The 70750-nt window shown below is 46.5% G+C and overlaps 2 protein-coding genes across 2 annotated transcripts; both read left to right on the top strand.

The window, feature by feature from the left end:
- Positions 1–20071: 20071 nt before the first annotated feature.
- Atp6v1g1 (ATPase H+ transporting V1 subunit G1) lies at positions 20072–27474 on the top strand. The gene is made up of 3 exons (XM_008833490.3): positions 20072–20245; positions 24337–24437; positions 26725–27474. Exons 1-3 carry the CDS (start codon positions 20164–20166, stop codon positions 26896–26898), a joined length of 357 nt encoding a protein of 118 aa, XP_008831712.1. The 5' UTR covers positions 20072–20163; the 3' UTR covers positions 26899–27474.
- An 11016-nt stretch (positions 27475–38490) lies between these two features.
- On the top strand, positions 38491–61547 carry Tmem268 (transmembrane protein 268). The gene is made up of 8 exons (XM_029563724.1): positions 38491–38997; positions 43380–43489; positions 46596–46703; positions 47657–47806; positions 52935–53045; positions 54847–54927; positions 55725–55904; positions 60272–61547. The coding sequence occupies exons 1-8, from the start codon at positions 38889–38891 to the stop codon at positions 60449–60451; spliced, it is 1029 nt and encodes a 342-aa protein (XP_029419584.1). The 5' UTR covers positions 38491–38888; the 3' UTR covers positions 60452–61547.
- Positions 61548–70750: the final 9203 nt, after the last annotated feature.

Genomic DNA, 70750 nt, shown 5'->3' with positions numbered 1-70750 from the left:
AGAGACCCTCAGGATCTGCTGCCCCCAGGCAATCAAAATGTGGCTGTTGTGTGGATTTATAAACCCAAATGTAGATAAAGCTAGGGGCAGCAAGGCAGAAGCGTGTGTTTAGTGGCCTCTGGATCACCACCAACTGGCCAAAGGCTACTCTTCCTTCCTAGGCTAGTAGGGTTGGAGGTGTTGCTCAGTAGGAGCATGCTGTCTTAGCAAGCATGGAGCCCTAGGTTCTATCCTGGTACCTCAAAAACAACATACACACACAGAAATCTTAATGTCAACCAGCAACTGCCATTGTCCCACCCAAAATACAGAGGCAGCTTTGCACCCAGGGAAGGATGACTCTGTCTTTTCTATTTGGTTATTTTTGCTTTTGTCACAGTCAGTGATATGGATGATAAATGGGCAGACCACACACTCTAAAACGCGACTCCTGAGGGAGTTTTTAATCTATCCAAGTCCCAGACAGGCACAGCAGGGAAAAGTGAAAATATCTCAGCTTCATTAGAGGAAATTTATAGCTTGCTTAAGGTTGCCATGGTGACCAACAGACAGGAACTATTTGTAGATGCTGGACCTGTAGAAGATTCAGGTAAGAGACAGAGTGAGGTTTATTGACAACAAGCTATGTGGTTGCCAGGTTGCTAAGAACATGTTATTTGCTCTGGACTCAGGTCTGTGTGACTCTGAACCCTTCATGAATTGGACTTTTTAAGACAGTAAGGACTTAAGAATAGGCTGACCCAAATGGTGGGGGTGTTAGAAACTTGGACACACTTGGGCCTCCCTAAGAGACAGACTAGAGATAGACTCATGACACAATCTTACTAGGGTACTACCACTCCTGGAATCCAGGTCACCTGGCCCTATCCATCGTCATGTACAAAGAGAAGTCTCAGCCAAGTGACTGTCTTGGGTCAAGGGCTGTCCCTTGTCATCAACTGAGCCTGGTGGTTAGTGTAGGCTCTGTCTAAAGTAGACTCAAAAGCAAGGATTTGCACACACATCTTCAATCTGAGAGGTGCTGGCAGAGGGAGAGGCGAGAACGATGCGACAGAAGGAAGGAGAGTAAGGCTGTAGTAAGGCTTAAGGCTTACTACAGTAAGGCTTACTGCAGTAAGGCTGTCCTCACTTAACCATGGTCTTTTTCTCCCTCCCAGTTATCCATAGTAAACTGAAGTCCAATATCACATGGAAAAATTCAGAAATAAAGAATCATTAGTTTTAAATCACAGAGTACCCTAAGTAGTATGACAAATTCTTACATGGTCTCACTCCAAAATGAAGCACAGAGTAACCTAACCCTAGGTCACAGTGCCCGCATCATGCCCCTCACGTCATCTCAACACTTGGGTACTGTGTCATCTCATACTGTCTTAGGAAGGGTGAGAACACTCTAAGATGTTTTGAGAGAGACAAAGAAACCACATTTGTAAAGCTTTTATTATTATATATTGCTAGAATTCTTTATTTCATTACTAGTTACTACTGTTAATCTCTTATTATGCCCAATTTATAAATTGAACGTTCTCATAGGTATTTATAGGAAAAAAACACGGTGGTATAAAGTTCAGTACTATCTGAAGTTCAGGCATCCATTGAGGGGCTTGGCATGCATCACCCATAGCTAAACAGAGTCGGCTGTATTTGGCCAGCTACTCTACTGAGTGACCGGAGTTTAATTCCCTGAGGGAAATCCAGCACAAAACACATGCCTCAGAGTTATCACATTCCAAAGTGATGGGAGGGAAGAGAGGCATTTATACGCCAACTCCCTAATGACCCTAGTTGAGGGCTGGTCTCTGGGGATAGTTTTCTCATGGTGTCCTGTGTCTGACTGATGGCTATAGACACTTCAGGTGGCAAAAGACAGAGTCCCCTACAAGGTCCCAGGGAACTGCGTAATGATAGCTTCTGCTACCTGAGGGTGGGGGGGGGTTCCCTGAATGAAAGTGTAGTACTAATAATGGTGATGGCCATGATGGTGTTGATGGTGGTGGTAGAACTGATGATGAGAGATGATGATGATGATAGAGCAATGATGATGGTGATGATGATGGAATTATGATGATGATAGAGTGATGATGACAATGATGATGGTGCTGATGGGATTATGATGATGATGATGATGATGATAGTGGTGGAGTGGAAGTGGTATTGGTGATGATTATGATAGACTAATAATGTTGACCATGATGATGATGGTGGTGGTGGTGGTGGTGGTGGTGGGAGGGGGTTGGGGCTCTGCCGTCTGTGAAAGAGCAGTAAACTCAGTAGGATCTCCAGACTCCACACAGTAAAAGAAGAAAGCCTTTTTCTCTATTCACACTGCTTTGTACTGCTGATACAAAGGGAATCCTCCCTCATATAAGTCAGTCATAAGACTCATGGGGCTAGAGAGAGGGCTCAGTGGTTAAGAGCACTTACTGCTCGCTATGTAACCCTGGCTGACCTAGAACTCATTTTTTAGACCAGGCTGGCCTCAAACTCACACTTTAACCCCTGCTAGGATTAAAGGCATGGGCCAAGCCAAGTTTTTCTTTCTTTTTTTAAAAAAAATTTATTTATTTTTATTTTATGTGTATGAGTGTATTGCCTGCATGTATGTAAGTGCACTTATGTCACGCAATCCCCACAGATGTCAGAAGAGGGAGTCAGATGCCCGATCCCCTGCAACTGAAGTTACCAGATAGTTGTGGGTACTGGGACTCGAACCTGGGTCATCTGCAAGAGCACCCAGTGCTCTTAACTGCTGAGCCACTTCTCCAGCTCCTCTCTATTTGTTTTCTTGACTAGGTTTTTTTTAAAAAAAAAATTTTTTTTTTATTTTATGTGTATGCATGTATTGACTGCATATAGGTAAGTGCAGCCGCTGCAGGCTGAGGTCAGAGGAGGCTGTCGGATCCCCTGGGACTGGAGTTACAGACAGTTGTTAGCTGCCATGTGGGTGGCTGGGATTTGACCCCGGGTCTTCTGCAAGAACTACCAGTGTTCCTAACCGCTGAGCCATCTCTCCAGCCCCTTAACTAGGTTTTTAACATATGAATACTGGGACGGCACAAGCATTCAGGCTCTTGCCTGAGCCTTCCACAGAACCACGTGGTTCTCCCAACATATTCCGTTTGTGCACGGCTAAAGACCGTGGTGATTTTATAGCATCCTGGGCATTTAACAACCAGGAAGTAGGAACTGGGGCTCTGCACCAGGCGCTTATTGTGTTTCCTCTTCTCCTCTTCAGGAGAGGGATGAAGGAGATCCTTTGCGGGAGGCATGTTCTCGTAGGGAGGTCGTCACCGCCGGAAAGCGGGTATATCTTTTTCAGTGGGTTGTTGTAAGTGCTCGGTGAACACTGTGCTGGTGCTAATTTACTTAGAGAGTAATATTATGTAGCTCCTGGCAGACTTCTTCATCCCATAATTTACTGCCTAACAAAATGCTTTGCACATCGATATGCCCAGCCAAGAATGTGTTCCACTGGGTTGAATCCACCCTTGCTGAAGTGCACGTAAGTAGCGAGACTATATTTTCCAAACCAAGAAGTTCTCAGCTATGAATTCATTTATCGGAAAGGTCTTGTCAAAGATAAAATATGGGGAACAATTAAAGAGCTGATTATATTCAGGCTAGCACAAGGGGAGAAGCATCCCAGTAACCAAAGTTCTACAGCAAACTGGCTCTGCCCTGAACGTTCACAGGGAGAAGCCACAGTCAGCTGAACAGGAAATGATTATTTGGTTCTAAGAGCACAAATGATTCTATTACTAGATATATTTATTATTTATTTATTTATTATTTATTTATTTGTGTGTGTGTGCCTATGTGTATGTGTGCATACAAGCATGCCATAGCATATGTGTGGAGGTCAGAGAAAAACTTGGAGGAGTCAGTTCTCTCTTTCCACCATCTGGGGCTCGGATGTCAAACTCAGATTGTCAGCCTTGGCAGCAGATGCCTTTACCTACCAAGCTATCTCAGTGGCCTAAATAAATCTAATCTTAGTTAATAGTTCCTTAATAGTTTCCTTATGAAAGTTCCTTAAAAGACCATCACCTTCTCTTAAACCTTCTCTAAGGCTGATTAACTGCTTAGAACTTGTGAAGAGTTTAGAATGTTGCAAGTCCAGAGCTGTGCTGGATAGCTTTAGTGTCAACTTGACACACCTGGGTTGAGGGAGCCTTAATTGGGGAATTGCCTCTATTGGACTGGCCTGTGGCCATGTCTGAGGGGCATCTTCTTGATGAGTGATGTGGGAGGGCCCAGCCCACTATGGGTGGTGCCATCCCTGGGCAGGTGGGCCTGTGTTGCATAAGAAAGCAGGCTGAGCAGGGGCCAGGGGAGTAAGCCAGTAAGCAGTGTTCCTCCATGGCCTATGCTCCAACTCCTGCCTCCAGGTTCCTATCCTGAGTTCCTACCTTGGGCTCCCTGATGACTGTGACCTGGGAGATGTAAGCTGAATAAACCCTTTCCTCCCCAAGTTGGTATTGGTCAGAGTACTTTGTTACAGCAATGAAGAACAAACTAGGACAAGAGCCAAATTATTTTGGGCCATCTTTATAGACCTTAATGGTCCTCTACACCTGACCTAACATCTTGGTGACCATTTGGTAAATCCCTTAGAATGTAAGAATAGACCCCTGGTTCCCAATCAACCAAGAAGAGTGTCAGATAACATCTGAGGCCTCTGACAGTGCCCCCCCTTTCGCTTTGCTGTAACCCACCTATCTGATGTTTCCACTAATACATTTGAAAAGGGGCCTTGATCGAAGACTTTCCTTGTCTTGTTACTATAAAAACTTCGTCAAACTGTTAATTACTTTGGAACATGGAATTTGAGTAACCTGACTCTGTGCTCCCGGCCCATGGTCATTCATACTTGACTCCAGAGTAAACTATCTCTTATCCTCTTTGAGATGAGGCTGTGTTTTTGTTTCATCAAGCTCCTGAGACAAAGGAGAGAAAATTAGTGGTCTTCAGCCGGTCTTGTCACAGATGAACATGAAAGAGAGGAAGGGTGGACAGAGTGTCCACTCTCTCAGGTCAGTCTTTTCTAGAAACACAAAAAGAGGAGAGCTTGGAAGCCAAACCTTGAACAGTTTTTTAACTGTTGTTGCTTCTGGGAGCACAGGGTTCAAGGTAACTCCCCACCCCCACCTCAGTCTCTTGAAAATATATGAAAATTGAACTAAATTTAATTACATATCAAATCTCACTAAAGCAAACAAGTCCTTCTCTCTCTGTTTTTCTTTCCCTCTCTCTTTGTCCACTGCAGGGCAGCAGGAGAATCTTTTCAAATGCAGCCTTCTTCTCTGCTGCATTTGAGGGAAAATTCAAAGTCCCCTGCAAGGCCTCTAGGCCCCACCTGAGCTGATTCTCCGTCCTCATCTCTGAGCCCTTTACTGCTCTCCTTGGGCACCCCAGCCTCATTGTTCTTTCTGGAATATTCCATGTTCTCTTTGCCTCAGGGCTCTTGCTAAAGTTGTCCTTTTTACCTCAAAAGGCCTCCACCCCTCCTGACGTCAAACCCTGCCTCCCTAATAGAGTCCTTCATTCTTCAGTCTAAATTCTTTTGCTAAAAATCCTCAGAGATTAATGTTATTTTTCTCTTTGTTGTTTTTAAATTATGTTTCTTACTACTGTGTGTGTTTATGTGCGGGCACCTGTGCCACAGTACCTATGTGGAGGTCAGAAGACAAATCTTGGGAGTCAGTTCTGGGGTTCAAACTCATATTATCAGGCTTACACAGAAAGTACCTTTACCCACTGAGCCATCTTGCTGGCTCAACATTATTTTTCTTTAGAACAGCACCAACACAAATATCCTGTGAACCACATTTGTATTATTAAAATAAAGAATTGGGCATGGTGGTAATTACTTGTAGGCCCAGAAATTGAGAAGGCAGATTAGCCTAGGATAATGAATAAGCTCAGGCCAATGAAGAGACCTTGTCTCTAAAAACAAGGTGTCGGTGGTGGGGCAGGGGCTGGAGAGATGGTTCAGCCATTAAGAGCACTGGTTGCTCTTCCAGAGCTCCTGGGTTTGGTTCCCAGCACCCACACGGCAATTAGCAATGGCCAGTAACTCCAATTCCAGGGGATTCGATGCCCTCTTCTGGTCTCCACAGATTTGCATGCATGTGGTATACTTACATACATGCAGGCAAAATGCTCATACACATAAAATAAAATTATCTAATTAATTAAACAAACAAATAAAAACAAGGTGGGGCCATTGAGATGGCTCTGCAGATATGGGCATCTGCTGCCAAGCCTGAGGATCTGTGTTCTACATCAAGACTCACACGGTGGAAGGAGAGAACTGAGTCTCACAAGCTAGTCATCCTCTGACTTACACACACACACACTGTGACACACGACTGCTTTAAAAACCTGTATGACAGGATGTAAAGCAAGTATGATAGTTCACAGATTGTTAGAGTACATGTATGTATATTTCTATACCATCATTACTATTTTGGCAAATGTAGTACAAGTCAGCTTAACTAAAAACACAGCCAAGGGGCCAATGAGACAGCTCAGTGAGTAGAGGCATTTATCACCAGCCCTGACCAACTCAATTCAATCCCCAGAACTCACATGGTGAAAGGAAAGAACCCATTCCTGAAAGTTGTCCTCTGACCTTCACAGAGAGAGAGAGAGAGAGAGAGAGAGAGAGAGAATAAATAAATAAATAATTTTAAATCCTCAAAGCAACCATCCAAGCATGGAGGAAGGCATCTGAGGAATGATTTCTGAGGTTTTCCTCTGGCCTCCACAAACATGTGCAAGTACTTGCACACCCCCCCCCTCCCATGGACCCTCATGCTCAGGCATGTGCATGCACACACACAAGATTTTAAAAAGTAAAGTTTATTATTTTTTCCAAATGTTTCTAATTCTGGTAAGAAACATGAAACAAAATTTTCACCCTAACCATCTGAAATCACACATTTGGTGGCATTAAGCGCACTGTTGTAGCACAGTCTCCAGAACTTTTTCATCTTGCACAAACCAACACTGAACAATAAGTTCCCACTCCTCTGTCCCTGCAGACCAGGAAACCGTCATTTTATTCTCTATATGCATAAGTCTGACTACTCACAGGAATGGAATCGTATGGCATTTACCTTTTAGGGTTTTTTTTTTTTTTTCCAGTCTTTTTGAGATAAGGTCTCCCTGTATCCCCAGCTGGATCGGAACTCGCTATGGAGATCAGGCTGGACTTGATCTCTTAGAGATCTGCTTGCCTCTGCCTTCTGAGTGCTGGCATTTACCTTTTTATGACTGTGTTCTTTCATTTAGCACAATGTCCTCACATCTTATCCACATTGCAGCAAGGATCAAGACCTCCTTTCTTTTCCAGGCTGACTAATATTCCACTGTGGGCATGTTTCACATTTTATTTACTCATTCATCCACTGATGAGCATTTGGGTTGCTTCCACCTTTTGACTAGTGTTAACAATGCTGCTGTTACCTGACCTAAATCTGGCCTTGAAAGCTAATATCTTGTATTAGTCACTTTTCTGTTGCTGTGATAGAATCACTGACCCAAGCAATTTATAGAAGGAAGAGTTTATCTGAGCTTATGGTTCCAGGGAAATTATAGTCCATCATGGCAGGGAGGCATGGTGGCTGAAGGTGGCTAGAGCAGGAGCAGCAGAAGCTAAGCTCTCACATCATCATGCAGGCACAGGAAGCAAGAGAGCTACTGGAGATCTGGTAAGGCTTAAGAACTCTCTAAGCCCACCCCCTGTGACGTGCTTCCTCCAGGACAGCCACACCTTCTAAAACCTCCAAAAACAGCACCATCATCTTGGGGCAAAATGTCCAAATACTTGGAGCCTATGGGGGACATTTTCATTCAAACCACCCCGTATCTGGAAAATGAGACTTGGTGGGGAGCAGGTATATTCAAGGGTCAACATCCTGAAAGATGAAGGGCTATCATTCACCAAGTTTTATCTTCTCAGAGATACAAAGGGCTTTTATAGTGAGAGGATGAAGGAGCAGGGGACAGTGGCAGGGAGGCTATGTGCTGAGTAAGGTCTTTACCACTGAGGACTCACCTCTTTTTCCTTCTCCTCTAGTCACATTATTCATGATCTGGGAATAGTTCCTATACTTTCTTAGAACAAACACATTACTCTTCTGCTAGGTAAATCTACAGAAATTTATGTGCTTCCTGTTGGTTAATTTACTGAACTAAAAACTAAGTGAGTGCAGTATACATTCTGTTGTTATTTTAAGGTTACCAGATAGTCTGGGTTCTGTAAAGATTATTTAGCAATTAATAACCTAATCATTTTAGATGCAAGTCCCCTTTATAATGCTGGGACAAAGGAAAGGGAGGGCCCCTTACAAAAGTCACAGGAGATGTGCAATAGTGTCTAGGTGCCAGGATGCAAGAAATGTGACTCACTGGGCTCCCCGGTGTCCTCTCACCATCAATCACCAGCTGGAAAAGCATCTCAAGATAAACAGGTTCTTGTCCTGTAATGCACAGGTGGCCCTAGATGCCAAGATCAACATTAAGGACCACCATCACATAGGGGTATGGCTCATGATGTTCCCACTGTGTACCCTCAGCTGGAGCTCCAGCAATGATGATTGGTCTAGACAACAGCAACCTCCTTCTCTGCCCAGACCCTGGGAATTCTTAGCAGCAGTGGAGCCAAGCTTCTCTTGCCACATCCAGTCCTGAGGGCCACTGATGAAGTAACAAGGAGGGCTCCCCTCCTGCTGTCCCATGAGTAACCTGGCCTATGTCTGTGAACTTTCACTGGATACTGCGTGGCATGGAGCTTTCCTCAGCCCTAAATGCCTTGCAGAGACTCCTGATCTCTACCACAGAATCTCACTAACAAGACGGGTGGTATTGTAGACTAAGAGAAATCATGTCTGGGGGGTTTCTGAACCTAATGGGTGGGAGAATCTGTTCCTGTGATGTCCAGCAGATCTTGTGAGCCCAGATGGCCTGGAGCAGAGCCAGGTGGATCCACATGCTGGGCATTTCATCCTCATGAATGTGCAGTCTCTTTAACTTGTTGGAGGTGGCCATTGGCTGTTTTCAGTGAGCCAACTTTGCTTTGCATATCCCACTGAATCTAGTAGAGTTGCTGCTATGTGTTTTCTTTGTGGAAGCGCCCCACGAGTGCTCTTAGAGGGGGCTCTACTGCACTTACACTAGCCAGTGTACTCACTGACACTGAGAACTGTCAGGCCTTTTAACGTTCATGTGTATGTATGTCTTGTGTGCATGTATGAAAGTGTGCCCACATTGTGCAATGCCCGAAGAGGACAGAAGAGGGAGTTGGATCCCTTGGAACTGGAGTTATGGATGGGTGTTTAACTACCATATGGGTGCTGGGATTTGAAGTCAGGTCTTCTGTAAGATCAGTCAGTGCTCTTAACTGCTGAGTCATCCCATAGGTCTCCTATTTAAAATTATTTTTTTTCATTTATTCTTCCATCCTCCTGCTGAAGTAATTCAAACATTTTGCCCATTTGTGTTTGTTTTTATAAGCAACATTTCTTGATTTTTATTGTCGATTTCAGTGTTTTTAATATTGTTTGTTAGGGATCTGTTTTGGTTTCCATCAATGGCAGGGTGATGTTGTAAAACATGATAAGATTATGACTAAATATTAAATGACTCTGCAAGATTAAAAAGAAGAGGGGCTGAGAGGACCTGGGCTCAATTCCCAACATTCACGTGGTGGCTAACTACCATCTATAACTCCAATTCCAGAGGCTCCAACACCCTCTACTGACCTCCTCAGGCATTATACAACACGGGTGCACTTACATGCAGGCAATACACTCATACACACAAAATAAAAATAATAAATAAAATATTTTTTAAATAAAAAAAATTTTTTTTTTGGTCTTTTTGAGACAGGGTTTCCCTGTAGCCCCAGCTGGCCTGGAACTCACTATGTAGACCAGGCTGAGATCTGCCTGCCTCTGCCTCCCGAGTGCTGGGATTAAAGGCGTGCACTACCACACCCGGCTTAAATAAAATATTTTTTAAACGATTAAAAGGGGGAACACAGGAGAAGAAGTAACCTGGAAGGTGGGTTCAAGCAGGGGCCCATGGAGCAGCCACTACCATATGACGTGTACAAGTACTTATTTGAGACACTGTTCTAAATTCTTTTAGCATATACCCAGAAGTTGAACTGCTGGATCATGAGGTAAGTATTTTTGATTTTTGAAAAACTGCCTTGCTGTATTTTACTACTATTTATATGCCTTCAAGTAATGTTCAAGGGTCCTGATTTCTCCATGCCCTTGTCAATATTCAGTCTTGTCTCTTCCTCCCTCCCTTCCTTCCTTCCTTCCTTCCTTCCTTCCTTCCTTCCTTCCTTCCTTCCTTCCTCCCTCCCTCCTTTCCTTTCTTCCTTTCTTTCAGTCTTTTTGGCGCAGGGTCTCCCTGTAGCCCCAGCTGGCCTGGAACTTGCTGTGTAGACCAGACTGGCCTTGAACTTAGAGATCTGCCTGCCTCTGCCTCCCGAGTGCTGGGATTAAAGGTGTGCACCACCATGCCTAGCTGTAAAACTCATTTCCATCAGTCCTTTTATTTAGTCTAATATATCAAAAACAGGGTCAAATCTACCTGAAATCAACAGAACAATGAAATATTTCATTTCTTGCATGAAGTCTTTTTTAAAGGAAATGGCTACAAATAACTTTATGTGTTATAAAAATGGAAAGACATCTACCTTAATGAATTATAACACAGTATTATTAAATAATAGTATTCCCCCAAATTGCTGAACAGATTCAATTCAACTCCTCTCCTTATATTAGCTACAGAAATTAGTAAATGATTCTAACATTCATATTGAAATATAAAGGGCATGGAACAGATGAAAGCAGTCTTGATAAAAGTTACTTTCTGATTTCAAAACTCACTACAAAGCTATACTAATAAAATAGTGTGATACTTGTCATTCATTTGTCTGTTAGGCTTTTGTAGAATGTGTCTATAGCCCTAGCTGGCCAGGAACTCACTATGTAGATCAGGCTGGCCTCAAACTCACAGAGATCTGCCTGCCTCTGCCTCTTGAGTGCTGGGATTAGAGGCGTGCGCCACCACACCTGACTAGTGGGACACTTCTTTAAAAGATAGAACTACACATAAGTGGAGTAGACTGAAAGTCCAATAAACAAAATCTTCAGATTTATGTTCAATTTATTTTCAATAAAGGTGCTATTCAATGGAAAGGAATTTCTTTTGAACAAATAGAAAGGCTCAATGTTCTCCTTTCTATCTGTAACAAACAGTGATGATACCGAGGGTTGGCTAATATGTATAGCTATTGGAATCCTATATGTTCTTACATGGTGTCTTTGAAATCTGTCTGTATTTAATACTTTGAGACTATTTTAACAAGGTCTAGCCAGACTTCAAGTCAATATCCCCACCGTGAATCCCCTACTGGACAACCCAATTGGAATACACTTAGGAGTTTATTGCACATTCCTGGGTAGGTATTTCTATTCATCTCCCTTATTAGCTCCAAATACCAGGAGGACAGGAATGGGTCTGTTTCATTCACATGAGAGCACCTGGCTAATGCTGACACATTCCAGGTAATTAAAATGCATGCTTAAGTGAATGGAAAGTGTTATGCTAATATCCATTTGATCATAACTTTGTTCAGACTCATTTGTATTTAATTTCCAAAAAGAACGTGTAATTCTTAGCTTCCTTGGTTTCTTTCTAAGCATGCTTGTTAGCTCCTGGGACAGCATGGGAACAGTGTATTCAGGCTGATTCTAGTTCTTAAATTGTGAAGAGACTGAAACAGCAAATAAATGCCATCACCTTGACACACGTGGTTAGCTGAGTGGGCTTACTGGAGGGGCAGAGATATCTCTCTGTTGGTTTTCTTCAGTGCTGTGACAAATACCTGAGAAAAATAACAAAGGGAAGAGCTGTTTCTTTGGCCTCACAGTTTCAGAAGTTTTCGTCCTGGTCAGCTGACTCCATTGTGTCTGGGTTGTGGTGAGGCAGAACATCGTGGTGGAAGGATGTGTAGCACTGCAGTGTTGCTCACTTCATAGGAGCCAGGAAGCAGAAAGACTGGAAGAGGCTGGGGACAAGATATCTGTGGTGGTTTGAATGAAAATGTCCCCATAGGCTCCAAATATCCAGAAGTTGTCCCCAGCTGGTGGAGCTGTTTTGGGAAGTCTTAGAAGGTGTGGCCTTGCTGGAGGAAGCACATCACTTGAGGGGGGAGGGGGTGCTTGGAGAGTTCTTAAGCCTTGCCAGATCTCCAGTTGCTCTCTTCTTCCTGTACCTGCTTGAAGATGTGAGCCTCTGGTTTCTGCTCCTGCTCCAGCCATCTCCTGCCACCATGCCTCCCGGCCATGATGGACTCTAATTCCCCTGGAACCATAAGCTCAGATAAAATCCTCCTTTTTTGAGTTCCTTTGGTCACAGTGACTTATCACAGCAACCTAAACATAACTCATACAATATCTAAAACACCAAAGGTACACCTCCAGTGGCCTACTTCCTCAATCTAGGTCCTACTTCCTAATATTTTTAATCTCCTGCTAAAGTCACACTACCAGCTGTGACTTTTTATAACCAAACTATTATATTCTCTAACACTGGTAAAGCCAGGAAGTCTAACCTTAATCTTTTAATGATTATTTTCAGAGCAAATCAAGGGGAAGGATGGATGAACTAGTAACTCTCATCATTCTAATGTAGAAATTGTGAAAGGTGGGGAGCTTTGGAAGCTGCTGAGAAGCCCCCATGTCAGAGGGGCAGTGACTCTTCCATGAGTTTCCTGTGAGACAAGTCTGGACCATGCCCTGGATTTTGTCAGAAGACTTCTAGATCCAAGAAACTCTTGAATAAAATAGAAGAGTAGGTACAGCAGTGTGGGTTGGGTATTAGTGGCCTCACCTCCTTGTGCAGTGAACAACCTGTCCATCATGACAGTGGCCTGCAAGACAAGCAGTCAGCTTGTCTGAGGTGAACGTCTATTAACCAGATTCATTAGTTCAATGTATAAAAGCAGAAGGAAATTAATTTTTTCATTGAGAAATTCATATCACAGGGGCCCAATATCTATTTTTATGAGTTGTGAGTAAATTCTACCCCAGTTCCATATATTAGATAGCTTAAATCGCCTAATAACTCTACTATACTACTATTTGTGTATGTGTGTGTGTTTGTAGCTGTGCCATGCACGTGTGTGTGTGTGTGTGTGTGTGTGTGTGTGCGCGCCAAAGGTCAAACTTTGGTGGTGTTTCTCAGGGTGCCTTCCACCTTTTATTTTTTTCCATGTGTTATGTGCATGAACTATGTGCATACATGGAAATTTGGATATATGGGTGCATGTGTATATGTATGCATGTGCACATGGAGGCCTAATGTTGATGTCTGGAGTCTTTCTTGATTGATCTCTACCTTATTCTTTGAGTCAGGGTCTTTCAGTTGAACCCAGAACTTTCCCATACAACTAGTCTACCTAGTCAGTTTGTTATAGGGATTTCCTGTTTCTGCCTTTCAAGTGCTGGGGTTATAAGTTGGCTATCAACCCCACCCAACATTTACAGGGGTGCTGGGGATCCAAAAATCAACCCTTGTGCTTTATCCACTGAGCCATCTCCCTAGCTCTTGAGACAGAGTGTCTCACAGGGACCTGGGGTTCACTGATTCAGTTAGGCAGGCTGGCCATCAAGCCCCAGGGATCTACCAATTTCTGCCTCCTTGGAACCAGGATGTCAAGCCTGTGCTGCCACACTCAACCTTGTTTTCATTTTAAGTGGGTTCTGGAGCTTGAACCCAGGTCCTCATGCTTGGGCTTCAAGTGCTTTACCACTGGAGTCAGCTCTCCAGCCCCCACCCTACTATTATCAACCTCATTTTAACATATGAAAAATGTGAGCTCAGTGTTACTCAGCAAGAAAGGACAGGGGTGGGGTTAGGAGCTGGGTCTTTATCCTGTTTTGGTTACTGCTGAGGTGGGGCCTCTGAAGAGCATCCTTGCTCCAGACTTGTGTCTACACAATCCACTGGTATTGTTTTCCTTCTTGTTGTGACCAAATATCTGACAAGAAGCAACTTAAGGGAGAAAGTTTTATTTCAGCTTAAGGCACAGTCCATTATGGAGGGGAAGGCATGGTGACCAGAGTCTTGGGGCAGCTTGCCCCATTATGTCTGCAATCAGGAAGCAGAGAGTAGATAGGAAGTGGGGCTGGACTATCAAACTTCATAGCCAGCTCCAGTGACTCACTTCGGCAAGGCTCTACGTCCTAATTGTTCTATAAGCTTCCATAACGGCACCACCAGGTGAGGGGCCAAGTATGTGAGGTCTGAGAAGCCTATAGAGAACATTTCACATCAAACCGCACTACCACCTGAGTGTACACGTTCTTTTCTTAGGTGTGCTGGTATTTTCCTCAGTCAGGTGAATGTGACTTGGCATCTGTCTGTGCCCTTAGGATGACTCTGAGTCTTGGCTGTAGCCTGGGCTCAGGATTTCCGTTGCAGGGCAATTGCTTTCCCTGTGCTTCCTTGTCCTCAGGGTCCCCAAGTTCTGACTGCAGACACCAGGCTGATGGTCTGAAAATGCAAAGCAGTCTACTAGAGACTGTTTTCTCCTTCACACAGGAAACTCTTGGAATATTTCTAGCAAAAGAATTCTGAAGTTTGTAGATAGATTTAGGGGCTTGAAGGAACTGAGCTGTTAGAGGAACTATAAGGTGAAGAGTTTCTGTCACATTTAGGACCAGATTTGTGAATCAAATGATTCTTCTTAGGGCTGGAGAGATGGCTCAGTGGTTAAGAACACTGGCTGCTCTTGCAGAGGACCCTGGTTTCGTTCCCAGCACCCACATGGCAGTTGGCAACAGTCTATAACTCCAGTTTCAGGGGAATCATCTGACATCTTCTTCTGTATTTCACAGGCATTGCACACGTGCTGCATTTACATATATGCAGGCAAAATACTCATGCACATAAAATAAAAATAAATAAAATTTTTATTCAACTTTTGCGATTTTAGTGCAATATATTTTGATAGTATTTACATCCCCTCCCCGATCTGCCCCCCCCCCGTTATTGCCCCCTGACCAATTTAATGTACTCTTATTATGTATATAATAAGACCTATAGAGTCCCCAAATGTCCTTCAGTGAGTCTATCCACTGGAACCTGAGAGTCACATCCTTGAAATATACTGACTATCCCTGTCCCAGCAGCCTTCAGTAAAAATAAATGAGTTAAAAAAATTATTCTCTTTCGCCGGGCATGGTGGCACATGCCTTTAATCCCAGCACTTAGGAGGCAGAGGCCGATGGATCTCTGTGAGTTTGAGGCCAACTTGGTCTATATGTCGGATAAAAGCTACATTTTACATTTGCTGGTATGTAGACTAGAAACTGTGCAAGGGTTTCACACCCAATTTCTATCTCTCCCTCCTCCCTCCCTTAGTCTTTTTCTCCCTCCCCCTCTCTCCAGGGTGTCCTTGTAGCCCTAGTTAGCCTGGAATTCACTATGTAGACCAGGCTGTCTTCCATCTCATAGAGATCTGCCTGCCTCTGTCTCCCAAGTGCCAGGACTAAAGGCATGTGCCATCATACCTGCCCTCCCACCTTTCTTTTTAAATAAAAACTTAATCAAGATTTAATTCACATACCATAGTGTTCATTCCTTTAAAGTGTACAGCTCAGTGCTTTTTATATAGTCACAAGGATCTGCCATCATGACCACTGTTTAATTCTGGACCATTTCTATTACCATAGAAAGAAAGTCCATATCTGTCAGCAATTGCTCCCCATTCCCTCTCCTCTTTGACCCTGGTTAATCTCTAATCTAGTTTCTGCTTCTATAGGAAGCAGAAAGGAAACTTCACAAATATTCACGAATATATGAACATATACATAATACATATGTGCATATTTTCAGGCATGGTCTTGTTATGCCCACGTTGTTTTCAAACCTGTGGGCTCAAGTGGTTGGTCCTCCCACCTCAGCCTTCAGAGTAGCTGGAGTTCAGGCACATGTTACCAGAACTGGCTTGGACATTCCCCATAAATGAAACTATGCAGTGTGTGGCCTTTCGTGCCTGGTTTCTTTCACTTAGTATAATGATACCGAGGTTCATCTGTATTAATTACTTTATTTCTTCTCAAGATTGAATATGGGCCAGCAAGATGGCTCTGCTGGTCAAAGAACTTGCCACCAAGCCTGACCACCTGAGTTTGATTGCCAAGATCCACACGGTGGAAAGAGAGAACTGATTCCTGTAAGTCGTCTTCTGACAGCCACACACACCTTGATGTACATCCATACACATCCACACAAGCACCTACACACAAAATAAACGAATTTCGAAAAGCTTGTAACTGAATACTTAAAAAAAACTATAAATTACATTTACTGACTTATTTAATGTATGTATTAATGTGGGCATGCTTATGCCATAGCACATGTGAGGAGGTCCAAGCACAACTTTGGGAGTCAGTGCTTTGCTCATTCCATTATTGATCCCAGGACAGAGCTCAGGTCCTCAGGCTCGGCAGCAAGCACCTTCACCTACCGAGTCATCTCACTGGCCCATGACTGAAAAATGTCCTGTTGTACAATAAGTCACATTTTATTCATCCACTTATCAGTAAATGGACATTTGGGTGTTTTTACTCCATCATCTCTTTATTTATTTAAAAAATTTAAAAATTTTTTTGGTCTTTTTGAGACAGGGTCTCCCTGTAGCCCCAGTTGTCCTGGAACTCACTATGTAGACCAGGCTAGCCTTGAACTCACAGAGATCCACCTGCCTCTGCCTCCCGAGCGCTGGGATTAAAGGCACGCACCACCGTAGATTTATTTTTATATGCATGAGTGTTTTTCTCTGACCCTTACAATTGTATTTAGTTCTTCACTGACTGGATGAGTGAACTGCGTTGTTTGAGAACATCAACATTTACAAATCTCCCCAAGAAATTACTGACTGGACTTAAAAAGTCCCAGAGTCCAGTTATGTCCTGGTTCTTGTATCAGGAAAGAGCAGGAGTTCTGGGTGTCAGCCTTCCTTCCAATCCAAATCAAGTGGAAGAGCACTGAATCATCATCTTTGAGTCCAGAGATATTTCCAGCAAGATAAATCCTGGCATTACTTTATGTTCGAAGCACTTCAAAATTCTAAGAGATCATCTGCTCCTTTCCAAAGCCCACAGGAATCCTGCAGAACACAGTTGGCCAGAGGTGTCAGTCTGAAGCCCTAGAATCAAACATTCCATTTGGCAGTCAGTAGGGGTGTGACTTTGGATAATACTTAACCTGTTGAGCTTCCATTTGGTCATTCTGAAATGGGAATGTTATCTCAGAGTTCTTCTGAACTTTCTAGGAGGAGTGAGTCTGGTGTGGAGGACAGTGCTTATTATATTGAAAATGCAACCCTGGCTTCCAATCTTTCCTGCCCTATCCACTGGGGATAGAATTCAAGGCCTGGTACATGGTTGTGGTGAACTGAAGTTCTCTGAAGAAGCCACATTTGTGTTGAGTCCTGAAGACTGGCTGATGGAATAGAACTTCATGATTGTGGAGAGATGTGGGAGACAGGCTTGAGCCTAGGGTGAAAGTCTTATTGACAGCCATACAGCAGGCTTGAGGCAACGGCCCAACTGCTGGAGCCACAAGGAACACCTTGTGACATTTTGCTCCTATTGGCAGATCATGAGACTGATGCTTAGAGCTCGCCACTCCCTAATCACCACCCTTAGAGCCAAGGTATCCTACTTGCTGTACTGTGATAGGATGCTAAACCTGTTATGCTAATAAGGTATCCTACTTGCTGTGCTGTGATTGGACCACTATCCCTATATAAGCTTGTGCCTTCCTGCAATAAAGCAGACCCATGGCACTGAACCTGGTCTCCTGTGTCTGAATCCGGCTCTGCTGACACAGTCTCCTCACCAGCTCTGGGGTGCAGACCAGACCAGACGACTGATCAGAGGAACTAAGAGAGCAGGAGAGCGGCCATAGCTGGAGGAGAGCAGCCACAGCCGGCGACCACAGAGAGAGAGAATATTGTAGATGTAGAGCTAAAATTATCCTGGGCTGTCTTTAGCCTCCTTACTAGCCATTTACTACCAACTTCTACATCTGACCTCACAGCTTGTGACTACTAGATAAAACGTCAACAGACCACTGGCAAACCTAATGTTAAGAATGTTGCAAGAAAGTACTCTAGAGAAGAGGTTCCCCAACTCTGTCATAACCTGCCTACCTAGCATGTCCACCAATGTACTGGTAAACATATTTAGTAAATGTATTGGGTAAACACACCTAGGACTTTCTTCTGTTCTGTGACTATGTTCATGCAACCTCTTCCACAGTGGAACATGTTATCCAGGGGAACTTGAATGCATGTTCCTGGGCCCTGTCACACACATTTGGTTCAGCTTAAACTCTTATTCCTGTTGGACCATGAGCTGTATTTTATGTCTGTAATAGGCAAGGATTCTAAGTAGAATTGAGCTTCATACTCAGCCCTAAGATTTTTAAATATCACCCTTGGGAAAAACTTCACATCCCTCTCTACATCCTCCTTTCCTTTTAAAAACTTATATTTATTCATTATTTTTGTTTTATGTGCATGAGTGTTTTGCCTGCATGTGTGTAAGTGCACCCATGTCATGCAATGTCTATGGAGTCCAGAAGAGGGCGTCAGATCCCTTGGAACTAGAGTTATAGATGGTTGTTAGCTACCATGTTGGTACTTGGACCTGAACCTGAGTCCTCTGCAAGAGCAGCCAGTGCTCTTAACCACTGTGTCATCTCTTAAATTCAAAGGGTACTTCTTTTAAAAAATATTTTATTATTTTTATGTGTATGAGTGTGCTGCTTGCATGTAGGTAAGTACACCTGTGTTGTGCAATGCCTGCGGATGACAGAAGAGGTTGTCAGATCCCCTGGAACCTGAGTCATGGACAGTTGTTATCTGCCATGTGGGTGCTGGGATTCGAACCTGGGTCTTCTGCAAGAACAGCCAGTGTTCTTTGCCGCTGAGCCATCTCTCTAGTCCCCCAAAGGGGTACTTCTTAAATCTCTGCAAGTTTCCTTTAGTAATTTGTTGCACTTTACAATCATTTAATTAGTATCTTAAAACTTCCTAAATTAATGGCTGGGGCACATGAGTCACAATATGCATGTGGAAGTCAGGGGACAACTTGTAGGAATCCTTTTCTCACTTTCCACCATTGGGGTCCTGAGGATAGAACTCAGGTGGTCAAGTTTTGAGAACCTACTAAACCATCGTTCCCACCCCTAGTCTGTCTTTTGTTTATAAACTCTGAGCTCCACTAGGGACCTTATTTGTCTTGACCTCTGTTCTAGCCTAAGGATCCAGGTGGTCTATGTGCCCACTGGGGATTCATCAAACACTTATGGAAAAACAGAGCAATTCATTCCTGTGGTTCAGAAAAGGGGTGACAGGGCTGGGCCTCAGTGGTAGAGGACTTGCCTACCATGCTAGAGGCCCTTAGTTCGATCCCAGCACCACAAAAAAAACAGAAAAGGCGGCAGTTGGCCCAGAAGTCACACATTAGTGGTGTGGCACTAGAACTTGCAATAACTTTTCCTAAACCTTTTTTAACATAATTGTTTTTCCTTCTTTTTTCTCACTGTGCAATCCACTCTGGCCTTGAACTCAATCCTCTAGCCTCAGTCTTCTGGGTAACAGTGTGCTGGGTTTATACTGCAACCACCATGCTCAGCACTGCTTTTTAATAGGTTCTGAATTCCAAAGAAAGTTCTAGAAAGGGAGTAGAGCAGTGTGAAGAGTAGGGGTAAATGATACAGTGTGGCTTTCTTCCTATGAAGTGAGGCATTAGGGAAACAGCCACGTCGCAGGCCGGGACAGTCCTAGTAAGGTAACAGCCACCAAAACCGGCTCGGAGAGCAGAGGGGAAGCGAGGGTCTGGCAATGCGCAGGCGCAGCTCAACATGTTCTTGCTTCCTGCTCCTCCCGTCCTGCCCATCCCCTGAGAGTCACTAGGCTGCTAAACCGTCAGCTGGGGCGCCTGCGCGGGTCACGTGACGAAGGGCCGGCTCTCGGCGCTGCGCAGGGTGGCGGGTCAGGTGACCCGAAGGTCTCCGGGGCGATTTAGGCCGGTGGTAAGGGCCGGGATCCCAGCAGCCATGGCGAGTCAGTCGCAGGGGATTCAGCAGCTGCTGCAGGCCGAGAAACGGGCGGCCGAGAAGGTGTCCGAGGCCCGCAAACGTGAGTTCCGAGCCGGCAGGGGAGGCCGGAGATTGGGAGGCGGGGAAAGGCCGGGAATCGTGGCTAGGCCGCAGGGGCGGCCGGGGACGGGGAGGCCCGAGACGGGTTGGCGGGGAATCTCCTGGAGGCCTAGGGCCCCTCTTGAAGCCACCCAAAGTGACTGCAAGTTGGACGTGGAGACAGTAGTGGGTTCGCGTTCTTTTCACCCCTTTCGTTAGCCTCCGGCCCAGCGACGGGACTTCCCGCCGATCGTCGTTCAGGCTGCGACCCCTGAACCCTTTTTGCTTCTTCGTCCGCTCGTTCGTGGCTTTGAGTTAGTCGATTAGCTTGTATGTCTTGTTCTCTCTGCCAGCAGCGTAGTTCTGCACAACCGAGTTAGTGTGCTGCCTGACTAGGTTGATTTCTTTTTTCCTGAGAATGTGCTAGGTGCCAGCATATGGTATTTCATGTCTCACGGGAGGAAGCAGATACCGGGTAGGGTGATTGTAGGTGAGTGAAAGACTAATGTGGACAGGTGCAAGGTGCCCAGGAGTTTAATTTAGTGTATGGGTTTAATCTGGACTGAGGAGTGGAAGAAGCCATCTGCAACCCATCATCCCTGCCTGAAATGCAAGTTTGACTTGTACCATTCCCTTTTTAGTCAACGCAAGCTTAGTGACTGCAAAATTGAGCTCGTATTTCTTTTTTCCTTCCTTTTTCTTTTTGAAGACAGGGTCTCACTGGGCAGCCGTGGTTGGCCTAGAACTTTATACATAGACCAGGCTGATTTCTAACTCAAAAGAGATCTGCCTGACTCTGCCGCCCCAGTGCTGGAATCAAAAGCCTGAGCCACAACATCTGGCGTCTTAATGGATTGGAGCCCTTTGATTCAGTCTTGATATTCTTGCCTAATGTCAGGTTGAGGTAATGTCTTCCAGCTGTATTGAAGCACTGTGATTCTTCAAGGCAAGGTACACTCCTTCCAAGAAGCCCTTGGCATGCTGTTTTCCCTGATTGGAAGAACCTTTCTCAGTTTATCTCCTCTTGGTACTCAAATGGTTAGTCTTCTTTTGGGACTTAGAATTTAGGCAGAAGTTCTTTCTTCCCTCAGACAAGGTTGGCTTTCCTCCCAAGTGCTCATTTCTGACAGAGTACTGCAGTAATCTGTTTCTATGGTGCAGTTCCTTAAAGTTACTGGAGACCAGAGATTGTGTCTCCAGTAACTTTATCCTGGTTTTCAAATAACTGGAACCATGCATCTGCTTCTTTTTTGCAACTGGGAAAAATGAGGCTCAGAGAGAGGATTTGACCAGCCCCTGGGGAGCAGTATAGCCTCCTCTCCACGCAAGAGTGATTTCCTTGTATAAAACAATCTATGCCAGGTAGGTTTCACTTATAGCTCTGGTAGGGGTTATGGTATTCTTTTTCTAGGAAATGTTTTCTTTGAGAGGACTGGGGGTGGTAAGACATATTTTTTTTTCCTGCTGTGGTGACTAGAAAGTTCTATGCTCCTTGTAGAAGATTTCCAATCATGCTCTTGACCCAGAATTTCCAGAATGACTTCTTAGTTTGTCCAGTGATGACTCAGTAATGGCTGCTTTATCTGCTGGGAAGGGTGTGAGAGTGTTTGGGGGAGTGCAAGAAAGAACATTTGGGCAGTGGTGAGAGTGAGTTCTCTGAGGGTAGAGATCACACCTCTGCTGTGCTGGGCTGGCTGGGTGCTGGATCTTGAATGTAAAGGAGTTAGCTTAGGGCTCCTACACATTTCAAGATTCTCCATAGTTTATACATCCCAACAAAACTCTTCCCTTCTTGATCTGTAATTAAATTTGCTCAGTCCGTGGAGAATTGGGAAGCAGTGTATAGTGTGGTAAAATGATCTAGCCCTAATTTCTCACAAAACTGTCACTTTGGTCTCTCTGTGTATCCCTGTCTGGCCTTTAACTCTGCCTCTTGAGTGCTGGACTTAAAGGTGTGGACTACCACGCCCAGCTACTTCAGAACTTTAAGAATAAAAAAAACAAACGTGGTGGTGCATGCCTTTAATTCTAGCACTCACGGGATGCAGGGGCAAGCAGGGCTACTACGATTTCAAGACCAGCATGCTCTACATAGTGAAGTTTCAGGCTAGCCAAGGCTACATAGTGCGACCCTGTCTTTTAAAAAAAATAATGAAAGCCAATGAAATAAGCCACAAAACTTTTAACAGCCGGGCGTGGTGGCACACGCCTTTAATCCCAGCACTTGGGAAGCAGAGGCAGGCAGATCATTGTGAGTTCAAGGCCAGCCTGGTCTACATAGGGAGTTCAGGTCAGCTGGGACTACAGGGGAGACAGGGTCTTCCTCTAGCCCCAGCTGGCCTGGAACTCCCTATGTAGACCAGGCTGGCCTGGAATTTACAGAGTCCACCAGTCTCTGCCTCCCAAGTGCTGGGATTAGAGGCTTGTGCCACCACACCCGGCTGTTAAATTTTATGGCTTATTTCATTGGCCTGAGAAAAGCACAATTTAAAAAAGAAAGTTGGGCCTGGACATCATATGCATACCTGTAAGGGAGGCTGAAACAGGAAAAACGTAAGTTTAAGACATGCCTAGGCTACTAGCTAGTTCCAGGCCAGCCTGGGTTACACAGTGAGATGGTGTCTCAAGAACCCACAATGAAAGAAAGAAAAGGAAATAAAACAAAAAACAAAACTATGGGAACTAGGAGTGTAGCTCATCAGTTGCATCCTTTCTACATGTACAGCCCTCAGCTCCGAGGGTGTGTGTGTGTGTGTGTGTGTAGAGTAAGTGTAACCTGGTGCTTTGGGTTTTTAGAAAAGCCTGTCACAACTGAACACTAAAGATATTTGCTGAAAGGCAGAGGTGATACTTAGTGATTAATTCAGAGAGCTGTGGGAGTTGGGAGTGATGTATTGTGGAGTTATGTGGGGCTACTGCATGATTGTTGGGCTGTGAATGTTTACAGACTGGTTTGGAGAAGATCATTGGCATTTAAGCATGGCCCATGTAGCTGATAAGAAGGACAGCTGGTGAGGGACTGGGGATCAGCTGGAGTGAAGCTGATCTCGGTAGCTGGGAAGAAGAAATGCGCTAAGTGTAGCCTTTCAGAAGTGATCCTTGGGTGTGTTAGGAGAGAATGGTGGTTGCCACCCACCACGTAGTATTGATGACATTGAGTTACTACAGGTCTAAAATTCTGTTCTTAATCATAGACTGGAAGGTTAATTTCTGTTTTCATTTATCCGCTTGGGTGGAGTGGGATCTGAACAGGTTATACACAGTGATGTATAACAAAGCTTAGTTTAAATGAAGGTTGTCTATTGCGCTAGTAACTTGGATATCTTGACTGATCTCCTAGAATTTTTTTTTTCCCTTTGGGTGTCCTAAGAATTTGGTGAGTGGGAATTAAAGACTGTTTGCTGGTCTCACAATCTGGAGACTTTGCCAACCTGTGTTAAACTGCTGTCTTCCAGAGACCAGAACCTGTTTTCTCCTCCCCTTCCAGATGCTTAATGCACTGATTTTAGCATTCTCCCCAGTAATGGCTACAGCCCTGGTACTCAGTTTCCAGTATTACATCATCTCTTTCCTTAGTCACAATCTAGGTTCTGTACCTTGGGGAGTGCTTTAGCTCCTCAGCAAACTCCCAAGCAGAGCTGTAGTTTCATCAGTGCCACAATTTGGTGTTGACTGTTTGGGTTGAGGAAGACCACCCCAGATGACCAATGTCACCCATCTTAGGTAGGATCTTAATTGTTGAGATTGAGAGAATATTCTGACACAGTGCATCCCACAATGCTTCCTTCATTTTCATGGACTATGTATGGTAGGGAGTCTACTTCTCGTGTGTAGTGCTGGGGATTGAACTGAGGGCTTCCTGCAGACAGTGCTCCACCCTGAGCTCCATTCCTGCTCTAGAGGGCATTCCTGTTTGGTCTCTACTTACAGCCTGGAGGCAGAACCCTAAACTAAGTGTCCTTTAGATCCGAATTCCCTTTCGTGTACACGTTACTGAGGATTTTGTTAATGTCTTTGCTGTTGACATGCAGCATCTCTGTGTTCATGCTTTTCTACTTTTAACCACTTCCTGATGTCACTCTTTGAAAACAGGAAAGAACCGGAGGCTGAAGCAGGCCAAAGAAGAAGCCCAGGCTGAGATTGAACAGTACCGCCTGCAGAGGGAGAAAGAGTTCAAGGCCAAGGAAGCTGCGGTAGGCCCCTTCTCATTATTGCTGTACTTAGGCAAATGTAAAAACACCCTTGGCCTTTGTATGCCAGCACTAAGCGCTTATCCCTCCCCAGTTCCTGCTTATTAAATATGGTTTATTGGATGCTTAGCCTGTCTTGGAATGGCCACTATATCAAATTGTAGTCTTCATTAATTTTGTTATTTAGCAGTCTCTTAAGCAGTTGACATGTGCAGGGTTCTCTGCTGGATCTCGGGATCAGCTGAGCAGTAGACATATTCCCTGCCTTCCAGGAGCTTAGCTTACAGCAAGTCCTGAAAACCTGTGATGAGAATACAGCAGATCCTGTACCTCAGTAAAATACATGGAGAGACTGTCCCCATCCTAGACTACTACAACACACAGAAATAACACAAAGACAGATCTTGGGAATACAGCAGGTGCAGAGAAAGTTCTAGAAGGGGAAAGAAGGGAGGAGGGCTTCTCAGGGAACAGAGTCGTACATGTCATAGTAGTTCCAGTTTACTGGCCTTTTAAAAAACCCACGTGAAAGACTGTGTTTATCCTAATCTAGGCGTTTAGGATTTATGTGCTCTGGACTCTTCTCTTATTTCTGCCTTTGGCGTTATATGCTTCATTCTTGTGGTCTTCTGTGGTTTCAGGCCCATATCTGTCCAGACCTTGGTCAGTCAATTGTAGATACATGCCTCTCTCTTAGTGTTAGGCAACATGGGGTTTGATCATCTTTGCACTGGGCAGTAATGGGGCTGTTAAAATGTACTGTGTTCCTCTTGGTTAATTGGTGCTATGAGTTGGGCACACACAATTCCCTGTGTCAGGGCAGCCATCTTGTGTCTATATTTTCAGTGTGTGCCCCAGTTGCTGATGGGATAGTGCCAGTGGTCTACTGTAAAGCACAAGCTATGCTTTTCTAGCATGCTGTAGCTAAAATTCCTCCTGGGAGGTGCAAAGGACGTCTGGCCCGCTTCTCTCTCTTGGTCCCTAAGACAAACCGAGGTTCTGTTTCACCAAATTGCAGTCTGGGAAACCAGTGAGTGTATTGAACTTACTTACAGAGCAGTGGGTGAGTTTACTTTCAGGAGTGTGGGTACTCCCCTCTAAGGCCACTGGAAAGTCTCCATCCAGGCATGGATTGCTCCCTACAGCGGCAAAAAAATGGCTCAAGGGCCTCCCTGTGGCTTCCTCAGCTTGCATACCCTTAGTGCACAACTAGGGCCAACTGGTTGGTTGGGAAGTGTGACTGGTCTTCCTGCCCCTCCTTTCTTGTGGAGTCTAACAGTCAACAAGTTTGGCCGTGATGATCTTAGGCAAGTGGGTGTAACCAAGCTTGGGAAGAAGGCACCTGTCCATAGTCGTCTGGTTGGAGGGCAGTCTTATGCAACACATGCTGCCATAGTAGCCTCTTTAGTTTTGAGATACTTACTGGGACTTGGCACATGGTTTATATTCATGAAAAGAGGTAGTGTCTCAATCTCTTGCATGCTGGAATTTACAGGCATGTGCCTCTATGCCTGGTTATGCGTTTAATAACATTTTCCCACCTTTAAAACCATGCCGTAGATAAATAAATGCTAACTTCATTGGTACTGTTATTTTTCGTATAAGCTGCATACTTTACTGTTCAGCAGTATGAAATGAACTGTATTCTCTTGTACAGATGTGCACACCAGTTTGTAACTGGTTTCAGTGGTATGTTTGTGTCTTGCTGTTGCTCCTCCTGATACTACTCGGGATTGACTGGTTCTTTAATACGAACTTTTTTTTTACCCCTGTGCTCAGGCAGTTCTGCTTTAGCCTGCCATGTAGCTGTGTTTATAAGTGGGCACCACTCTGGTGCCCATAGTTACTGAATCTTTTTTACAGGAAGACAGGGTCTCCCTGTAGCCCCAAGTAGCTTGGACAACTCACTATGTAGACCAGGCTGGCCTTGAACTCACAGAAATCTTCCTGCCTCTGCTTCCCAAGTCCCGGGATAAAAGGCTTGTGCCACCACATCTAGTTAGTTGCTGAATCTTTAGTTTAATTCTGGTCTTTGCTAGAGGCTGCATGTTTGATTGTGGACGGATGTGACAGGGTCTCTGGGCTAGTTTCCTGGCTATTGACGGTGGTAGCTCCCCAGTAACTCTGGGGGAATGCCTGGTTCTTTACACACTTGTACTCTGTCTGTTGCTGGTGTGTTGCATTCATCTCAGTGAGCTGGGGTTTTTCTCCTCAAGCCAGGAAGTTTCATCCTTCATGTTTCAACTGGAGAATGTTTCTGACAATCCCTTGTGTCCTCTCTTTGCTCCAGGCACTGGGGTCCCATGGGAGCTGTAGCAGTGAAGTGGAGAAGGAGACCCAGGAGAAGATGACCATCCTCCAAACCTACTTCCAGCAAAACAGGGATGAAGTCCTTGATAACCTCTTGGCCTTTGTGTGTGACATCCGGCCAGAAGTCCATGAAAACTACCGCATAAATGGATAGAAGGCAGATGCCCCTGCTCTGAGCTTGGCATTGGAAAATTCCGAATAGGAAACCTCCAGGAAGCCTGAGCTCTGTACTGAGGAAAGGCTTTGTTAAATTATCCCTCTACCTTGTAGTCTGTCCTGTCACTTTGGAGAGTAGCAAATCCAGCTCTTTGTACAGACTTAGTACTTACCTAAACTTTCATCTTTTACTTTGTTGTCTTTAATGAGTATATGCTGTTTTCCTACATGTTCACACAAGCAACGGGTATCAATGTTAACTTTTTCTTTTAGTTTAGTTAAAAAAAACTCTTTGAAGAAAGCAAGGGATTATATTGTTCCCTTACACTTTCTTACAGGTCAGGGGCTTTATCTATGAAAAAGTAGTAAATAGTTATTTGTAATCTGTATGAAGCAGCAGCCAGTCTTAAAGCAGTCCATTCTGGCTAAGGGTTAGACAGTGAATACTAAAACCGTGTTCTGGCTGCTCCTAGTTTTATCTTAATCCAAATTACTAGATAATAGGATTCAAGAACTTTAACATGTTGTTTGGTGTATTGGTAATCGTTTAAAGTAAAACTTTGTCATGCATTTCGCCCCTGTGGCTCCTCTTTGATGATGCATTTCGATCCAAATGGTTGAGAATTTCATTTATGAAATGAAAAACATGACTCAACATACATACCAGATTTGCATACCTAATCACTAAATGCTCAGGGTGTACACTTTGTAGGGAAGCAAATTGCTTGTGATTTCACCCTCAATTTTTAGCATACAGCAAGCAGGGCCTGTAGGTTACCTTCTCTCCAGATACCTTGTGTTGTAGCCTTGGGCCAGTGAATGAGCATGCTTCCTTTCTGATGGGGGTAGTAATGCTTGGAACTGTTCTGGCTCATAAATGAGAAATGCGACTTCTGTGTGGTGACAGTCTTTCTTTGGTTGCAGAATAATTTCTGGTGAGTAGAACCAGTTGGAAGAGAACATTAGGGGATTTCCCTACTTGCTCTGCAACAGAAGGAGATAAGTAGAGGGTTTTAGAATCTTGTGTGCCTCAGGATGGTTTGATCTTTGACCTTTTCATCCTGGTCATTGTTCTCTTTCTGTGTTTCTTTTTCTATAGTTGAAGGCCTCACAAGGGTTTACTGCCTTAGCATGTCCATTTCATGCTGTTAAAACACTCCAAGCTTGCCAGTGCATGGAAATGCTGGTCAGGCTGAGCAGGGCCCTGATGGAGAAAGCCACACTGCTGCTGCTTGACCCCCAGAGCTGCCGGGCGGGTCAGTCACTCCCCTTGCACCTCTTTCTTACACTTTCTTACACCTCTTTCTTATACTTAAAGGTGTACAGTAGTGTTCTGATTGCGTCTCTGGCTTTCCCAAAGCTTTTATTTTTGGTCTTTTGTTTTTTATGAGAACACTACTGTTTCCTAGCTTTACCATGTATATCAAAGACCTAAATTTGTATTTCCAGCCCATTTCTTGAATTAGTCATCAAATTGCTTGTTTGGCATTTTGAGCTGGCTGTCTACTAACCCTCTCAACCCTAACTTGTCCCATCCCCCACACTTTTGTTCGACTTCATTCTCTGTATTGCTAAGTGTAGCAATTTCTAACCTCCACATATTGCCAGTATAGGTTTCCTAAATTGAAAGAGCATGCAACAACACTGGTATTCACTGGTTTAGACTGATGTGTGATACTGGGGATCACTATACTCTTGTATCACTGAGCTGTGTCCTCAGCTTTGGTATTTTTAACATTGCTGTCCAGTATGTTTGCCCAGTATTAGGATCATGCATATATGACTGCTTGGCGCTGAACTTAGCAGCTCAGGTTGACAGTCCCTGCAGCCAACAGAAGGGATCATTCCAAAAGAACTGGAGGTCAGTGACCAGTTGAGAGGATACGGTGAGCTTGAAGACTTTGGAGAGAGGAATTAAATGGTTTGAAGAATGAATGTAGAGGAGGAAAGATCTGGCTGTGAAGAGAAGATGAAGTTGTGGCTGATGGAGCAGGTGGTTCAAGGAAGGTGATGACATGTTTAAATGCTGGTGGGGAAGAGAATAGAGCAAGATAAGGGGGTATTCAGGGAGGAGTGACATTCCAGAGGGGTCTGGCAGTCCTGATCAGGATGCACATGAGGTGGGGTTCCCTCTAGTCCTCAGTCCTGATTGTTGTTGCCAGGCAACTTGTGGGTGCTGAGGTCCCTCTCAGGCCAGTTGGGGTGGGGGCAGGACTAAGGTTTCTTAAGAGCTCCCTCAGGAAATCTAAGAGAAAGAGCTTCTGTTACTGTTACTCTGAGAAATTAGCAACTGTAAGGCTGTATGACCTTCAGAGATGACAGGTGTGTTGGCCTGGTACAGAACGACGAACCTGATAAACATAGCAGAGCAGTTTGCGGGATTTGTCTCCATTTGAGCATAAAAAAGTATGAAATGGGCATATATGTGTGTGTGTGTGTATGTATGATCTCTATATATACACACACATAGATAGGGGTATATCTAGAAACAGGAGAAACAGCAGCAACTCTCTTGAGAAAGGTTTACCTGGTCTGGGAGGGGTTTTCTTTGGGATGGGGGTAGCGTTTTATTCATTACAGGGCTGTTTTAGCACTGTCCCTGGTCTCTACCCACTAGATGCCATTAGGGACCCCTTCAGTAGTGACAACCAAAAACGTCACTGGACATAGATGTCTCCTGGGTGCTAGAATTATCTTCAGATCAGAGCTGCTGTTCTACAGAAACAAGAAAAGAATTATTAAAAATACATCAGAGCACTACATATGGTGCCTGGAACATTCTAGGTGCTCAGCAAATGTTTCCTGTTTCTGAAATACAACAAAGACCTACTTAAAAAGTTTGAGACTTAAAAAGTTGGGTTTCTTGGGGGCAGCTGTTGGACATGTGGTGAGTGGGTGATGAAGCTGTGTCTACCTTCTCCAGTTTCCAACATTGCAAAGGTAGGAAGAAAATGTTACTCTTATGAGTGTATTGCTTGCATGTACGTAAGTGCACCATGATGTGCAAGGCCAAGGGAGGTCAGGGGAAGGCATGGGATCCTCTGGAACTGGAGTTAAAGATGTTAGCCATCATGTGGGTGCTGGGAACCAAACCCAGGTTCTCTGCAAGAGCAGCCAGTGCTTTTAACTGCTGAGTCACCTCTCCTCCCAAAGTGCTGATTCTTGTGTGCTTCAGTCTTCAGATGGTGCCTGACACCCTTTCTTCCATTGACCCAACCTACCTGCAAGGGAATTAAGAAGAGGGAGCCATGAACAGAAAAGATGTTTCTGGTTGAAAATAGTTTTCTGTATGCCAGCCAGTGCCTTAAGAATTTTTGCATTTGTATTAACCAGTTTAATCTGCAGCTTTTACCAGGGACAGGGATTGAGGAACCAGGCAAGGGTATCGGGTAGAGCCAAGATTCTTCAGTGCCTTTAAGCACCTGTGCCTTTAACTGGTGCAGTCTGTGCTGAGCTTCTCGATTGGATACTTGTTATGGATCTTGACCATGTGGCTCTCTTCCCTTTCCCTCTAGTTTCTAAAGTGATGCTCCTTGACTGCTTGGGCAGTTGCCTAGAAAGGATTCCCTACTGCCTTTGATAAGCATAGAAACATTCTGTTTGGTGAGATGGCTCAGCCCTACTCAAGGTCTCCTTGCTGGAAGGCATGAACTAGCTTTACAGTCAGTGTGGGTAATCTTTTGTAGTTCCTGCCTAACCATGCCCACTTTGGATTGGTGGGAGGGAGCTCATGAGAGGTGAAGTATTAACCTAGAGGCCACATGTCTAATGTGTGCAGGCACATGTCTAATGTGTGCAGGCATGTAGTGAGGCAACCCCTGTTCTGGGCCCTTTAGACCCTGCAGGCTAGGCAGCGTGATCCCACCTCCATGGATGAGACAGCCTGGAAGCTTGCTGGATGTGGAAGGTCTCAGAGTGAGGATGTGACAGCCTGAAGTCAATTCCGAGCAGTCCTGTATGCTGTAAGCCAGATGCTGCTATGCTCCTATACTTCCTGCTGGCTCTGCTAGTGGCTCTGTACGGCTGCCCTAACCCTGGGTGAAGCTGCCTGGGGAAGTGAGCCTGCCATGGATGATGAACGTTCTGCATTTCTGGCCTGTTTCCACTCAAGAAGATGAATGGTACTAGAAATTTACTAAAGCTGTCCTTCGTGAAGTTCGAGCTTTAATGAGTTCTGTTCGCTCTCATTTTTCTCATCATTCTTTTTCTTTCCTCCCGGCACAATCTGGCAGACGTCAAGAGTGTTTCTGCCCTATTGGTTCCTCTATCTGGGTCTGGAATTACTAAAAACCTGCACACGAGCAGCTCTAGTTTTTCTTTCTCTCCTTCCTGTGCAAATAGGTTTCTTACAGTCTATTAAAAGATTTGGCCAGTGGTTTGAGAAGTGGAAGCTGCCAGATCATGTTTACCTTCTTTTTAAAAAAGAATGTAAGATGACACTATCTCCTGCATAAAGTGTGAATTCCCGTCATTGTGTTTGGAAGAGCTAATTAGGATGGGGGTTTTGGAGAGGGGACTGATGACCACACCACCCTGTTCCATTTGAAGGTAATGTACAAAGGAAGAGTGACTGTTCCGGAACAGATGGCTGTACAGATCAGAAGAGAAGCTGGGCTGATGGTATGGATTCCACAGTGGGGCTGCCTGCCATTGTCTTAAGGTGGTTTTTAAGGATGGAAAGACAGAACCACCTCACTATGAATAAAAGCAGGTTCCCTTCAGCTGTCCGTCCTCCTCTGCCCAGCCAGATGGGGATTCTCCCTCCGTGGCCCACTTCATTTTGCTCCTTTGTGCTTGCCCCTGGCACACTGTTCTGGAGCTTCCCTGATACTCCAGGGAAGATCGTGGTCTTTCCTGACAGCAACTCAGAGCAGTTTTTTCTTGTGGTTTTGACCCACTTTTCTGATGGGCAGCGTGTGACTTGTGTTACTCCCAGCACACCTGACAAGGGCAGCTGTGTCTTTAGTCCTGTGTTGTCACCTGTTGTCACCCCATGTCACACTTCCAGGAATTGAGGTGGATGTCATGGAGTCAGTAGCAGTGCCACCTTCTCTAAGGCACTTGGAAATAGTTTTCCAATAGTTCACATTTATTATCAGTAGCCATTCAAGGTACGTACATACATACTATGTGCCCATGTCTGGTATTCTGTTGTGTAAAGTAGGAGACAGGCTCAGAGATAAGTCAGTTACCCAAGGTCACAGAGCTAGATGCAAGGGCTGGATTTGAACCTAGGTCTGTCTGACTTCCTAGCCTGGCCTGCTGTGTCATCTGTTCAGTTTGTTCAGGCCATGGCAGTGTTGCAAGTGGTATCTCTAAAGCTGGGAAGTCAGTGAATGTAATTGAGCAACCAGTTCCGAGAACCAAGTTTTAATTTTGATCTTTTGCTTTTGCACACTCTTCCCAGCAGTTCTAAGGCTCCCTCCAGTGCTGTCTGCTGCAGCGCTTTGAGGCTCTGCCAGGCTTGAGAGTTCATTCTGTTATTTCATCCCTATTGCCAAATGTGTTGGCAGCTGGCCCTCAGACCCGTGTCTGCAACCCCTGCAAACACAGCAGGATGGATGGGGCTGCTGAGTAAGGATGACGCCTGGGGTTGTGGTTGGTTGGCTTACCTGTAATCCGGGCCCTGTCTACCCAGCTGCTTCTTGAGATGCACCTAACAGATGCTGTGGGGAGGATACTGGGCAGCTATAAACATGGGCAGAAATGGTCCTAGGCCCAAAGGTTAGTCCTCTTGGAAAAAGAACTGGACAGTGGCCACAATGGGTGCTTAGTATGGGTTTAGCTTAAACAAGAGTCAGTAAGACTGACTTGTCAGCTGGGACCCAAGAGTGGGCTGGTCAGGTGATGAGATAGGCTTTCCAGACAAACCTTCCAGATGGAGAGGGAACAGCAACTACTGAGACTTGGAAGTGAAAGAACTTGGGGTGGAGGAGGAACTGAGAGATGCTCTATAGTTATGGGGCTTGGGGAGAGGGTGACATTCATCCAGGGTAGGCTGTGGGTGGTGGGGTGCATCTTGAGGTCACTACTGAGGCTCCACCGAAGTCCACTTTCCAGCATGCTTCGCTGGGTTTTATTACCTTTTCACATTCTGTGTGGAGCCCTCATTCCCCCAGGACATAGTGCTAGACTGGCCACTGACCATGGACAGGTTTCAGAGATGCAGGCATGTGATGGGAGGCTGGGAGGGTCCATCTCGCTTTAACACTCCTAAGCACTCTGCGTCCCCCAAGTCAGCAGGTGTTAATCTCTTCACAAATGAAGGAATGAAACTGAACCCAACTGTCCAAAACTCACACTGCCCGCTATGCAGTGTAGCCTAGTCAGCAGGCTTCCATATTTTTCTGTGCTTCCTGGTGTATGGGGCCATTTGCCAACATTTAACTTGGTGCTGGAGGATGCAAAGGGCAGGAGAGGCCTTGCTGGAGAGGGAGGGTTAGACCTGGACCAGGCTACAACTTGGCTGATCCCTTTCAGGCTCTGTTGAACAGAGCAGTTCCAACATGGCTTGCGTCTCCTGTTTCCATGTCTCTAAATTGTTAGCAAATTGAGCATGCTACCCAGAGCCCTTCCATGTACTGTTACCGCCCAGTGTAAGACTGGCATTGCCAGTATTCCGTGCCCATTTGTCACAAATTGATTGTAGCCTGCTGCCTTGATTCTCACTTTTGGGTGAATGAGGGCATCTGGGTGGATCTGCTGCTTGTGCTTTCAAGTCCTGCTTGCTGCCCCCAAACACCTGCCTCTGGGTTGGCTGAGTATGCATCCATATAAGTCCTGTGGTTGTCAGAAAGTCCCCAAGAAGTTGACAGTGTTGAAAAAAATGTGTGTGTGCAAGCCACCTTAGAGAGATGTGGTCTGTGGCCTGTATGCAAACAGCGTGACCAGGAACAAACTTCCTAGCACCTCTTGTTAGCAAGAGTGGGAACCATATATGCACCCATCGAGGAGGGAGGGGGAGGGCCTAGGACCAGAAAGGCCCTTTTTACAATATACAGAAGTTTAGGATTCCCTGAAATGAGGCAGTGTGGTGCATTCTGTGGGAGCTAAGTGCCCAGGGACTTGGCTGAAGGACAAAGCAGGGTGGCCAACAGGGTGCTCCCTCCTATAAACACGGGCCAGGTTTGTTGGTGCACTCCTGTAATACCAGCAATCGGGAAAGTGAGGAAGAAGACTGCCAGTTCAAAGTCGACCTGGGCCACACTGCAAGCTCCAGGCAAGCCTGAGCTATAGAGTGCAGTACCTGTCTCAGAGAGGCAAAAGGGACACTTCATTAGAGCCCCTTAAACCTTCAGTGCTCCCTTAGCAGGTACGTAGTTTTGAACATCTCACGGATCATTTCGTTAAATCTTCACACAGTCCTATGGCATGGTTATAACTAATGCTTTTTAAAGAAAACGAAGACAAGTTTAAACAATTGGAGTACGTAGAGACCTGGATGCGAGGTCAGGTAGTCTGCTCCCCACTCCAATTCTCTTAGCACAGCACGCTATTTTTCATTAAAAACAAGCTCCGAAGAAACTTCTGGTCCCGAGTGTTGCCTCATGCACCGATCCCGTGACTCTTTGTCACCTGGGACCGACCTCCCGTTCACCGTGGGGACGGGCCGGCGCGCGGGCGCCCCGCAGGCCCCAGATCCCACGCACGTGGCAGGCGCAGAGCCCCTTCAGGCATCCCCGGGGAGCGGCTGATGAAACACGGCCGCTGCGTCTCGGCGCTGCTGGGAGAGACGCTCGTCGAAGGCCGGCTCGGCGCGGAGAAGAGACACGCGCGGGAAGCGGGAGCGCGCGTGGGAGGCGGTGCCTGGAGGCCCGGCGCGGAGGTTCCGGCCCCGCGCGTCCCCGGCCCCGCGCGTCCCCGGCCCCGCGCGTCCCCGGGCGGCGGTGAGTGTGCGCGTGCCCTGCGCCCGCGCTCAGGGGTTGGGGCCGTGGGGCCTCGGCCAGGCCTGTGGGCGTCTCGTCCCCCCGCTCCGGGCGCTGGTGGTCCTTTTGCCCCTGCGAGTTGGGTGTGGCAGCTGCGGGGAAGGGTGGGTAATTTCGGGGGTGAAGGAGCCCCAAGAGCAGAGGGCAGAGACCGGAAGCCAGCTGCCCGAGGCCAAGGCCAGGTACGGTGGGAGGCGCCCTGCCGCGGGGAGCGGCTTTCGGTTCTGGCTCCCTCTAGTTCTCTCTGACCTCGGATGGTTCACTTTCTCCTGCGGGGCTTAAGGTTCACCACTGTGAAATGGGAGTTCGGACGCTTGTCTGGCCAGACCTTTACACCCCAGACTTTTGGGACTGGCCGGGCTCCGAGCTCCTGTAGAACTTGCAGTGTAGCTAGCAAAGCTGAACCTGACCGAGGAAAGCCGTTTTCTGTTTCCCACAGGGCATGGGACAGACACCGTCGGGGATGGGGACGTCAAGGGGGGCTGGTGTCTGGGCACTACCTGCGACTGGAAGATCTGGTTAACGCGTGAACTCCCAAAGGGAGCCCGGCAGCGAGGACTAGTCAGTCTCCCGAGCCTCCGAATTTGCCTCCCCCCCCACCCCGCCTTGCTACCCAAACCCTGCCCACATGTTTCCTCAAGACTGAAGCAGGGCGCAGGGCATGGTAACTGGTCAGCCTTGGGGTCCTGCCTTGGGGTCAGGAGAAGCCATCCTGACCTATAATCTGAACTCATTGGCATGGGCCCTTCTTACCTCCACCTTGGCTAAGCCTAGGAGCCTTCTCTAGGCTGTCTGGGGAGCTTACCCCCACCCTAAGTACTTCCTTTACTTCCTCGTCTGTTTGGCAGTTCTCTCTGAGCGCGTCTTTCCCACTGGATCGTGATCAGCGGGGAGGGCTGAGCAGAAACTACGTTTCATTTCTGATTTTACAGTCAACGTCTAGCCCTAGATGGTTTTCAGGGAATGTGGAGCAGACCGATGACCGCTGCCTTCCTTCAGTGATCACCCTTTTCCCAGTGCAGTTTGTGTGAAGGGGCAACCTCAGGACAACCCCCAGTTACCATCCCCCCTCCTCCCCTGCAGTTACCACCTTATTACCTGCTTCTCCTCCAGGAAGTAGAGGCAGAGAGAAGTCCAGTAACTTGTTCAGTCACCCGGCTGGGAAGCAGTAGGACCGGGCAGGTTGCTTTTAGCTGTCTTGCAAGCAGCCTCAGGTGAATGGTCTGCTATTTGAGTTACTGTGGGCAGCTGAGGGGGCTGATGTGGGTGCTGTGATTTCTGCCCCAAGGCAATGCTTCATTGTGGGATGTTGCAACTAGTGGAACCTTGCGTACAGACTCAGACCTCAGCAACTCAGGCCTGTGTGTGCTCTTCCAGGCCTCTTCTTCACTGCAGTATGGTGTCTCTGGCTGCAGGGTCCTAGCTGTGGCTCATCTCTGCCTGGAGTATGTGTTGCAGGGTTGTGTCTGCCTTGTGACCTAGCAGTTGATCAGAGAGGGGAAGCAGAGCACTTGGGGACTTGTCAGTGCAGGGTACATCCATGGCTATTTTTGTGACTTTTGTGCCTCTTGGGGGTACAAGGTAAGAAGGAAGGTGGGAAGGAGGGAGGGGGGGTGGGTAAGGTGGACTGGTAAGTGCTTAGTGTGTTTGAGAATGCTCCTGTGAGCCAGGCGCTGATGGGCAAGGAGGCGCTTGCTTCCCATGAGGAGCCATTGCAGGCCAAATGGAATTTGTTTCTAGATCATGCCTGTGAAACATGGTCTCTCTGATCTTTTCAAAGGTGGCTTCATGAGCAAGCTCAGAGGAAGCCAGACCAGGTCCTGGGGCCAGGGTTGGGGGTGGGGGAGTGGGGAGATATTTTACAGATGTGAACAAGGTTCAGGCTGGGGGCCTTGATGGTGAATGTCTAAGAGCTTGTGGATTGCTATGCAGGGATTCAGGCCCAAGCTTCTGGCTTCAAAGCCTTTAGTCATTTCATAACATTTTACTCCTTTCTGACCTTAGACCCTGGTGCAGGACAGGAGTGTGATAATTGTTAACAGTTCATCTTTTATCTATTCTTTGTACCTTTCTCCCAAGGTACCTTCTCAAAGCTTCTAGAGCATCTAGATCTAAAGTTGGGTCAGCGTTAGGTACATGTCTCTTGCATGGATACCTCCCCACTTAAGAGAGTCCTTTTCTCCCACAATTTGGTGCTGCCACTATCTTAAATTCTTCACTGTGTGTGTGTGTGTGCGCGCGCGTGCATGCGGGTATGTGTGTGTGTGTGTGCGCGCGTGCATGCGTGTATGTGTGTGTGTGTGTGTGTGTTGGGGGGATGCTTTTGGAAGTGTGGTCTTGCTTTTCACCTTTTTGAAGCAGGCAGGATCTCTCTTGTTGTTTCCTGGCCCTGTTCTGCTGTCTCTACCATTGAAGTACTGGGATTACAGATTTGTGTTGACATCTGGCTTTTTAATGTGGGTTGTGGGACTTGAACTCAGGTCATTAGGCTTGTGTAGCAAGTGTTTTTACCTGTTGAGTCTTCTCCCTGGAGCAGAGTCATTCCTTTTGAACATGAGTCCCCACATTTCCATTGTGGAGGGCATCCCATTGCTTATGCAGCAGGTCTTATTAAAGTTTCTTTCTATAGTGACCCTGATCAGTTATGTGGTTCCTGGGGCCAGTTTTGGATCAAGAAGATGTGTATTAGCTGGATGCGTCATATCTTCCCCAACATCTCTTTCCATGGTAGCAAAAGAAGGGTTTAGAGGACTGTACCATCTTTAGGTACTTGGGCAGAACATGATTTTTCTTGGTAAGGGGTTATTCTTGGGTTCCCAGGTGGACACATATCAGAGGTGAAGTGTTCAGGTGGCAGCAGAGCAGGTGGCTCAGAGAGTCACCAAGGAAGTCCCCATGAAGAGCGTCTCTGCCTTTGCTGATGGAAGTGGCTAAGGGTGAAGCCTGTTGAACATCGGGGACCAAGTGCTCAAGGCTCTAACAGGGTCTCCATGATCCTTTAGCGCTAACTGCCAAGCCAGTGTGTTTACTTCCCTCACTATCTCTTCTCTTCTTAGATAAGTGTTCAGCTGACACTGTTAACAGCAGTTTGTTTTGCCACATAGAAGCTCAAAAGACCAAATTGTCTCAGGCACAACAATTGTCAAAACAGCAACAAGAACAACTCTTTACTTTTTTTTTTTCTTAAGGGAGGGGAGGATTTTGCTTGGAACCTAGGCTGGCCTGAAACTCATTGTGTAGTCCAGGCTAGCCTTGAACTTTTTGATCCTACTGTCTCTGTGTCCCCAGTGCTGGGATCCCAAAAAGTTGGGTGTAGAGTGGCTTTTTAAAAGAGCTAATATTCATGGAGTGTGGCCTTTGACCCCTGTGCTGGGGTGCGTGCTTCCTGTCTATTCTCCCATTGATTCCTGGCAGCAGCCCCATGGGAACAGCCACTAGATTTAGAGAAACTGATTAGAAGTGGTGAGGTTAAGCCTCTTGTCCACGTTTACGCAACTTGGGGTGATCGGGAAGGCACTGAACATCAGCCTCTCCCTTTCAAGGGAACTGGAGTGCAATATGACTGGCTAGTTCCGTTCTTCATGGCTTCAGTTTTTTTTTTTTTTTTTTCTGGTGTGTGTAATCTTTATTTCCTGTTCCCTGATTTCATTCTCTGTCTCTTGCAGTGCCTTGTAGGAAGCTCCCCTTAATGAACGCAATACCTGTCTCATGCCTGGTTACCTGGGACCTCGTTAGAAAGATGGATGAGTGGGGCCTGGTGTGAGTGAGTTGGAGACAACCCAAAGCCGGAAGGGGAATTCTCAACTGAGGCCTGGGAAGGTTTTTAGTTCCTTCTTCCTTCCAGAAATTTCTTCAGCGTGATCAAAGACAGAAGTCAGCATGAAGATTCTTGGTGGCTCTCTCTGGCTTTTGAGGACTTGGGCCCCAGGAAGACCGAGGAAACCCAGGCCTGAAATTCTTTCTTGCACTATTTTTCACAGGCAAGGCAAGGTGCATAGTGCCTCCAGCATGAACCACAGCTTCAGAAACGGGAAGTAGAAGCTGGGACAGCTGGCCCTCTACCATGGCCTGTGAACCACAGATGGACCCTGGTGGGGCAGTGGGCCCGCTGCCCACCTCCGCCCCTGGCTGGAGCACACTGCCTCAGGGGAGCCCATCTGGCTGGGGGCAAGGTAAGACTGAGAGCTCAAATCCTCCCCATCTCCCTGTGCCTCATACTGTACTGAACTGACACATTAGGACTGGGGCAGGAGGAGCACAGAGCGAGTGAAAGGGTGAGCAGCTTTGGAATACAGTTCCAGGCCACTTTCTGGCATTTCTCCCTTGTTCTTGCCATCCCTGCCTCCTGTCATCACCTTCTGCTCAACTTCCTGGCTTTCTACTTAGTCTCCTCTCTTCTTTCCTTGTTCTTTTCGTTACATGGCAGGAGAGAGACTTTTTTAAATGCATCCCCTGCAATCACTTCTGCCTCAGGGTCTCTTGCTGGACTTGGCATGCGGATCCATCACTCACCAGCTGGCCTTGGTGGTTCCTGCTGCCCTTGTCTGTTCTTTGTTTTGCTGTTCCAGCCCAAGGCCTTTGTTCTTTCTACTCATAATGCTTTTTCTCTGCTTAATTTCTATTCATCCTTCAGAACTCAGTTCAAATATCCCTTCACGATGAAACTTCTGATGACACAGTCTGAGTTGGGATGCTCTACCATATTCCTGATTTTCTCTGCAGCATTTATTTAAGACACTGATTAGTTGAGTAATAAATGCTGAGCATCAAGCCTTCCCTCTAGAGTGGGAGCACAGAGAGGGCAGGGCTCTGCACTGTTTCACCCATCCCTGTGTTTGAAGAACTGGCAGGTGGTCTGGCCCACAACAGACACTGATTCAATGTTATGTTGAATAAAGGGATGGATGGTAGCTGGGTTTAGCAAGGGGAAACAGCACAGTGAATTGTGGGGCTCCTTAGGAATGCAATGCTTACATAGAGGGTCCAAAACTTACTGCTTGAAAAAAGGGTTTTGGCTGGCCGTGGTGGTGCATGCGTTTAATCCCAGTACTCGGGAGGCAGAGGCATGTGGATCTCTGTGAGTTCAAGGCCAGCCTGAGTTCCAGGGCAGCTGGGGCTACAGGGAGACTCTGTCACAGACACAAAAAAAGGGTTTTAATGACTATGTTATGAAAAAAAAAAAAAGCAATTTAAATCCCTGTACATGAAGCAGTAGCTCAATAGAAAGGAAAGGACTGAAGTAATTTTCCTGCAGGACTTGAAGGATATTATTTTGCTGATTTTTGGAAAATAAGTTTTTTTTTATATATATATATATATGAGTGTATTGCCTGCACGCATGTAAGTGTACCCATGTTGTGCAGTGCCTACAGAGGTCAGAAAAGGGCATTGGATCCTCTGGAACTGGAGTTATGGATGGTTGTTACCTGCCATGTAGGTGCTGGGAATCAAACCTGGGTCCTCTGCAAGAGCAGTCAGTGCTCTTAACTGCTGAGCCATCTTTCCAGCCCTAAGACTTATTTTATTTAAAAAATATATGTGTGTAGCTGGGCGTGGTGGCGTACGCCTGTAGTCCCAGCACTCGGGAGGCAGAGGCAGGTGGATCTCTGTGAGTTCAAGGCCAGCCTGGTCTATATAGTGAGTTCCAGGACAGCTGGGGCTACACAGAGACCCTGCTTCAAAAAGACAAAAAAAAAAAAAAATATATATATATATATATGTGTGTGTGTGTGTGTGTATGTATATATGTATATATATATATGTATGTGTGTGTGTCTTTTTGTCTGTACAAGTGAGTGCAGTGCCCACAGAAGCCAGGAGAGGGCGTTGGATCCCCTGGAGCTGGAGTTACAAGCAGTTGTGAGCTGCCCAACATGGGTGATCGGAACCCAACTTGGGTCCTCTGCAGGAGCAGTTCCAGTCCCAAGCAAGCCAGTTACTGCTGCTTTGTATGTATGTCTGTACATACGTATACACACACACACATGCACACGCACATACACACACACAAACACATACACACACACACACACACTTTGGCAGCTTTTCTTAGCTTAGATGTAAAGACAAGTGTTTCTAAGTGGAGGGCTTGCTGTTCTCATTTTAAGGAACAGATGAGAGATAGTGTTGCCAAGAATCCAGGAACTCCTGTTTGAAAGGCAAACAGAGACTTGGTGAAAGGTCTTTGCAATGCTCTGGCAAGCACTTGCTGAGCTCAGGACACAGCTGTAGGAAAGGTCTAGATTCTTCTGTGGGGCTTCATCTTGAGCTGTGCGAATGGCACCCGTGGGAGATCTCACCCTATGGAGGCAGAGGCAGCGTTTGGGGCTCTACTTCCCCTTTGGGCTTCTCTCAATTGTGTTCCATTTTCCCTGTCATCAGAGTACCTTCCCTGCTTTTCAAAGGCTCAGCTTCCATTTCCATGTGAACAGTACCTACCTGTTAGGACTCTTGGGGGCAGGAGGCTCAATTAAATGTGACTGAAACCCATGGCAAGACCAGGCATGTAGTGAGGGCTGCAGGCCCAGGACCTGAGCCTTATTAGCTGTCTGCATTTGAGTTGTCTTCAGTTTAATCTTACACTTTTCTTTTATTTAAATTTTTAATTAATTTATTTTGAGATAAGGTCTCACTGTATAGTCCCAGGCTGGCCTGAAATTTGCAGAGATTCTCCTACCTTAGCCTCCTCAGAACTGAGATTACAGATATAAGCCACCACACTCAGCCTGGCTTTATCTGTTGTTTTTATGAAGTGATTTGAGACCCTTTTTGGAACAAGGTATGGGAGGATAAAAAGACATAGCAGTGTTGCCTTATGGGAACTTAAAAAATTTTTTTTTAATTTTTATTTTATGTGTATGTGTGTATTGCCTGCATGTAGGTAAATGCATCCGTGTTGTGCAGAGCCCACCGAGGTCAGAAGAGGCTGTCGGATCCTTGGGACTGGAGTTATGGATAGTTGTTAGCTTCCATGTGGGTGCTGGGATTCGAACCTGGGTCTTCTGCAAGAACAACCAGTATTAACTGCTGAGCCATCTCTCCAGCCCCCTATGGGAACTTTTGAGTTCTCACCAGCTTGCTTTTAAATTGTGATCACTCTGGGGCCAGTAATTTGACCTATTTAGGCCAAACACTCCAGGCTAGCATGTCAGTGGTTCATGAAGCCCCTGTCATGGCTATCACTGTCCAAAAATGAGTAAACAGGTCTTGTTAGCAAGAGTCTGAGTTGGATCTTTGACCCTTATGGATCCAACTTGTGTTTTTTTTCGTGTACCATACTCCAAAAAGAGAGGGGAGAGGGCAAAATAGACAGTTCTTTTGGACAGGATGTAGAATTTAGAATTCTATGATGGAATGTGTGAGATGGGAGGTGCTCTTCCCCCCTGCCCTCAGGAATGATAAAAGCATCCTATCAAGGTTGAAGACCAGAGTCCTAGCAATTCATTCAGACATCAGACATATGGCAGGCACTGAGCCAGCTCCGAGAACCTAGGGATGAACAGACCTGAATGAAAGTCTGTAGTCTGGCTGGAAGGACGATCTTAATGAAGCAATTGAGCATTTGTCTGTCCCCAGTGTGTGTAAATGAGGCAGCAGACAGTTATGGATAGGGTTAGTGTTTAGATTGTGACGGACAGCCCCTGGGAAAGAGCACCATTTACTGGGATGCAGAGGATGTTCGGTGTTTAATGCAGTGGATTGAAAGCCACTATGGTATACCTTTGTTTCTGCTATCAGAAACCTGACACTGATCTCCCTGAGCTGATGATGGAGGGGATGCAGGGCTGTGTTCCTTTCTGGTAGTTCTAGCCAGGACCCTAGCCTTCCCTTTCTCAGTGCTTGAGGTCACCCACAATGCTTAGCTTGTGGCTCCTTCCGTGGTCAAAGCTAGCCATGGTGTATCTCTCTGTACGCTTCATCCCGAGTCATACATCCCTCTCTTTCTACCCTGCCTCCTTTTAAGGACCTTTGTGATTTCATCGGCTCCCCTGGACAATCCAGGCTGCTGTCCCTGTTTAAGGCCAGCTGACACCTGCCTTGTATTCTATCTGCAGTGCGTTTTCCCCTTTGCTCTGACAGACAGCATGGTTGCAGGCCAACGGATGACGATGTGGCCATCTGGGGGCTGATGTTCAACCGTAACTGTGTGTGTCTGAGATTTGGAGCCTTCTTGGGATTTAAATTATTCAGCTAAACCTCTTGTGTAGCGCCTAAATAAATGTCTATCTCATCAGGCCTTTAATATAGTTGGTTGCTCATCCTGTTTAAATATGCCTTGTGATGGGGACCTCACTACTGCTCAATCCTTGTGAGGTGCCTTTTTGTCTTGGTAAGATGTTAACTATGTGGTTATCCTGTGTTCCAGGAGTTCCTCACTCTGGTCTTAGTGCTGCCTCCTTGGGGCTTCCTAGTCAAGTCCTCAGGGACTGAGAATGGCTATCCTGTTCTTCCATGTCATAAGAAGGTACTCACATCCTGAGGTGTGATGCCTTCAGTTCTGAGCTCCTCCAAAGGGGCTCCTACTTGGCCCACTGATGCTCTAGTCTCTTTGCAGAGCTGCACAATGGCCAGGTCCTCACAGTCCTCCGGGTTGACAATACCTGTGCCCCCATCTCCTTTGACCTTGGCGTGGCGGAAGAGCAGCTGCAGGCCTGGGGCATTCAGGTGAGTGCTGTGTGGGTCCTTACCTCTTCTCTCCATCCATCCAGCCACCTGTCCACCCATCCATCTCTTCACAATCATTTCCTTAATGCTAACTTGTGCTTACTGTGGTTGGGTGCTTAGGAAAGTGCAACAGAGGTGTCCTGCCTTTCCAGCGAGTTCATCCTGTACATATGTGTTGGGGTGCCCACTCCACGCCAGCCACCGAGCAGGTTAAGCAGTACAGAGGTGAACAGGGTTCCAGTGCCAGTGCTCTCCATGCCCAGAGGGGAGATGGACACGTGTCAGGTAAAGCAGGTCAGCAGGAATGCTGCAGTAGAGGACCCTGCCAGGTGCAGATGACACAGGAGGAAGTGATACATTTCCTGAGGTGGGTGGCTTAGGAAATCTCTGTGGAGCAGCAGACCCTGACAGGGCATGTTGAAGGATAAATAGGTGTACACTGGGCAGGAGGCAGGTGGTGTAGGGGAAGAAACCATGCCATGGTTGTGAAGGAAGGTTTATTGGAACCCAGGCTTGGATATGATGCTTGCAAACACAGCAAATCCAGGCCTGGGCTTTATAGATCCTTGTCTGGATATAGATAAATTTTACTGCTCACTGCCTGTGTGTCTTTGGGAGAATCGAAATTCTCTGTGCTTCCCTTTCGTCATCTGCAGTGAGGAAGATGTTAATGCCTGTTCTGTAGAGCTTCCATTAGGATTAAACCGTAACCACCCCCCTTGTCCCTTAAGGGCAGTAGTGCTCTGTTCACTAATAGTTAACAGGCTCCTGGCACTTAGCTCACTAAGTTAACAGACTTCTTTGGGCTTTGTTGATGCAGAGGCTTAAGGAAGGGAGAGGTTTCCCCCCCCCCACCCCCCACCCCCGGATGCTGGGAGCAGAAGGATTAGACAGCTGTTTGTGGACTGCTGGGGACAGGTTATCTGTCCCTTGCCAGTCTTTGCATACATCAGAGGAGGTCTGTTACTGGGCCAGTCTGCTGCAGCCTTGGGCATGCTGTGCTGTTTTCTTACTATTATGACGGGAAAATTCCTATGTGTTTTGCAATGCTTGAGCGCTATCATATGTTAACTCTGTATGAAAGTCAAATGCTGAGCGTCTAATAAAGACTGCTGAAGAGGACAGTGAAAGTGCTCCTAAGCTGGCACAAGCCAAGAGTCCGCTGGTCTGATTTCAGTTTTGGGGGAACGGACGCTGCAGTGGGCATCCACATTAAACGAATAGCACTGAGGACCACCTGCACTGCCTGGGATGCAGTAAACAGTAAATCATAGGGTTGCTGTTGGGATGAAGGGAGATAGTGTGGTTCTCTCCCCACAGCCCCTCATGGTCAGGTCCTCCCTGGGCTAATCAGGAGGGACTAGACATACGTAGGGACTCAGGCATCTCATCACACCCTGAAACTTTTGGAGCTTGCTTAAGACTGAATTGTGTATTTGTTTAGAACAACATGTTCCCGTTGAAGGAAGACTTCCCATGCTCTGAACAAACCGGCTTCATCTTCCCCACTTCCATTCCACCTTTGTGTAGAACTCCCTCCCTCCTTCCCCTCCCTCACCCCCTTCCTTCCTTGTGCATATGTGCATACCCTATGCATGCATATGTGTTCATGTGTGTGCATGTGTCTGTGGAGTCCAGAGGTCGATGTCAGGCTTCTTTTTGGATTGTTTTCCACCTTGTTTTTGAAGATAAAGGTCTCTTACAGAACTTGGAGCTTGCTGATTCAGATAGACTGGCTGCCGGGGATCTCTCAAAGCACCTGCTTCTTTATGTGGGCTCCGGGGATCCGAACTCAGGTCCTTATGCTTGTGCAATAGGAGATTCACCCACTGAGACACCTCTCCAAGCCCCAGAACATCTTTCTTAAACTGTCGTTTTGAAATTAGTGGAGTGTGTTGTTCTAGCATGTTCCTAGATGTAATTCTTGTTTTTTTTTAACTTAAAATTATTATTATTATTATTATAATTATTAAATTATTATCACTGTTGTGGATATGTGTGTGTGTGCTGTGTGTGCCATGGTGCATATGTGGAGGTCAGGAGACAACTTTGTAGAGTCAGTTCTCTCTTTCCATTTTTATGTGGATTCAGGAGAATGAACTTCGCTTACTTTTTTTTTTTTGTCTTTTTGTCTTTTTGAGACAGGGTCTCCCTGTAGCCTCAGCTGGCCTGGAACTCACTGTGTAGACCAGGCTGGCCTTGAACTCACAGAGATCTGCCTGCCTCTGCCTCCCGAGAGCTGGGATTAAAGGCATGTGCCACCACGCCTAGCACTGCTTGCATTTTTGACTGCTAAGTATCTTGACCTGATGAGCTATCTCACCAGTTCCTAGATACAGTCTTTTGTTTGTTTTGTTTTGAGACAACAATGTAGCCATGGCTGACCTGGAACTTTTTGTATAGACCAGCCTACCCTCCAATTCACAGAGATCTTCCTGCCTCTGCCTCCTGTGTACTGGGATTAATGGCATGCACCACCATCCCAGCCCTTGAAGTAATTCTTAATGGCCAGTTCTGTTTGCAGCCCTGTTTGCACTGGGCTGGTATACTATGCAGACACTCAGGTTTGGACAGGAGGACCTGCACCCTCAGTGCTTGGGGCTGTGTGAAGAGGTGATGATTCAGTAGCTCCTGAGTACCTGGTGTTGGCTCTGCAGCCCCTCCTTGTGCCAAACACTGTTGCGCACTACCTCACTGAACACGTACCCAGCTCTGCCAGGTGTGCACCCTTTGTTTTAGGGGTTCAGAGAAGTGATTTGCTTGCCATGCATCACATAGCACATGAATGTCATGGCCAGAGTTTGGTCTGGGGCCTGTGTCTTGCCTGAGGCTGCCATGTGCCTGCTATAAGGTACTGAGCCTTGGGCTGTGTGACCCCTCTGCAGGATGTCATTCTGGCTCTTGGGCTGTCACCTCCATGGAGCTAGAGCTGCACCCTGGGATTTCCGTCCTGTACTCTGAACTCCTTTTTCTGTTCCTCTGAGTTGCCTAGAATGTTCTTGATCCCCCTCCCTCCCAAGGGGCAGTCCCGTGAACTGGAAAGGACGTGCTAGTTGGCAGCATGACTGTCCCTTAACTCATGACTTCTTTCCCTTGGGTGATATAGGTCCCTGCTGAGCAGTACAGGAGCCTGGCTGAGAGCGCTCTCTTGGAACCCCAAGTGAGGAGGTACATCATCTACAACTCCAGGCCCATGCGACTGGCCTTTGCTGTGGTAAGGAGTATGGTGGGCCCACACTGCCTCCTGCCTTGGCCTCAGTGCAGCATTGTATCCTGGGGTGCATAAGAAGCCAGGGGGCCCAGCTGTCTGGGTAAGCCCAGTATTCAGATGTAGATTTGGTACAGGAGCATCCCCTACAGGGGATGGGAGTTGGGGTTTAAGGAGCACTCAGCTTAGGGCTGAGAATCTGTATATCACCAGGTCTGAACTCAATGTCTGCCCTTGGCCAAGACTTTTCTCCTGTCTGGGACTTAGTTTTCCTTCTGTTCATAGATAGGCTTATTTCATATATTTATGGTGTGTATATATACTCATGCATGTACCAATGCATGTTTATCCTTGTAAATGTATACCTGCCTCTGTGTATTCACAGACAGAAATGTATGCATACATGGCCAAGCAGTGTGTGAACAGAGGTGGCCTAGCTCCTGAACCTGTGCTCTTAACCACTTTGACTTTCTGCTTCTCAGTTTATGGTCAAATGGCCCAACTGACCCATCCTCTCATTTCTAGGGAGAAAGGGAAGAGTGGGACTAGCATTTAACAACTCCCTGACAAGTGCTGGGCTGTGACATGTTACCTTGTTAACTCTGAAATAGTCCTGTGATATAAGCATGATTATTCTCAGTTTACAGGTAGGGAAACTAAGGCTCAGAGAGGTGTTGGCCTAGACCACATAGCAAGGCAAGGATTAACATGGGGTTTAAATATAGACTTCTCTGCAGATCCTCCTGCCCTTTGGTGTTTCCTGAGGAATTGGGGTGAGGAGGGTTTAGGAGTGATTGACCTGTCTTTGAGGTCCACTGATAAGCAGGGGCCAGGAGCTCACTCCCTGGGTCCAGACTTGGCATGTGTTCTTCTTGGCTCCCAGGAAGCAGGGGTATTAGGGATGTCAGCAGGGGTCTCTGTAAGTGGAGCTGCTCCATGCCTTCCCCCACCTTCTACAGGTATTCTACGTTGTCGTGTGGGCCAATATCTACTCCACCAGCCAGATGTTTGCCCTGGGCAGCCAGTGGACTGGCGTGCTGCTTGTGACCCTGGCTGCTATCAGCCTGACCCTCACCCTTGTGCTGATCTTCGAGAGGCAGCAGAGGAAGGTGAGATGTTCAGGGTCCATCATGCTTTGTTCTTGGGCCTGGGCAGCCTGGTACCCCAAGCTGGACTGTTCTGGTCTGTCTCAGGGAACTCCTCCAACCACCCACATAACTGAGCACCTGTGACCTATGAAAATCAGGTCACATGTCATATTAGAGGTTAAATCCTCTCTGTTCTTCATTTTTTCTGATTTCTGATTTTTAAAACAATATATTTCTCTTTTGAGGTAGCCCCTTGTTATATAGCCTAGGCTGGCCCCCAACTCATGATCCTCTTCCTAAGTGCTAGGATTACTGGCTTGGGCCACCGTGTACCTCCCATCTCCTCCCCTAGTCTCGCCTCCCTTCCCTTCTCTTCCTCTGTCTTAGCTTCCTTCCCCTCTCTTCCCTCCCCTCCTTTCCCCTCCTCTCCTTCCCTTCTCTTCCCTTCCCCTTCCCCCCCTCCCCTTCCCTCTTCTCTGTCAGTTTATGTAGAGGAAAGATTACTTCCTCTCACAGCACTTACAGTTTAGGATCAGATAGCCCTGTGGCAGCTCATCCTGGCAGCAGCACTTGGGGAACAAAGCAGTTCTTGCCTCTAGGCCAGGGAGCAAAGGCTCTTTGTTCTCTCTGGTTCCTCTGTCTCTATTTCTTGCACAGTCACAGTAGATTTTGTGTGTGTGTGTGTGTGTGTCCGCCCTTGGAAGCAGTTTGTGAGGAGGGTCCCAAGAGTCAGGTTCCTGCAGCACTCCAGCAGTTTGCTGAGCTTGCCCTTACACCTCTCCCTGGGTGTGCACCATGACTTGATGACTTGTGAGTGACAGGGAGGGCCACAGGGCCCTCCTCACTGCAGGGCCAGGGCTGGAGGGTAAAGGCTGGGGAGGTGATGCCATTGTTCCCTTCTGGGGTGGGTGGGCACTCCACTGAACCCAGCAGTGACCTGAAAGGCAGAATGGGCTCAGATAGCTTGGGTCCTGCATCCCTGAAAGTGGAGCTTCAGTTCAGAGTCGAGCATCTGATCCCCAGTCACCTTCAGAGAGGAGGTTGCTGCCCCCCAGGGTTAGTCTCTTCAGTGACTTCCTGTGCCATGTATCGGGCTCTTTACAGTCTGTATGTTAGCTGGTAAAGGCTTTTCATGCCCAGTGACTCTGGGTCGAGGCCTTTACATTCACTTTCACAACACTGAGTCTCAGAAAGATTCCAGGAGTAGCACAAGGCTCACTGCTGCTAAGTGACTAGGATGGCGCTCAAGGCCTGGGTGCTCAGATTCTAAGTCACACTCTTAGTCAGCACCCAGTGTTTGGCACCCTTAGTCAGCACCCAGCATGTGGCACTCTGGGGCTTCTGTTGCCAGTCACCAGAAACTTGATGGCTTAACACAGTACAGATTTATTTCCTTAGAGTCCTGTAGTCAGAAGTCCATTACAGGGGTCAATGGACTGGAAATCAAGGTATTGGCAGGCCTGTGTTCTCAGAGAAGCCCCTGGGGTATATCTGCTTCCTGGTCTCTTCCAGTGGCTAGAAACCACCTTACATTCCTTGGCTCATGGCCCCTTCCTGTCTTTAAAGCCTTTCCCATACCTTGCTGTTGATTCTTCCACTGTGAGGACCTCATGGTTCTGTGGCTCCACCGAGATATTCTGGCATCATCTCCCTGATATAAGCTTGGCTGAGTAGTTCTCATTCCACCCTGCCCTGTAACAGCCTAGTCACAGGTTTGGGGAAGGAGATTTGGATGTCCTTGCACAGGATACTGTCTTGGGTACCTCCAGAGGCTCCTGTCCCTCTGTCCTCTGTAGCTGAGGACACAGTTTGGTCCAATGCCCTCAGCAAATGCTCTGCTCCTGCCTGGCTCAGAGGGATGACTAGATGTAAAATGCATCCTGGGTTTGGGATGTGAGTTCCATTTTGTGCCTGTGTTCATTGGAACAAATAGGGACTTTATGGTTTAATCATTCTGAAAGGATCATTGTTGGGCTTTGTCGGCAAGCCTGACAAGATAATGTGGCCCTTGGGCTCTGTTGAGGCCTTCATAGTTCTTGTGCTTGTTCTATAAAAATAAATTGAGCTGGCCGCTCTTGCCAGGAAATGCTTCTCTTGGGGAGAGAAGAAAGCAAACCATCAACCTTAGCAGGAAGAAAGAAACAGGAAACCTGGCAGGTGCATCGTGGTGCAGCACGACTACGTGGTGCGGGGGTGCCTGCTGGGTGCGCTGCTTCCTCCTTTTACCCTTTCTGCTTTTATGCAGCCGTACTTATGAAGCCCGAGAGTGCCAGGTGAGGTGCTAGACACAGGTCACAGAGAGGAGCAGGACCTTCCCTCTGCTCACAGCTGTGTCCAGGGGCCTCAGATACACAGAGCCCAGACGCCATGTTCTAGTCCTGTTGGTCACTCAGGAAACCCTGTCAGTGTGTCCTTTCTTCCTAACACTGACCTCTGTTTTCTGAGTACCCACTGTGTGCTCCTTGCTTAGGGCCTGATGTCCAAGGCCGTAAACAATGTAAGGACTCAGGATACTGCTGATGCTTGTTACCTCTGCAACCTCTCTGGGCCTCAGTTTCCTCACCTGCAAAGGGCATAACTCTGGCTCTACCATAGGGTAACTGTGAGATTTAAAGTATGCGAAAAGTACTTGTAATAGCACTTGACATAACAGAAATGCTCAGTAAATGTTAATTGCTATTACTACCGGTAAGGAAAAGCTCAGGGAGGTTCAGGAACTAATCTTGGCCCCATGGCGCTCCCCAGGTCTTCCTTTGGGTCTCATCCCATGAGATTTCCTGTCGGGACCCTGCAGACCTCTCCCTCCTGACCATTGTCACTTACAGTCCTAGTACCCTCCCTGCATCACTCAACATCCATAAGACCTTCTGTGGTGCACTCTGTGGTTCATGATTAACCATTCTTAAGATCAGGAGTTGGTGCAGGCAGGCGAAGACTGTGCTCCTGTCCCCTCCCAAGTGTGACACATGGCCGGGTAGTCCCTGAAGATGCTCCTGTGTGGCTCCTGTGTGGCTGAGGTGGCATAGTGGAAAATAAAGTGTTTCAGTCCAGGTTCCATGTCTCAATGTTGTGTACGGCGTGTCCACTCCTAAGTGGTCCACATGCAGTAGCTCATTTCATCCTTATTGTAATCCCTGAGGCAGGGGAGTTTCCATCTTCAACTTGGAATGAGGACACGGAGACAGAGATGCTAAGTAAACCTGCCTGGGGTCATACAGGTGGTGAGAGTCAGAGACAGGAACTCAACTGTCAGTGAGTAGGTTTCTGAAAGAATGAGCAAGACTTAACCGGAGTTCTAGACAAAACCAAATGTAGTCATTCTAGTGTACCTTGAACCCTCGTGAACCCCCGTCTAAGACCTGTGTGTGCAATGGAGTTTGGACGGGACACCAGAGAATTCTATTTTCTAGCTCCTCCATGCCCAATGGAGTTTTGGGGGGGTCCAAGAAGGTCAGGGACAGGTTCTTGGCATGTAGAATTCTCTCATGGGCCATGCCCTTCAGTGGTAGGCACATGTCAGCATCTTTTACTGCCTGCCAGTGTGTCCATCCCATCTCTTTGACTACCCAAAGGGCCTCTGAACATTTCCAGTTTTCCTTTTAGGGCCCTTGTCTTTGGTTGGTCCTGTAGCTGCCTCTGAAGGCACCTGGGGGTCTCCCCCTTAAACCAGCGCTCTGGATCCCGTTACTCCTTTCTTGCCCTTTCCTGGTCTCCTTAGTACCTGCCAGCTGTGTGTTTGGTATTGACTGGTGTGGGTGGAATCAGAAGGAAGTAGTTCCTCTGAGGACTAGTTGCTGTGCTAAGGACTTTGAAGTAGGTCTGGGACTGGAGAAATTGCTCAGCAGTTGAGAGCACTTACTGTTCTTCCAGAGGACCTGGGTTCAGTTCCCAGCACCCACATGGTGGCTAACAACTCAAGTTCCAGGGGACCTGATGCCCTCTTCTCTGAAATGTTCAGAGGCTATGGCTATTGCATGTAGGCCAAACACACAAACACATAAAACAAATAAATAAATTTTAAGTGTAGGCCTGTTAGCACAGGACTTTAGAACATTTAGTAATGTCACATTCTGGTGATGCTTAAAAAGGACATCCTGACTCTTGGCATGCATTTTGAGGCCAAGAACAGACCTGAATTGCTGAGAACCTGTTCCTTCAGATTTCTCTCCAAATTTTAGTCAAGGACAAGGGCCTGTCCTTTGTTTTATTGAAACAATGTATCCAGTGTGAAATAGGGAACTAAAAGTTGGATCCTTATTAGAAGATTATGTCTTTTGTGACTCCCACGAACTTAGAATAGTGTACACACACACACACACACACACACGCACAACTAAAACAGATGTTATAAATTTCTTCCATTGTTTGCACTGAGATACACACTGTTTTTAACACTTTTTTGTATTCAGCCTATACACACATTCATAGACAATCCTGAGTGGAGATCAAGGTAGGGTCATGAAGGATTAAGGTCAAATGCCGAGATCACAAGAAGAGCACATGGCTCAGTGAGCTTGTCTACACTATAAACAAGCTCAGTTTAACTTTCTGGTTGCAAGGTTAGGTAAAAGTCATTTGTGCAGAGTATTGTCCATATTGTACAAGTCACTACCACAGGGCTTGGTGGCACATGCCTTGCTCCCGGATCACTGAAGGCTGAGGCTAGAGGGTCTTCAAGATTGAGTTCCTGTCTCAAAAAAGAGAAAAGAAAAAGAAAAGGTGGGTGGGGACACAACTGACACTGGATCTCCTGCTTCTCATTGCCTCTGCTCTGTTAGAGACAGAGCTGGTGCCTTATACAAAGAGCAGACTGACTTGCTTCCCACAAACATCCCTAGCACCCCATCTCTGGGTTAAGGACTTTATCTGCAACCTCAGTAAGACTTTACCTCCTTTCTTGGAAGCAGAGGTGGGGTTTATTTTTATTTTACAACTGAAGACAACAAGACTCAATAGAAGGACACACACCCCACAGCCAGGAAATAGCAGGGTCAGGCTTTGGCTCAGGCTGTCTGCCACTGAATTTACCATAGAGGAGGAAATGGAGGCATCCTGAGGACAAAGGCTGATATGTGGCCTCAGGGGAGGGACATGTGTGGTGTGCAGGGCCATCTGGAGGTCAGCTTTGGGCCTGGTACTTGTCTTTCAGGCAAATACTAACACAGACCTAAGGCTGACAGCTGCTAACAGAGCCCTCCTGAGATATCGGGTGCTGCTGGGAGTGACCGACACAGTGGAAGGATGCCAGAGCGTCATCCAGGTACTGTGTCTCAGACTGACCTCTCCCAGTGACCCTCTTGTGGGTGGTCTCGTGTTCTCCTAGCCTGCCCTATGTGTCCGGTGTCTGCTGCTGCTGGGCTGTAGGTGGTACTTTCCTCCTCCCTGCCCCAGTGTCTTTCTGGGGACTCCTCAGTGCTTAGCCCTGTGGTTGGGCACAGTGGGCCCTGTGGGGTTATTGGCCTGTAAGGATGATAGTCATAGTGGCCTTGCTGTCCCTCCAGTAAAAGAGTGGCCATTAGGGGGACAGTGAGGAGCTCATGGTGGCCTGGGGCTACAGTGTAGGAGAAATGAGGTGGAAGAGGCAGGCCAGATGCTAAGGACTCGTGTGTTTGGCCTTAGTGGTTTTCTGTGTCCTTAAGGCAGTAGAGAGATATTAAAGTGATAAGTAGGAAGTCACATGGTGGGTTGGGACCCAACTGAGGCTGGATCTCCTGAGTCTCATTGCCTCTGCTCAGTGCTCAGTACTTAGTGCTCGGTGCTCAGTGATTAACACTCACTGAAGTTGAGTTCTTCAAATCTGCAACCTTGGTGAGATCTCATCCCTTTCCTTGGAGGCAGGGTGAACTTTATTCTTATTCTACAACTGAAGACAGCAGGACTTAGGGAAAGCCTGTACAACTGTGGCAGAGCTGGGTTTGGCTCAGGCTGTGGCTCATCAGTACACACATGCATCACTAGTCACAGCCCTTTGCCCCAGAGGAACCTAGGGGAACCTGGGCGAATATGAACAGGGGACCTAGGAGAAGTGTCTTATGCATGTCCTGTGATCATCCCAAGTGCTGGGCACTGTTCTCCAGCTGGAGCTGTGACAGAGGACACACAGATCCTTGTTTTGTGGAGGCATCACACCCGGAATGGTGTGGCACGTAAGGCCCTCTTGCATGATATCTGCAAGGGTGGGGGGCGATGTGATAGGCAAGGAGTGAGGTGGAGGGGAACTGAGGTGGCCATGGAGTGACAGTTGTCAAAGCAGGACAATGGAGAGTTCTCATCAACTTCTGTGTATGTTTGGAGATTTTTCACAGTAAAAAGCTTTAAAATAAAAAGTCATGTGAACAGAAGGTGGGAGAGACTAGCCTGCAGGAGGGTCTCAGGCTCAGTCACCCAGAGGAGGGAGGAGGCAGTGGTTGGAAGTAGAAGATGAAGGATTCTACTTTTCTGTATAACTTATATTATGATGTGTGTGACACTAACAACGTGTCACAGTGAACATGGAGGGTTTTGACCTGGTAACAGTAACCTGGCCTAGGGGTTGTTGAGGATGAGGCAGAAGGGAAAGGAGGGGTGGGGGAGAACAGGATGTCTGAGAAGACCTGTGTTGATGACCTGGGTAGTAGAGATATCCTCTGTGAGGGCCTCCCTCATTTGCATATTTGAGTTTCAACAGACAGTCACCTAGACCGCTTAGGGTGAAGGTGCTACCCACCAATGGACATGTGATGGCCAGAGGGCTTTGGAGTCTGGGATGCTCAGTAGATGTGGGAGATGGAGCCCCAGCTATTTTGTACAGGGTTGGACATGCTCTAACTTGGTTCACAAAGCCATTTCTCTGGGCTGGGCATGTAGCTTAGTGGTAGTGTGTCTACCTAGCATTCATCCCTTAGCACCACTGATTTTTTTCCCCTCCGGCTGTACAAATGAGACACAGTTACTGTGTTCCTGCTAAGACATGTCAGGTGTTTCTCAGATGGGTGGGCCTCAGACAAGGAACAGGAGCAGGAACTGCAGGGCTGACTCGGGCTTTGGAGTTCAAGGTCAGACCCTCCTGCTTCTCTCCACAGCTCTGGTTTGTCTACTTTGACCTGGAGAACTGTGTGCAGTTTTTGTCCAACCATGTTCAGGAGATGAAGAGGACTCAAGAGGTAAGGTGCCCGAAGGGAAACACCAAATTAAACCAGGACACCAGACTGTCTAAATCACATTACTAAAGCATTCCCCAGACAGCAGTTGCCTGAAGGATGAATCCCCTCCAGACTCAGGGGGTGCTTTTGCCCAGGGAATAACCTGAGCTGCAGCTTTTTAGCTGACCGCATCTTTAATGTTTTTCTATTGTGAACATGTATTTCTTTATAATAGTAATCATATTAATAATACATTATGGAGGCTCCAAAGATATCATGTATTCCAGCAACACCCATTCAGATGACCTTCTGCCCTTGACTCAGAAGGCCGGGGAGACAATGCTGGTTTTACTATGGAGGAAACGCACTTGGAGACCTGTGCCCCATTTGGTCATGGTCATGACTGGCTGCTGATGGCCAGGTGTGGAGGCCAAACCCCTGACCCTAAGCCCCAGGCACTTCCCTAAGATAAGCCTTTCCTGGGCCCTTGATGCCTTAGAGTTGGTCCTGAGGTCAGATTGCCTTGGTACCCTGCTCCTGGTTCACTAACTCCCAGGTGGCTTCAGATAGATTTCGAGCCCAGTTTGCTCACCTGCAGCATGTGGATAGGCACCCACATTCCAGGCTGTAATGAGGAGCAAATTTGAGCGTGGAGGGCAGAGTCCTTTAGTAGCTGACAAAGACCATGCTTTCATGGGAAATTGTGTGATCTCACTGGTGTGGCTCAGCGAGGTCAGCGTCTAGCTCTTAGCTGGGTCCACCCTGCCAGATGCTGCGAGACTTAGGACACACCCGTTCCCCCCCTGTTTCTTTTGCAGTCCTTGCTGAAAAGCAGATTGAGCCAACTATGTGTTGTCATAGAGACAGGAGTGAGCCCTGTGGTGGAGGGGCCCGAGGACATGGAGGATGCTCCTCTCCTGCCCAGTGCTCCGGGCCCTCAGGAAAGACCACTCATGCAGACCGAGCTCCACCAGCTTGTTCCTGAGGCTGAGCCAGAGGTAATGGTGCTGCAGCAGTCAGCGTGGTCCTCCCTTGTGGGCACCTGCATGGTCTTGGTGCATGTGGTGCCTCAAGTTCTGGGTCCTGGGGTCATAGCTTCTCTGAGTTCCTGGAGACTGACCATTCAAATCTTGTAGGTCAAATCCATCTTTTCACTATTTTTTGTTCACTCCACCACTTTTATTTTTGATACAGGCTTTGCTATGCAGCCTAGGTTGGTCTCATGCTTGTAAACCTCCAAGCTTCTGGATGGCAGGCCTCTGTCACCTTGTCCAGTGTCATACCCGTGCTTTAAACCATAGTTCATACAAACTAGTTTTGTTCTTACTGAGATTTTGGGTTGCATTTTAAGATATCATGGAAATCCTTCTTGATAGCTGCGTTAGAAGGATGGTTGCATGTTGGTAGATTACATCCTACATCAATTTGGATGACTTGATCTTTAAAAAAAAATCTACATATTTCAGGGTGGGTTGACACATGCTTATAATCTTAGTACTCGGGAGGTGGAAGCAGGAGGATTGAAAGTTTAAGGTCAGCTCAGGCTACACAGGAAGACGCTGTCTCAAAGAAAAAAGAAATCTATTCATAAACATCATTCTTTTATGTTCATTTATCCATCCATCCTTCCATCCATTCACCTATCCATCCATCTTCCATTCATCCATCATCCATCCATCCATCATCCACCCATCCATCCTTCTGTCCATTTACCCATCTAGCCATCTCCCATCTATCCATCCATCATCATTACATTCATCCATCTTCTTGTCTTCTCACCCTCCCTCTATCCATCCTTCCATAATCTATCCTTCATTCATCCATTCAGACATCCATTCATCCTCTGTTTATCCATCCATCTGTCCATCCATCCTCTATCCATCCCATCCTCTCTCCATCCATTCATCATCATTCCATTCATCCTTCTCTCTGTCCTCTCACCACCTATCCATCCTTCCATCATTCATCTATCCTTCATTCAATCATCATCTTTTCATACATCCATCCTTCTTTAATCTATCTTATTCATCCCCCATCCGTTCATTATCCACGTATTCACTCACCCACTTAAATTAGAGTCAGTGTTTGGATCTTCTGTGATTGTTGGAATACCATCAGTTCTGGCTCCATCAGCCCCAGATCCTTGTCAGGTCCTGCTAGGAACCTGCTTGGGTCTGCCTTTCTGCTGGAAGACTTGCAGTCTGACGACATGGTTTGCAACTTGTGCTGCCCTCTTGAAACCATGAGGACAGACCCGCATAGGGTGGCAGGCAGTAGGAGTGACCTCAGGTGACATTTGGAGCTTTGGGAGATTACTTGCATTTTCTTCTCAGTCCAGGGGTTTGGAGAGTCAGAGTGCAGCTCAGCCCAGGCTTCCCCTTCCGCACTGGTGGGAAGGGGGCGCCCAGTAGGAGTATTTGAGAGAGAAAATGACAGCTGTATCAGTCTCTTCATTTGCATCCTTCTGATTCTTATTTAAGAGCAGAAAAGACTGATAAGGTCATGAGCTCACTGCGGCCTGCATGTCTGGGTTGATGTGCAATAGCCCATCAAATATGGGCATTTCAAATTATTCCTTCAAATTCATTCAAACCCATAGAAGTACAATTTCCTATCATGAATATCAAGCATGTGTGTGTGTGCATATATTTTTAAAAATTTTATTATTTTATGTGTATGCCTGTATTGCCTGCATGTAGGTAAGTGCACCTGTGTCGTGCAATGGCCGTGGAGGACAGAAGAGGCTGTCGGATCCCCTGGAACTGGAGTTATGGACAGTTGTTAACTGCCATGTGGGTGCTGGGATTCGAACCTGGGTCTTCTGCAAGAATAGTCAGTGTTCTTAACCACTGAGCAATCTCTCCAGCCCCATGTGCATGTTTTGAAAGTAGCTGAGCTGGTCGTTTAACTAGGGAAAAATACAACCTTTACCCAAGTTCTGGTGTGGGCAGCTAGACCATCCTGTGTCCCTTGGAGCACAGAGCCTGTGACAGATGGAGAGAGAGTTAGAATAACTTCTCATATTTTTACAGATTTTTATCCTGCAAAGAATTCTTTAGCACATCTCTGAGGTCTGGATGACTTTCCATTCAATGGGTAAGAGAGGTCTGTAGATCTTTACCAGCTCACAGAACAAGGGAGCAGGTGGCAGAGCCTGGGGCAGAAGCCACCCTGAGTCTCAGCACGCCACTTCCCTTACTGTAGAGCTTGCTTCTTGTGTTACTGATCTTAGGCTCAATTGGTGAGACCCATTTGAGTTAGGGAAGGGACGTTATTTGAAGTTTTCAATATTTTCTAGCATAAAAGACAACTACAAACAAAAATAAGTCCTATGAGCCAGATAGAGGTAACTGCTTTTTGTCCAGAATCATGTTAGGACTTTAAAACATTTAATTAATTAAATTAATTATTTTTATTTTATGTATATGTGTTGCCTGCGTGTATTTAAGTGCATCTATGCGTACAATGCCTGTGGAGGCCAGAGGAAGTGTCAGGTCCCTTGGAACTGGAGTTTCAGATGGTTGTGAGCTACCATGTGGGTTCTGGGAGCTGAACCTGGGTCCTCTGAAAGAGCAGTCAATGATCTTAACCGCTGGGCCATCACTCCAGTCCCTGATTTGTTTATTTTTGTTTTATATGTATGAGTATTTTGCCTGAGTATATATAAGTGCACCACATGTGTGCAGTGGCTACAGAGACCAGAAGAGGGCGTTGGCTCTCTTGGAACTGGAGTTAAAGATGATTGTTAGCACCAATGTTGGTGCTGGGAACCAAACCCAGGTCCTCTGGAAGAGCAGAGCAATCACTTCAGCCCTATGTAATTTTTTTTTGTTTTGTTTTGAGACAGGGTCTCACTCTGTAGCCCAAGCTGACCTTGAACTCACTCTGTAGTCTAGGCTGGCCTTGTACTCACGGCAGTCCACCTGCCTCTGCCTCCCAAGTACTGAGATAACAGCTGTGAGCCAGGTGTCTGCTTCTTAATAATGATGTGGATGATACTGATGATATTCACAGTGCTGGGCTAAGTGCATTCTCCATATTTGCTTCTGCAACGTCACCTTCCTTACCACAGATTTACCATGAAGACATGGCTTTATCAGGCAGGGACCTGCCCAGTGAGCCACAGAGTGAATGAGCTGGAATTCCCTTGTGGCCTCCTTAATTAAAATTCCTCTTCCTAATTACTAGGCCCCCCATCTCCCCCCCTCCCAAGGTGTCTCACTGTAACTCACACTTACAACATTTAGGGTAGGCATAAGTTTTGTGAGGAAGTTAAATCTCTTCCCTGGAACCCCAATTGCTAGACCAACAAGTAAAATGTTAGAGACCAAGTATGTTAAAAGAATGCATGACATCCAGTTATGTTTTTTCCTTTACTTTCTTTTTTTTTTCATTTTGGTAAAATAATACATAATAAGAAATTTGTACCTTACCCATTTTTAGGCTGTGCAGTTCAGTGGCATGGAATATGTTCACACTGTGTGACCTTCATCACCATCCACCTCTAGAACACTGTCAGTGTCCTCTACTGAAGCCCTATCCCAATCCAACACTAACTTCTCTTTCTCCTCCCCCAGGACCACTGTCTGTCTTCCTATGTAGTGTTTGTCCTTTTATAGTAAATCTACTTTTCATAAGCAAACTCCTTTAGTACATTAGGAATACTTATGCAAAGAAATTTACCAGCTGGGTGGGTGCTGCGTGTCTTTAATCCAGTACTTGGGAGGCAGACACAGGCAGAACTCTGAGAGTTTGAGGCCAGCCTGGTCTATATAGTGAGTTCTAGGCCAACCAGACTACTTAATGAGATCCTATCTCAAAATAAGGTCTCTGCCAGGCACCTTATGTGAACTGAGGGTGTACTATCATGGGAATAGTCCCCCATCCAGCCCTTCATGTAGTAATTTTCTTTGTGTGAGTCAGTCTGACGTCATGTTCCTTAGACTCGCAGATTTTTAGAAAGTAGAAAGAGTATGTCCATAAGGAGGGCATGGTAACTTCTTCAATGCTCTGAGGCTATAGACCTTTTGAGGGTATATTATCTTTCTTGGTGCTGAGGATGGAATCCAGAGCTTTAGCCTCCCTCTGAGCAGAACTCCCAGTCCTGTGAATCCTGTTATTAGCAAGGCTCCCTTGGAGATGAGGCAGCCGAGGCCACAGCAGCCTCTGGCCAGTGAATGGCAGAGTGGGGTTCTAGCCTGCACTTCATCTTTCAAGAACCCCAGGTGCTGATCTGGCTGGTTCTTCCCAGTGAGTTTCCTTCACAAGCCTAGGGCAGGAGGCTAGCTTGGGTTCCTCCTGTGCCTAAGCCCTGCTGCTCCACATGTCTCTCGTGGTCCTCACCCTGCTTTCCTGCCTCTTGCAGGAAATGGCCCGGCAGCTGCTGGCCGTGTTTGCTGGCTACTACACCCGGCTCCTCGTGACCTCTGAGCTCCCCCAGCCAGTGGGGACACGACACACAGACTCTCCGAGGATTCCATGCCCATGCCAGCTCATAGAAGCACACATCCTGGGCACAGGGTGCTGCCCATTCCTGGCCAGGTGACCTAGGGACAGAGACATGCATCTTCCAAGACTGAGAAGTCAGGGAGGCGTTGGGAACTTGGAATGGCCAGCAGTGAGCTCTGACAAGGAAATCAGCATTTGAGGACACCTTGGAGAGTGTCAGTCATGCTAGCCACAGGGACACTGAGCACATTCCAGAGCCCTGCACGGAACTGCCTTGTTGACATCATAGCCTGTCCGGACCGTGCTGAATTGGTGATGGCAGAGCTGGGCCAGCCTAGCTCTTCTTGGGCTGTTTGGGCCCGCAGCTTGGGTGGAAGAGCCCTTCTGTTGTTACCTGCCAAGACTCAGAGACCTGCAGATGACCCCAAAGGGCAAGTCTGTCAAAGCTCAGATTCAGGTGATGGTCCTACCCTAGACCTTTGTTGTCAGATGGGGAAACTGAGTCTCAGAGAAGATGCTGCTGTTTCCACATTGCCTTGGACTACTGATATCATCAGCCTTTCTCCAGCATGAAGAAGGAATTCTCAGAAGACTGCTCTCCCCTCTTACTTTATGAACAGCAACAGCATCTGAATTTGTTGTCTGCTAGCACCTGGGGTGGAAGACAGGAGCTGACAAAAGGCAGGTAACTGTCCACAGAGGAGTTTGGAAAAGAATATCCTGTTGGACTCAGGGACTGGTTTTGTTCAGCAACACACTCGCTTATGATTGTGGTTCCGTCCTGCAGAGCAGTTGTGATATTTTCTTGTTCTGGAATGAAGTGTGATTAGACACTCCTGCATTTGTTTGAAGAGCTCAGAGACTTCCAGATAGTCTTTTCTCCAAAGCATTTGAAGACCATTTGACAGGCCCATTCCCCAAACACTTGGCCTTTGTGAATTTATCTCCCATAAACACCATTATAAGTTGGAACTCTTTCCTGAACTGATGTAACTTTTTTTTCCTACTTGTTGGACTCCTGTTCATGCTTCAAAGCCCAGTTTTCCTTACCCTTCCTTCAAGAAGTCTTTTAGTCACCCCTGCCTCTCTGTCTTCTTGATACAGCTGTTACCTGAACTGATGTTTTATGTTACTCTGTTTTCCTCTGTACATACCTGTTTTTCCTAGCTAGATTGTAAACTCCTTATGGTCCATTTCTGCATCCTTGTTCTTTTTGTCCATGACCTTGACTTCCGTAGGGGGAAAAAAAAAATCCCATGGCTTGATTGCTTTACCATCTCCACCAGCTTCAGCAAATTGTTCTGCAAATGTGGTTGGATGGTGAGGCCCGAGCCGTGATGAATCTGCGGTCTGGTCTTGAGCTTCCACTTCTAGCTGTGCAGCTTTCCCCAGGTCACTATTGGCCAGCCTCTGTTTTCCGTCTGTGTGGCGGGTGGGTTGGATGATTCTGGTGAGCTCCAGCTTATTCTGCTGTTTATTATTCTCATTTCTATGCACAAAGTACTCTTTTCTTCAAGTTGAGGCGTTCTGGGTAATACATCCTCAGAGAGAAAATTCCCTAGGCAGCAGGAGACCTAGAATCTTGTTCCATACCTGATGTCTCCAGGCTGTGTGTGTGACTTGGCCATTACCATCTCCGAGTGTCAGTTTACTCCTTCGTAGAATGATCTGGTGGACTGAAATGCTGTGATGCAGTGCAGGTGACTTGCCATGTAAGAGGCACTCTACCTTTTTGCTTTCTCTGTGCCCAGGATAGGGATGTCTGCATAGAGTAGCCCAGGAATGGCTGTGGAGGTAGGTGCCCCTCAGCTGCACCCCGGGGCAGCTTTGCTGAGTGGATTATTCACAAGCGATCACTGCCTTTCTGACCCATCCCGGGAAATATCACTATGAACACAATCAAGAGAAACTTGTGTTTGTCATTCAGTCACAGAACCCCAGTAAGGATGGTATATGGAGAATAAAAACCTGTTCGCTGAATGACTGAGCAGTGGCTTCTCAATGTTCAGTTCTGCTCATGGAGTTTGGCACTTTTTTTTTCCTGCCTCTTCTTCACCCACCTGGTGGGTGAGGCACGGGACATGCAGTCAGCCCGTGGTGGACATATCTTTGCGTGTGTGCCTCAGTTTCTTCTTTTGATCTAAGTCTCACCTGCCTCATGAGATTGAGGTGAGCCACCCACCATGAGCTCGCTCACGGGTTTTCAGGCTGTGTGCCCATCAGAGGCAAGTACCGTGGATGACAGAGCATGACACCGCTGAGCAGGTGGGAGTGAAGGTTCTAGAGTCACAGTTACTCAGAACCAAGGCCTATCACTCAGGTGCAGCGTCCTTACTGCCACTGGGTCTCTGTGTCTCATTAGATGAGTGGGGAGGAGAGTACCTGCCTGGCAGGCTTTTGGGAGAACCTATAGAAACAATGCACTGTGGGAGGTACAAGCTAGAACAGATCTCTATAACCCACCATGGTTTCTTTTTTAAGTTCTTTCTGTCCAGTGTACAGTAGGTGCCTGTTTGCATTTAAAAAATATTTTATTTTTTTCATTTTATGTGTATGAACGTATCATCTGCATGTGTGTAAATGCCTGAGGAGGTCAGAAGAGGGTGTTGGATCGCCTGGAACTGGAGTTACAGACTGTTGTTAGCTGCCATGTGGGTGCTGGGAATTGAACCTGGACATTGCTTGCATGTGGTGCACTTACATACATTCAGGCAAAACACTCATACATATAAAAATAAAATATTGAAAGACTGGATTTCTCTGTCTTCTAAGAGATATTTCTTTTTTTTAAACTTTAAAAAATTTTATTTTTATGTGTATGCATGTATTGCCTGCGTGTAGGTAAGTGCACCTGTGTCGTGCAGTGCCCACAGAGGTCAGAAGAGGCTGTTGGATCCCCTGGGACTGGAGTTAAGGATGGTTTGTAGCTGCCATGTGGGTGCTGGGAATTGAACCCAGGTCCTCTGCAAGAGCAGTCAGTGCTCTTAACTGCTGAGCCATCTCTCCAGCCCTGTAAGATATTTCTAAAGCAGTTTTAGATTCAAGCCATATTGAGAGAATGATCAGATTTCCCATGTACCTCATGTCTCCACATCTTCATGGCTTCCCAAATGAGCAGCACCCCAGCAGAGTGGCACTTTAAAGCTAATAGTCTACATTGAAGGGTCATAATCACCTGGAGCCCATGCTTAGAATTGGGCTCACTAATGTGATGCTTTCTGTGGGTTTGGACAAATGTGTGTGTCAGGGACTGTAGTGCCATACAGAGTGTTCTCACTGCCCTGAAAGTCTTCTGCGTGCCACCTTTTTACCTTTCCACCTCCCCACACCCATTCCTCAGTCACCACTGATCATTTTACTGTGTCTAATGTTTTACCTTTTCCAGGAATCCTGTCATTGGAATCATATGGTCAACTCTTTCCAGACTGGCTTCTTCCACCTTAGCAACATGTGTATAAAGTTTCTCTGTGTCTTTTCATGGTTTGATTCTTTTCAACGCAGAACATATTCATTGGCTGAATATACCACAGCTCATCTATCCACTCACCTACTAGAGGGCACCTTAGATGCTACTAAGTGTTGGGGACCCCTGCTGTTTGGGGTAGCAGTCTCCCCATGTCCGGATAGCCACAAGCTGTCTCGGCGCGAATGGGGAGACTCCTCTTCTCAGCGGGGCGCCTTCTGCTCTCCTCCCTGACTTACTTTTGAAATGCCCATCACAGATACATGCCCTCTGGCACAGGAGCTACCAGGTTTTAATCAGGCGTTGTCTGATAGCCTGATAGAAGCCCACCGCCCTATGTAAATGAAGCATTCCAGGAGTATCTATCAGCTAAGGCTTCTTCTACTGTCTCCACACTATAAATAGTCCTAGTTTTACCCCAATAAAGCTGGAGCTGAATCACTGAGATCTGAGCTGAGTCACTTGTCTGAAGCTGTAACACTAAATCCTGTGATCCGGTTGGGGGGGGGGCTTTCCTTCCGTCATCAACTCACGAAGACCCTGCTTTCGCCGTTTCTCGCACCTCCCCTCTCTGGTGGCCAACAGGTCTCTAACTTAGAGAGAGAGTGCATGGTGGAAATTGAAACGGAACCCGACCAGGCAGCTGACAGCGGTCCTAGAGCCGCCAGCTCCGGTAGCAGAGACCCATGGCAACGCGGTGGAGAGCCAGGGGCCCGAACAGCAGACGCGGCCCGCGGGACCCGCTGCACTCCAGCGACCTGTGGGAGACCGGCGCCATGCCCAGCAGCTGGCGCCCCGAGATCCCCGCATGCCATAACCAAGTTTTGGCAGTTATGAATAAAGCTATTATAAGCATCTGCCCACAGCTCTTACCGTATGTATCATGATAAGCATGGGAGAAGCACTGTTGGCTTTTTTTCCTAAATTTAAAAAAAAATTTTCTTTTATGTGTTTGAGTGTATTACCTGCATGTATGTAAGTGTACCCGTGTGTCATGAAATGCCTGTGGAGGTCAGAAGATGATGTCAGATCCCCCTGGATCTGGAGTTATGGTTAGTTGTTAGCTGCCATGTGGGTGCTGGGAATCGAACCTGGGTCCTCTGCAAGAGTAGCCCATGCTCTTAACTGCTGAGCCACCTCTCCAGCCCCAGTTGTTGGACTTTTGTGATAAGAGTATGAATAGTTTTATAAGAAACTGTCAAACTGTCTTTGAGATGGCCCAAACCCTTTTGCATTCCTATTAGCTGGGGGTGAGAGTTCGTATTCCACACCCTTGCCAGCACTGACGTCAGTGTTCTGGGTCTTGGCCATTCTGACAGGTGTGAGGTAGCATCTTATTTTTGTTTCAGTTTTCCCATTGGCATGTGATGTCTTCTCTGGTGGAATATGTGTTAGAATTGTGGCCCATTTTAAAATAGGTGGCTTTGTGTTGAATTTTAATAGTTCTCTGTATATTTTGGACAGAAAGCCTTTATTCAGTGTATTTATTGCAAATATTTTCTCCTGGTTTATGGCTTATATCTTTTAAAAATATTATTTTTATTTTATGTGTACGAGTGTTTTGCCTGCATGTATGTAAGTGCACCCATGACATGCAGTCCCTGCAGAGGTCAGAAGAGGGTGTTGGATCCCTTGGAACTGGAGTCATGGATGGTTATTAGCTGCCACGTGGGTGCTGGGAATTGAACCTGGGTGCTCTGGAAGAACAGCAAGTGTTCTTAACCACCGAGCCATCTCTCCAGCCCCTATAGCTTATATCTTACAGCCCTGCCACAGTGACATTAGGTCCAGGAGTTTCTCTGATTATTTTGGGTTTTCTACATTAGCATTCAAGCTATCTGTAAACAAAGAGTTTCATTTCTCCCTGATCTCCATTTCTTTTTCTTGTCTTATTGCTTTGACTTCCAGTTTGAAGTTGAAGAGTAATGTGGGAGGGAACATCTGGAACATCCTTGCTGTTTCACTAGTGGGAAAGTTTCTAGCTATATTTGATACCACAAAACATATCGTTGTTATAGTCGGTATTCATTTACAATTAGCTGGGTTACTTTTTTTTTCTTTTTTTTGGTCTTTTTGAGACAGGGTCTCCCTGTAGCCCCAGCTGTCCTGGAACTCACTATGTGGACCAGGCTGGCCTTGAACTCACAGAGATCCGCCTGCCTCTGCCTCCCAAGTGCTGGGATTAAAGGCGTGTGCCACCATGCCCAGCTAGCTGGGTTATTTTTTATTGTTCTTTATAACTTTTTGAAGTTGCTCTTTGTTTTGTTTTAGTATTTCCATACATCTGTCTTGGATCCTTCTCTTTCTCCTTCTGGAACTAACTAGAATTTTTCTTAGCGTAGTATGGTATTTGGTAGAGTATGTTTATAATTCCATGTAATATTTTCCTTCCAGTACAAATGACAGATTATAGTGACAGATTCAGTACTTGTTTGCCAAACTTTCACAATTTTGTTTTTATTTTTGAAAGATATTTTTGGTAAGAAAAGAATTACCTAACTTTTTTCTGAAGCCCAGGCTGATGTGGAATTCACTGTGTAGCTCAGGCAGGCTTTGCGCTCAGGGGGATCCTCCTGCCTCAGCTTTCAAGTACTGGGATCATAAGTGTGAGCCACTGCAGCCATCCATGATTCCTCTCTTATATTTCCACTCCATTCCTTTTGCTCTTTGTTCTTTGGTCTGAATATTCTAAATTGATTTATATTCGATTCCAATAATCTTTCTCTCATTCTTGATTTCTGCCAATTGAGATCCTTGCTTCATCTGTCATAGAATTCAGTTCTATGTGATTCTATTACATTATTTTTTGTGTTTGTGTACACATGCATGCCACAGTGTGTGTGTGTGTGTGTGTGTGAGTGAAGGTAGTTCAGAGGACAGTTTGAGGGAGTCTGTTCCCTCTGTCCAAATTTAGGTTCTTAGGATTGAACTCAGGTCATCAGGCTTGATGGCAAGCCTTTTTACCTTCTGAGCCATCGCACTGGCCCTTTTATGTGACATTTAAAATAGTACCCATTTCTCAGATGAAATTATCCATCTTGTCATCTATTTTCCTCAATGTTTAATTAATTGCATATATTTAAAAGTTCATATCTGCTGACTCTAATAATTATTTCAGCAATTTTTTTTCAGTTCTTGGTCTTTTGATATTTCTTGTCATTTTTGATTGAATGCTGGTCACTTTTTATAAACTAAATATGCAAACTTTCCACCTTCCCTCAAAGGATTTGGTTTTGCTTGGGGAAAATAAGGTTGAGACAGATTTGGTTCTGGCTTATTTTTTGTGTGAGCTGCTCTGTTCCAGGTTATACCCCTTCAGGGATTTCAACTGAAAACCTACTAAATTTTTCAGCCAGGATTCCTTGTTGATGGTGATTGTGGTTTTTGTTCCCCTATCTATGGTAGGGCAGGAAGCTCTGCTCAGCTTTTGACCCCTGTAGACTGTACCTAGGAATGGCAGGGGCTGGGGCAGGCTGGGGCTCAGAGTCTGTCTCCTCTCCGTGCTTCTCTTCATCATTTTGATTTCTCAAGTCCTGACTGCCTGGGCAGTTCTCTGCTGTGTCTCAGCAGATTAAAAAAAAAACAAACCACCTGGAACACATGAGGAAATTGAAAGTGTAATAAGGACACTCCCATCCCCCCCCCCAAAAAAAAAAAAAAAAAAAAAAGAAAACAAAACCCAACAGCTTTGCATAGTGCTGTCAGCAAGGAGGACTGATCCAATCTAGGCTATTATACCACAATCAGATAATCCAAGCTTCTGTGGCTTCCACAAATCTTTTTGTTATTTCAACATCCTTTAAAGAAATATGTGCTTCGGCTGAGAGCCCTATGACAAAGTCACAGGATGGATGCCTCTTCACAAGCATTCTATGTACAAGTTTTTAAATTAAAGAAACAAGTTTCTTTTATGTATAGAGTGCCTACTGTCTGTTGCAGGAAGCAGGTTGAAAACATAGAGCTTGGGGTTTCCTGAGTAACGGAAAGAGACCTTGGCCTGGGAGATGATGTGGAATGCCTCTCACCATTGGGTAGTGATGGATCCAGGAGATTCATCATGAGCACTGCAGAGGAAAAGGACCCTGGACTTCAGTGAGGCCCAGGGAAGTGAACTACACTATAGTCAGCCGTTAACTCTACCTACAGGTCATACTACACTATAGTTGACTGATGACTCCATCCAGAGGTCAGACTGCACTATAATCGATGGATAAGTCCACCCACAGGTCATTTACACCATAGGCAATTGATAACACCCCCAATTCATAAACCCACTTGTGTCCTTCCAAACAGTGTTCTTGTACTTCTTCTAAATAGTCCCCACTTTCTTTGTTGTTAAGGTCTTGTTTTGGACTCTAGGCTGGTCTTTAAATCATAGTTCTCCTGATTTCAGACCTTTGAACTACTGGGATTACAAGGGCACACCCCCATTCCTGGCTCTAACATTGTCCTCATTCCTCCTCTCCCTCCTCCTCCCTCATAAGCTCCCTCTAGCGCGACACAGCCCAGGGTGAAATTCTATTATGTGTTGCCAACTCAAGCTCAGTACTACCTAAACCTTATTCCAGAGTCTTCCTATGTGGTCTGAGTTAGAATTGGTCAGCTGTACCTGAGGAGCACTGAGACCTGGGCCTCTTCTCTAGCCTTCATGTACTATGGCTGTGTCAGTTTAGGACTGCGGCTTTGTCCTGTCTGCTGGGGCAGACTCTTGTTTTATTTCTGTGTCTGTCAGGGTCTAGATCCACACAATGGTTTGAACATGGGAAGTTTAATGCAAATCACTGCTACTGCTAGTTAGAGATGACAGTAAGGCGGAATTGCCCCACAGTCAGAGGGGCAGCCCCGCCCTAGGGCTGAGATGCAGTCCATCTCCATCCCCATTTGAGATCCAAATTGTGGAGGCTATGGCTGTGGCTCACAATGGCAGAGAAGTCTATTGGCAGAATGTTCTAGAAACATGCCTTCCAGGTTGCTAGGGAAAGCTGTTATAGGGAGGTATCTCATTGGGGGTGCTTCTCTATTTATAGGGAACACTAGAAGAAATAGTTGCCAAGGGTTACCAGTCCCCATATGCAAGCAGGACCCCGAGCTTAAAAGTTGCCTATGATGTGGGAGCCTGAAGTTGCAGAAGCTGCAGAAACGTGTCCTGGGAGCCCAAAAGTCAGCACCCCAAATCCAAAAAGGAAAGCCCTTTCCTCTTCCAGTATCTCTAGCACCGCTTACTGACAAAGCTATTCATTGCACTAGCTACCAAAGAAAAATATTTAAAGGGCCCAGCTCTACTTTTGAAAGCAGGCAATAGTCACCTGGGGTCAAGAGCAACAACTAGGTGCCATTCTGTCATCATTGAGGGGCAGCATAACCAAGGGGTTGAACACGGACCCTAGAATCAGGCTTCCTGAGTTCAAGTCTCAGCCTGCTACCTAGTATTAGTGTAAATTGATGTAAACTTCAAAATACGATTTACTTACCCTCTCTAGGTCAGCTTTCTAGTCTGCAAAACCAGGGTCATATACTAGCCTCGTTGGCTTATCGTACTATTGAGTTTATATGTATGAATTGTGTAGAGGTGTCCCTGGCACAGGAAAACTAAACTCCAGACTTTCCATGTTGCAGTTCTTAAGATCCACTCAAGCCTCCCCCTCATATTACAGTTGGGATGGCTTCCTATGATGGTTAATTTTTGTGGGCATCTTGGCTGGATTTAGAATCACCATGGAAACACACTTTTGGACTTGTTTATGAAGCAGTTTCTAGAAAGGTTTAAATGAGGAGGGAAGACCCACCCTGGAGGTGGGTTGCACCATCCCGTGAGCTGGGGTCCCAGACTGAATAAAGAAAGAAGTACCAGCCTCATTTCTCTCCTCTTCTTCCTGGAGATGTACTGTGACAGCCTCATGCTGCCACTGTCATGATGCCCCTCCATGATGGACTGCACCCTCAGGATAGAAGCCAAAATAACCACTGCTTTCAGGTTGCTTTTGTCATGTATATTGGTAGTCTGAAGGGACCAAGCTGTCATATTACAAAAACCAGAAGTCTGGCTGTGTCGCTCTATTGTTTAATCTCATCTGTGGCTCTTCTTCACCTTCAGGACACCCGTGGATGCTCTTTCTGTTGCTTATTTTCCTGCTACCACACCCTGCTGTAGGTTTTCACATGATTTTGAAGACCATGACACTTGTACCTCCCCCTGGGTCTGTTTTCTAGCTTTGCTGACTGTTTCTTCTTGTCTTGGCCAGTTCCGTTTCAACCTCCAGAGACTCTAAGCACTGACTCCTCCAGGAAGCCTTCCCTGAACCCTCAAGCCAGGTGAATAATGTGCTTTGTTCTTTTGTTTCCCAAGTAATCCTGATCAGGGTGCTAGCCTTCTGCCTGAGGTAGAAGTCACTTGCCTGCATCTGGTGATGTTTTGGCACAGGCAGGGCTAGCTGGCTGCGCTGGCCATACACCGTGCAGTGCTGGGACTGCTCATGGCTGAACTCTGCATGATCTGCCCCACTGTTCACAGTGGTCCTGAGCCCAGATGGGGTCTCACAGTAGGTGAGCAGAATTGTGTCCTCTGGCTCTAGACATTTACTAAAGTCGGAGCGAGTCCTACTATGAGGCTGTCCTAGACACTTGTGGGCTAGTTAGGAACTAAATTATTTCAGAATGGGAGTGCCACCTCTCCTCACAAGACATACCAGAGACAACTTATTCCATATTTATTTTTGCCCACTCTCAGAAGTGGGCAAAGGAGGGACAAGTCCTCTGATGCGACAAGTACTTTAATTACAGACAGCCCCCCTCCCCATCCCCTGCCCTCTCTGTATCAGGAGCTGGAGTGACTCATGCTGGTGGCACAGGGATGGCTCAGACTTCTCCTTCTGCAGGAGAGTTTCCGAATCAGTCTTCGTGACTCCTGCCCACTGCCTTCTTCCTCCTCATGGA

This window comes from Nannospalax galili, unplaced genomic scaffold (assembly GCF_000622305.1).
Source record: "Nannospalax galili isolate Female #2095 unplaced genomic scaffold, S.galili_v1.0 scaffold34, whole genome shotgun sequence".
NCBI lineage: Eukaryota > Metazoa > Chordata > Mammalia > Rodentia > Spalacidae > Nannospalax > Nannospalax galili.
Note: the sequence above shows the minus strand (reverse complement) of the source record. Positions and strands in the feature narration are given on the sequence as shown.

Excerpts from the sequence above, each read along its gene's own strand:
- Atp6v1g1 (XM_008833490.3), top strand. The coding sequence starts at position 20,164 with ATGGCGAGTCAGTCGCAGGGGATTCAGCAGCTGCTGCAGGCCGAGAAA. Across the intron at positions 20,246-24,336 it reads GGTGTCCGAGGCCCGCAAAC|GAAAGAACCGGAGGCTGAAG; the intron begins GTGAGTTCCGAG and ends CTTTGAAAACAG. Across the intron at positions 24,438-26,724 it reads TCAAGGCCAAGGAAGCTGCG|GCACTGGGGTCCCATGGGAG; the intron begins GTAGGCCCCTTC and ends TCTTTGCTCCAG.
- Tmem268 (XM_029563724.1), top strand. The coding sequence starts at position 38,889 with ATGGCCTGTGAACCACAGATGGACCCTGGTGGGGCAGTGGGCCCGCTG. Across the intron at positions 43,490-46,595 it reads TGCAGGCCTGGGGCATTCAG|GTCCCTGCTGAGCAGTACAG; the intron begins GTGAGTGCTGTG and ends TGGGTGATATAG. Across the intron at positions 46,704-47,656 it reads TGCGACTGGCCTTTGCTGTG|GTATTCTACGTTGTCGTGTG; the intron begins GTAAGGAGTATG and ends CACCTTCTACAG.